We start from the raw sequence: 72,089 nt of genomic DNA on the forward strand, positions 1-72,089 counted from the left end.
TGGGTCCTTAATGAGCAATTAAAGCAAGAATTAAAAGGCAATTTGTCCATGATTGAAATTATGCTAGTGGATTATCTCAATTCTAGCCATTAAGTCTCATTAACTTTAGCATTATAAAATCATGATTGTTAAAGTATAACTTAAATACCATTGTTGAATATTGAGAAATTAGATATAAAAACTTGATTGTGAATATTAGGGTGCTTGGAGGTGGACTTATGGTTTTCATAAGCTTGAATGATACTGGATAATTGTAATATCTTATAGCCGACATGATTGTTAGATCTGAGTTATAATATGTCAAATTTATTGTCGAATAACTACTGTAACACCCTCATACCCGACCCAATTGTTGGGTTAAGGTACCGATATGTCACAATCATTACTGAAGCAACTATAGAAATTCTAGATCGATTTATCATATATTATTTTATTATTGAATACCATTTTACTTGTTTTAGTAATAGTTGAATTTATGATAGAACTATTTATGAGTTAAAGGAGCTCACTAAAACATGATATCCAATCAAAGATAACAAAGTCTATAAAATTAACACAATTATTAAAGTTTTATAAAAAAGTCCATTAGAGGACTTGCACTTTCTAAAGTAGTTTACCCACTTTATGTATATTTCAGATTTAGTTCTAAGCTGTGCCAATTAATTTAATTCTTCAGAAACTTTTAGCCAAGATTCCAAAACAAATCAATTAACTATTATTCACTTATTATTTTATTAATTCATTTAAACATTTTAATGTGTATTAATCATTCCATCACTTAAAACCATTTCGTAACATTTCAAATTCATCTACTATTTTTTTCCTCCTCCTCTCCATCCTACATCCTTTATGTATATATATTAGAATATTTAGCTTTTATATGACATGCTTATATGTAACATTGATCTGCCACAATTCGTTGTGGCAATTTAGTGTCTTTTCGGCACTTAATGAGCTTGTTTTCTAGATGTTTTATATTATTTTGTTACGTTTCCCATTTTTACTAGCTTATGTTTAATTTTATTAAAAATTAAGCATTTTTCTGCAAATTTTAGCTATATAATAACCTAACGGGCCAATATGAGCCTAGGGAAGAACTAACAAGCCAACTGAGTGTGTAGGACACTATATTTGGGCTGAGAGTGCAAAGGACGACGGCAACATTGCAACATGTGGTGTCGCAATATCGTACTTCAAAGCCAAGGAGTCACCCCCAAAATGCAGTGTCGCGACACCAATCTTGTGGTGTCGCGACACTAGAGCGATGGAATAAAATTTTAAGTGAAGGGTTTTTTCGTCTGCACAATGCATACTATTCAATTTTAGGATTGCTAATATATTAGCTATAAATATGAATGTTTAGCCTCAGTTTAAGAGGCTTGCCCGAGTGGGTCGTTTAGACTATTTTTTAGGATTTTATTTTCAGTTTTAAATTTCATTTAGTTTAGTCCTTTATTTAGAGAACAAAAAATTTCATTTGTTCTAACTTGGATTCTATTTGGAACCAAGCTTTCATTTATTTAGTTTTTATAAATTTATTTTTGGTTCTCAAGTTGTCTTTGCAACTGTCAAAGGAATTTTGGCTTTTACACACAAAACAATATTATTTTTTAAAAAAATTATTTATATTTTAAAAATATTCACATCAGCGTGATGTACATATGGTTGCCACGTGTTGTTTTCGATTCATCTATCAGCCACATCAACGAAACTTAACAGTCAAACCTGGTCAATGTTAATTGAAGAGCTTAACTGATTAATTTTTCATCCTTTAAAGGCTCAATTGGGCGCTAAATTTTATTGAGGGCTTAATTTATCACTGGGTGCTTTTTTTTTAGTAAGCCTAAATTTTATTTCGCTCTTATTTACTCATCAAAATTGGTTTCTCCCCTTTCCAAACATGAAAATATAATACCAATATATAAAAGGCATAATGACTTTTTTAACCCTACAATTTAAAAAAAAATCATTTTAGTCATCAATTTAATTTTTCACCTCTTTTAGCCATTGAATTTACATTTCTTGTCAAATCATCCCAAAATAGATGAAAAAAGTTAACGTTTGTTAACTTTGTTGATGTGGCATACACGTGGATTGTCACATGAATGACATGTTAGCATTTAATTAATTTTTTAAAATTTTAAAAATATTAAAAAATATTTTTAAAACTTTAATGATTTTTTATTTTTAAAATAGTTTTTTATAATTTTTTTGAATTTTTAAAATTTTTAAAATTTAATTAAATATTATTGTGTCATACATGTGACAATTCATGTGTATGCCAAATCAATAAAATGAAAAAATACTAATTTTTCCATTTTTTGGGGTGATTTGACAATAACTGCAAGTTTAAGGGCTAACAAAGGTAAAATATTAAACAAAAGGCTAAAATGATTTTTTTTAATAAAATTAGAGAGCCAAATAAGTAATTATGCCTAAAAAATTACCTTAATCTTATATTTCATTATTCCATGTGTAACACCCCTAATCCGTATTCGTCGTCGGAATAGGGTCCTGAGGTATTACTGAACAAAAGCACGACTCTGAACATTCACACAAGTCATATTCATATATGTAAACAAATGTCTAATTAATTCTTAATCATGAAATTATCGATACATATATAAAAAAATTACAAATCATATAATGAACATGTTAATGATATTCGAATATCTAATAAACATCGATCATTTTTATGTCATATTTCCATACATGTATAAATTTAAATCAAATAAAATCTAACACAAGGCATACTAGAAATTAACTTATACAGCATTAATAATCCATAAATGATCAAATAAATTTCAATGAATAAATAAACTTATACACATTTTAATCATAATGAAATGGAACTATTGCCGAACATCAATAATTATGCTAATCAAGCTTAGTTCACATACTAAAAGTATACTTAATCAATTATTTATAGTTAAACATTTTATAACACAGTAGCAACTTAAATTGCACCCATTTTACATTCCAAAATGTATATACATCACTAGTCTTTTTACCACCAATTCAGACATTTAAACATTACATAAAACGCATATACTCTTGAATATCACTTGTCTAATACATGTTATACCTTAGTTAACAAAATAACCATTATTTACCTTGTGGCCGACGCATATAAACCAAACTCTTTAACATTACATAAATGGAGCATACCTTCTATATAAATCCAAACCAAGGTTAATTGTATACATAACCATGAGCATTATAATTAATCATATTTATTGTCTCATTTTAACAAAGCATATTAACCAACTTCACACATATTTATATATAAATACCATAGCCGAATCAACCAATATACTTACGAACAGGTATATATTTGTACCATGGCAGGTGCATCAAATACTTAGATACATAAATGCAAAAACCGAATCATTGTAACTAAGAGTGACACATCAACATGATTCATACTATAAGTATATCATGTCCGACTCTTTCAAACCACATCCAAATCATCAAGCACTTCAATCACATATCGCATATAGTTCTATCCATGAATAACCTTAGCCGAACCATTCACATGCATATCCTAAGTCGTCAACCATTTCTAAAGCTTGTAGTACCTAACACAAATATTATACATTCATAGCACATAACCTTATGGCTAAAATGAATTTAAACAATACTTAACATAACTGAATTCAAAAATAAAAGGGTTAGCCATTTTTGCATGGCTTAGATTATACAAAACCAAAATCCAACATTTCAAATTACAATCTAGCCTATACATGCCATAGGTTCAAAAACTCAGGTTATAAAATACCGAAGACAGTCGATAGTGTGATAAGCTTCTCTGACGATTCCCGAGCTCGAAACTTGAATCTAAAATCTATAAAATAGAGGCAAACATGAACAAACACAGAGTAAGCTTTTATAGCTTAGTAAGTCATAAGCAAATAAACAACATAATTACATAATCAAATAATTTAAACTAAACCAAATTATACTATCATAGTTACTTTAAATCTTAAGCTTACAAATTCATGTATTTTATATGTACTTCCACATGTATATTATTCATGGCCGAATGAACATATATATATATTTCATCAAACTATCATTCAATTTCCAAACCAAAATATCTTTATCATAACTAGTACATATACTCTTATATGCATAAATTCATAGGTCAAGGATAATAATCACATACATATTTATATTATATGGCCGAATACACATGCATATTTATAAGCAAAATATCTTCAATTTTAAAAATTCATGCATGGGTTTTGTAGTACTCGAAGCAACGATCTCAAAAACGTAAAAATTATCAAAAACCGAGTAAAAACGAACCTTGAATCAACTTGGAAGACGTCCGAACCCTTGAAAACTTATTATTTTCTTTATGTTTTTCATATTCGGTCATGAGAATAAAATAAAACTTTGGCTTTTTAATTATATGTTTATATTATATACTTATTATTACCTATTTTACTATTATAACCTTAGTAATAAAATTATAAAATCATATATAACATAACCATTACAGTCCATTCTTTCCTCAATTGGGCTAATTGTAACCTAAACACTTCCATTTAGAAAGCCACTAACAATTCAGCCGTTATGCTTTTAACCATCAATTTTTTAATTTACGCGATTAAGTCCTTTTATTTAATTGGATACCTAAACGACAAAATTAAATCACGAAAATTTCACAAATATAAATTCACACAAAATAAACATAGAAAATAATTTTTAAATATTTTCTGACTCAGATTCGAGGTTCCAAAACCACCATTCCTATTAGGGTCTAAATCGGGCTGTTACACCATGAATCAAAATGCATCCAAATAAGATTGGTTCACAATCATGCGATATTTTTGTTATGTAATTACCTGTTATATGGCTAATTTATATATATGATAAAAAAAACTAAATTTAGAAACTATGTTTAAATTTTTGAAATTTACCGATCTACGTTGTTTTAGTAGAGAGAAAGGAAAACATGTTCTACAAGGCGCATTTTCACTATTGTGTCAGTGAAAGTGCATCCTATAGTGCGTGTTTGTACTCTCGTGTCAGTGAAAATGCGTTCTACAGAGCACACTTTCAACCGCGTCAACTGAAGACGCATATTTTAGGATGTGATTTCACTGAAAATTAATATCTTAGCTCTGTTGGTAAGATGGTTAAATGTTAGTGGTTTTGTCCTTCAGTCCCAAGTTTGATTCCTCTCCTATTCACATTTGTATTTCTTTTTATTTCATGTTGTTTTAAGTTTTTATGTTTTTAGTTAATATTTTTGGCATATTAATTCTTTTGGTTAGATGGTTAGATAATTATGATTTCTTTATTGAGTCCAAAGTTTGATTCCTCTTATAAGCATTTTTGTAACACCCAGTTTTGCCGAGTCCTATATATAGGTGAGTAGAATGAGAGAAATTTGTGAGACGTAGTCCTATCCACCCAATTAATAATTTCGGTGCATAGGTCGGGCACAAAGTTGACGTTAAAGTATAAAGTAAGGATTGTGTAACACCCCTAACCCGTATCCGTTACCGGAATAAGGTTACGGAGCATTATCGAGATTTATAAATCAAACAGACAAAAATTTCAAACATTTCATATCATATCAATAAACATATTGAAACCAAGTTAAAACATACATATTGTCCCTTATACGAGCCCTCTAGGCCCTAAATAAATGTTAGAAACAAGTCAGGACTAAACCGGAAGCTTAGAGAATTTTTCAGAAAATAATGAAAATTTTCAACACTGCAGGGGTCACATTGCCGTGTGGCTAGACCGTGTGAGCATTCGAAATAAGGTCACATGGTCGTGTCCCATCCCGTGCTAGTGCCCGTGCCCATGTAACTTATTAACTTCGGTCATACGACCAAGCTATACGCCCGTATGCCAGGCCGTGTATCCTTTGAAATAACTTTACACGCCCGTGTGTAACACCCCTAACCCATACCCGTCGTCGAAATAGGGTTTCGGAGCATTACCTGAACATTCAAAATATTTTTCCATGAATCTACATAAATTACTATTCATTTTCTGAGATCATCCATAACGTCCCTTGATCAGGCCCTCGAGGCCCAATACGAGCATTGGGATCAAATCAGAACTTAATTGGGACCTCTAAGAATTTTTTGCGAAATTACAAAATTTTTCCAAGATGTAGGGGTCACACCCCTGTGTGACCCTAGGACACACCCATGTTGGAGGTCGTGTTTGACCCCGTGTAACTCTCTGACTTGAACACACGGCCACTTCACACGCTCGTGTGCTAGGCCGTGTGGTTAATTAATTCAATTTGAAAATAAGTGCAGGTTTCACACGGTCAAGACACACGCCCGTGTTCTAGGCCATGTAGCAATCACGGTTAAGACACACGCCCGTGTCTCTACCCGTGTGCCCAATTCTGAGCATTCTGTTTCTCAAAATTTAGGTACAGAGGACACACGACCTAACCACATGCCCATGTTACCAGGCCGTATGTCACACATGGTCTAGACATACGCCCGTGTGTCTGCCCGTGTAGACAAAATGAAGCCATTCCTAGCTTCATTTCTTACCCAAAAATTCACCCTAGACCTGCACATGAAACACACATCCAATACCAACCAATCCAAGCATTCAATATGGACAATTCTATCATTCATCATAGCATACCATTACATGCATATGTGTTTATAAACTTACCTTGGATTAACTTAGGCAATAGTAACCTTTGATAACATTTTCTTAACATAACACATGTGTATATGTATATCATAATAATCTACTTAGTAATACCAAAATGAACCATTACTAGCCATTCCAATGGCTAGATTACAAAATAACATTTCAAGCCACTATTGGTCAAGTTATCTTATACATGCTATTATTCCCAAAATGATATCACTAAATATACCCAAAATGCTAGTTGATAGTGTGATGATGCTCCAACGATCTCTAACCTTCACGAGCTTTCGAGCACTATAAAACAAGGGAAAATAAAACGGAGTAAGCATTACATGCTTAGTAAGTTCGTATAACGGAAACTAAACTTACCAATCTTGCTTATTAAATCTAGGCATACAATGTCATGTTTCCATCCATTTCGCTAAATTGCTTAATAACATTCATTCAATCAAACATGTTAGTCACCAAAATCTTCATATCAATCAAGTAACATAGATGACCTCATCAAGCAATATTTTTTCAAGTCATTATCATATCATATCAAGATTTTCATGCCATGTCAAGAGTATTTTATGTCCGTTGAATCGTTGAAATTTCTATGGATGCTCAAGTAGTACACTCGAGATGTACGATTCAATAATCTGTCAATTTCTTTTTCGATGGTACCCATTAGGGTACTTAATCAAGGAACACTCTCTCGAGCCACATGTCATATAATAGGATTACCAGTCCAGGCTAAATCCTTTATATAGCGTATGCTCAGAAGAGCTCGATTAGGATTACCAGTCCAGACTAAATACTAATCATAACGTATGTTTGAGAAGTATCTAAACAAGGTCATTGGGATACTCGTCCGAGCTAAATCACGTCCACAACAAATGCAGGACCTTATTAGTTTCGGGAAAGCACGTATGATCATCAGAATTCAACATTCAATCGGGACTCACCCCTTTTTCACCATTTTCAAGCATGTATCAAATTTCTCATGATAACATTCAAGTAATGTACATCAATATAAATCAAATTCCACACAACACAACATTCAATTAAACATATTTACATGCCGGTTTAAGTTACACGAACTTACCTTGACACTTGTTCGCGTTAGAAATCTACTAATCCAAAACCTTTTCTTTTCCTTGATCTAACCTAGAATTAGTATTGTCTGGATCTATATAAATGAATTTAACCATCAATTTCACACATTTCATATTTAAATGGACTCAATTTACATCTTAGGAAAAATTACCATTTTGCCCTTAACTTTTCCATAAATTTTGATTTTGTCCCTAGGCCCGAAAAAGGAAACTTATGCAAATACTCCGTATTCCAAGCCTAACCAAAGCCCCATTACAAATTTTCCAGCACATGTATTCATAAAATTTTAGAATTTTTCATCAAAATTTACAACTTTTCATTTTAGTCCCTAAATCATGTTTTCATCAAAAATCACATTGTAAAGGTTGTTTATCTATCAATAATATTTCATTTTCTACCTTAAATTTCTAATTTCCAGTATATACATCCATGACCCATTTTTTTATACCTTGATAACTTTTCAAATTAATCCCTCAAATAGAGAGATTATGCTATCCCGGTTTCAAAAATACCAAAATTACTAAAAATCAGACAAGTGAATTTACCCAATTAGGCTTTGAAAGTTTCTTTTCTCTCTCCTAGGGTTTCCATGTGTTTTAGGTTAAAGATGACCTAAAATAAGATGATATATTTTATCATCTTTTTAATTAATTAAGTATTTTGTTATTTCTAATTTAGTCCTTACCATTTTTTTTATAATTCCATGGATGAGTCACCAAGAAAAATCTACATACTTTTCTTAATGGTCTAATTACCATATAAGGACCTCTAGTTTTGATTCTCATAGCTATTTGATCCTTATAGCTACTAGAATTTAACTTTCACATTTTATGCGATTTAGTCCTTCTTGTAATCAAGCACTAAATCAATAAAATTTTCATATCAAAATTTTCACACGACATATCTACCATATTACAGACCATATAATAAAATAAAAATAATTTATATTTTTGGGTTGGATTTGTGATCCCAAAACCATTATTCTGATTTCACTGAAAAAGGGGCTATTACACTCTGTGCCAAGCCGTGCTCTAGGCCATGTAACAGCCTGACTTGCAACTCCTTGAAAGCTATAGGGGACATATGGTTGTGTCACCTGGCCATGTGTCACACATGGCTGAGACACACACCCGTGTCTCTACCCGTGTGGGCAAAAATAGGTCATTTTACAAGTCATTTTTCACCCAATTTGTCATGTACCTACACTCAACATTGCACATACTTACAAGCCATAACAAGGCATCCAAATCAAGCATAAACAAGTCATATACACATGGTACAACATCATACAAGAAATATGCCCTTAGACACATCAAATGACAACATTAAAATATATATAAGCATGTACTCTATTTGGCCAAATAATTAATTAACTACTAAACATATTTGCATCAATTCATGCCATTCAGTTTACATATCAAACTTCTTAAAACTTCTTAACTGGTGCCAAATGTGCCATTCTAAACTAGCACCAAGTCACCATAAATTCATCATATCACAAAACAAGCCATACATCAACCATGTCAATAATACTCATATACATACCAAAATATGCCAAACACAAGCCAAATCAAATGGGCATATATATAACAAAACATATAGGCCAATATTAACCAAAATACCTATACATGTCATTATAAGTGAAATTAAACAACAGACTCTACCAAAAGAGCCGAGGGATGGTGTGATATAGCTCCACAAGCTTCCAACCCGAACAAGCTTTCGATTCACTATAAAACACAAAAAATAGCATAAAGTAAGCATTTATGCTTGTAAGTTCGTATAACATAGAATTGAATTTACCATTAGTCATATAATAGGTAAGTAAACAAGCATATCACAATAGAATTTGGCAAAATGCCTAAGCACATATACACCAACCATGTTAGCCATGTAATTACATATATAAGCCAATAAATATAGATGAACATAACCATTGATCAAGTTCCATATACATGTATCATCCATTTCACTTTTCAATATATCATATAACCATATTTTTCATGTAAAATCATATGTGATCTTATGATAGCCCGTATCGAACTCTTACCATATCTTATCAGAATATTGTCCGCTGAACCGTTTAGAATACTGTTGGATACTCGGGATAGCTCACACATAGTGTGCTAGCTCATATAACAATAATCTGTCAACTCATGCACATGTATGCTGAAACGAGATATGAATCGGTATTCACTCGAGCTGTAGATCGATATGCTCTTACGAGCTATAAATCGATATACTCACACGAGCTGTGGGTCGAAACGTAGCTACACGATGCTATTCACATGAGCTGCAAAGTATCTGCAACACATGCAAGACCTCAGCCACCGGTAGGGCATTCAGGACCAGTACGCAAATCATGTAAATCCTAATGACATGTCATTTGTATCCTATAGATTCTTAAGGTTCAAACAGGACTCGGTATTTGTCGAAATTTGTTGGATATGCAACCATGTATATTTAAAAAAATCCACAATTCATGAATAATTCAATATAAAACATATAAACACAATTTAATCACACGAACTTTCCTTGACGAGTATACGTAGATACGGAGGTGATTAATCCGAGACTTTCTCTTTACCCCGATCTAAAGTTATACAAGGTTTGTCTTGATCTATATGGATAAATTTAACTTAACTTAATATATAATCCATTTAATTTAGCACAAAAACATATTTTGGAAAAATTACCATTTTGCTCTTTTACTTTTAATTTCTTTGAAATTTAGTCCCTAGCTCATGAAAATGGAAATTAATGAAATGCCACCACAACCCACTATGTACAAATTTCAATTAGGTCCCTAGCATGCCTATATTTCATTTATTTCACAATTTCACCATGTAATATTTTTTATTTTTTCAATTTAGACCCTATTTGACAATTTTACCAAAAATCCGTTTACAAAAGTTGTTTATCTAAAAATAACCATCCATTTTCTAACATCAAACTTCAAAAATCATGTACATACACCAATGAAAAACCCTAATAGTTTAATAGTTTCACAAATTAGTCCCTGGGCTAGCTAGATTAAGCTATAATGAACCTGAAAACATAGAAATCAATAAAAACGAGACAAAAATGCATACCTAATAAGCAAGAATGAGATTTCCAAAATTTCAAGCTCAACAATGGCTTTCTAAAGCCCTAATTTTGGTTGAAGAAAGCTTAAAGATTATAACTTGGCTTTTATTTTAATTAATTTTGTCTTCATTAACCAAATTACATAATTAACATTTAAAAACATTAAAAATTACACAAAATGTCAAGCCATCATAGTCCACCATCTTATTTATGGTATAATTACAATATAAGGACTTCCATTTTAAAGTTCTATAGCTATTTTATACTTTTAGCTACTAGAACTCAACTATTACACTTTACGTGATTTAGTCTTTTTTTTTATCAAATTGAGCATGTAAACAGTAAAATTTCTTAACGAAATTTTTATGCAGTACTACTATCATGCTGTAGGTAATAAAATAGTAATAAAATAAATTTTCAAACTTCGGATTTGTGGTCCTAAAACCACTGTTTCAATTTCACTGAAAATGGGTTGTTACAACTCTCCCCCTAAAGGAATTTTCGTCCCTGAAAATCTTACCAGAAAAGAGGCTCGAATATTTCTCTCTCATAACTTCCTCAGGTTCCTAGATGGCTTCTTCTATATCATGTCATTGCCAGAGAACATTTACTAAAGCTATGTTCTTGTTTCTTAATTCTTTCACTTCTCATGCCAAAATTCTGATCGTTTCTTCACTGTATGGCATATCAGGATGAATCTCGACATCCGTCGAAGAGACAACATGTGAAGGGTCAGACCGGTATCATAGCAAAATAGACTCGTGAAAGACATTATGAATCTTTTGTAGTTCTGACGATAAAGCTAATCGATACACAACAGGTCTAATTCTTTTTGTAATCTCATACGGCTCGATAAATCATGAACTTAGCTTTCCTTTGCGATCAAATCAAAGAACTTTCTTTCAGGGCGATACTTTCAAGAATACTCTGTCCCCAACTTGGAATTCTATGTCTTTTCGTTTAAGATCTACATATGATTTCTAATGGTCTAAAGTTGCTTTCAAATCATCTCGGATCATTTTTACTTTTTCTTCAGTCTCACGAATCAAATTAACCCCGTATATCTTTTTCTCACTGAGCTCGGTCCAGTATAACAGAGTTTGGCATTTACAACCATACAAAGCCTCATGCGGTGTCATATTTATACTCAATTGAAAACTGATGCTATACGCAAATTCAACCAACTATAAATATTTCTTCCAGTTACCTTCAAAACTCTAATACACAACAATAAAACATATCCTCGAGAATCTAAATTACTCGCTTGGACTGACCATCTGTTTGAGGATGAAATGCAGTGCTAAAATGCAACCTTTTACCTAGAGCTTCCTGTAACTTTCTCCAAGATCATGATGTAAACCGCAGATCTCTATCTGAGATAATGGAAACTCGTACCCCATGTAATCTGACAATCTGAGAAACATATAATTCAGCTAATCTGTCAAGGGAGAAATCTGTACATACTAGAATAAAATGTGCAGACTTCATCAAATGTTTAATGATAACCCAAATTACATCTTTCTTTCTCAAAGACAGGGGTAAACCCAATACAAAATCCTAGTAACTCGATCCTATTTCCACTCCGGTATCATCATTGACTGTAATAATCCAGAAGGTACCTGATGTTCAGCTTTAACTTGCTAACATACTAAGCATTTCGATACAAAGTAAAAAATCTCGCGTTTCATTCTCAGCCACCAGTACATCTGTTTCAAATCACTGTACATTTTATTACTTCCCGGATGAACAAACAAGTTACCACTTTGAGCTTCGTACAGGATTCTCTGAATGAGTTCTGAACTCTTCAGTACACAAATTCTACCTTTGATCAATAAGCAACCATCAGATTCTATCTAAAATTATGAATCAGAAGTCGACTCACATTGTGCCCGTTTAGCTAACAACTCATCATCACATTTTTTAGCTTTGCAGATCTACTGGAAAAACATCGTTCTAGCTTTCAACTCAACTAAGATCGAACCATCATCAGATAAGGTTAGTCGTGTATTCATCACTCGTAGAGCAAATAAAGACTTTCTAATTAGAGCATCAGCAACTACATTTTTTTCCCGGATGATAATCAATGATCAACTCATAATCTTTTAACAGTTTGAGCCATCTATGCTGTCTTACATACAAATCTTTCTGCGATAATAGATACTTCAAACTTTTATGACTGGTAAATATATGGCATTTTTCACTGAACAAATGGTGTTGCCAAATTTTTAACGCAAACACAATAGCTGCCAACTCTAGGTCATCTGTCAGATAATTCTTTTTATGCAGCTTTAACTTTCTGGAAGCATAAGCTATTACTTTTCCTTCCTACATCAAAACACACCCTAAACCATGCATAATGAGAATCACAAATTCTTTACTCGATTCAGACTAAACTAGAACTGGTGCCTCGGTCAACAGTGCTTTCAACTGATTGAAACTTTGCTGACATTTCTCTGACCATTCAAATTTCACATATTTTTTTAAAAGTCGCATCATCGATGTAGTTATCATTGAGAACCTTTTTACGAATCTTTTGTAATAACCAACTAGACATAGAAAACTTTGAACTTTAGACACATTTCTCGGTTGTTTCCAATCAACAACTATAGAGATTTTACTCGAGTCAACTCTAATGCCTTCAGTCGATACTATACGTCCCAGAAAATCGACTTCTCGGACCCAAAACTCACATTTGCTAAATTTAGCAAACAATTGTTTATCTAGCAAAGTTTGAAACACAATCCTTAAATGTTCAACATGCTCGAGCTTATCTCGTGAATATATCAGAGTGTTTTCAATAAATACCATAACAAATTTTTCTAAATACGGTCTGAAGATTCTATTCATCAAATCCATAAATACTGTAGGTGTATTAGTTAAACCAAATGGTATCACAAGAAATTCATAGTGTCCGTACCTAGTTCTGATTGTAGTTTTTGAAACATCTGAATCCTTCACTCGTAGTTGATAATAGCCGGAACGAAGATCAATCTTTGAGAATACTATGACATCTTTCAACTGATCGAACAAATCATCAATTCGAGGCAGTAGATATTTATTCTTGATTGTAACCTTGTTGAGTTGACGGTTGTCTATGCACAATCTCATCGATCTGTCATTTTTCTTAACTAACAGAACCGGTGCACACCAAGGTAAAAAATTGGGTCGAACAAAACCCTTATCTTTCAATTCTTGTAGTTGTGCTTTCAACTCTTTTAATTCAGTAGGAGCCATTTTGTAAGGTGTTATCGATATCGGTGATGTCCTCGGTACTAATTCAATAGTAAACTCAACCTCTCTAATCTGCAGTAATCCAAGTAACTCCTCTGGAAACACATCAGGATACTTACAAACCACTGGCAGTGTTTCAAGCTTCGATTCAGACACTTTAGAATCCAATACATAAGCAAGGTAAGCATTTCAACCTTTTTTCACATATTTCTGCACTGACATAGTTGATATAAAAACAGGCAACCCACTCGGACTATTTGATTCAATACGAAGCGTCTCCCCGCTCTGATATTTCAATACAATAATCTTTCGTCTATAATTTACAACTATGTCATGTAGAGTTAACCAATCCATGCCCAAAATCACATCAAATTCATCAAACGGTAATAACATCAAATTAACTAAAAAACTATAACCCCAAGTCATTAAAGAATAGTTCTTGCAAAATTTATCTACTAGCAAATACTGACCTAGGGGGTTTGATACTTTAACCACGAATTCAATGGACTCACAGGTAAATTCTTACTAGATACTAAGCTCGTGCATATATAAGAATGAGTTGATCCCAGATCAATCAAAGCAATAACATCAGTATCAAAAATAGAGAAAGTATTAGTAATAACATCTGGTGCAGAAGCATCATCTTGTGTGTGTATAGTATAAGCCCTAGCTAGTGCTCGTGCCTCAGATCTCACAGCAGAGTCTTTCGTTACACCACGGCTACCACTTACATTCTTGAAATTTCGAGGTGGTCTACCTCTCACAACTGTGTTGCTCGACCTTGTAGTCTGACCTTTCTCTTTCTCAAATTTCTCTAGGCAATCTCTAAGATAGTGGTCTAAGGAACCACATCTGAAACACACTCTGTTCTTTAATCGACACTCACCATAATGTGGTATTTTCCAATGCTTGCACCCGGGCCAAACATCTCTGACACTACCCACACTTGCTACAGATATAGCCTAAGGTTTTGGATTGGAGCCTCGGGTACCTCTGTCTCTACTAGAATATCCTACAGAAGCTGTAGAATGGTTGTGATGTTCTTTTGATCTCTTTGATGCTAATTAATATGACTTCCCAGTCGATCTCTTTCTCGAGTCTCTAGCTTCAAAACCAATATGTCTTTTCTCCTTACTTAGCTTCTCGGCTTTATGTGCTCGGTCAACCAATACAACAAATTCTTTCAGCTCAAGAATTCCAACTAGAAGCTTTATGTCTTCGTTCAACCCTTCTTCAACCTCTTACACATAGCAGTCTTGGTCAGAATACATTTTTGGGCATATTTGCTCAGTCTAACAAATTCCTTCTCGTACTCTAATACAGACATACGGCCTTATTTGAGCTCAAGAAATTCTTTACATTTCTGATCCAGAAACCTCTAACTAATATGTTTCTTTCGAAACTTAGTTTGGAAAAATTCCCAAGTGATCCACTCTTTTAGCACAACAGAAATCAATGTGTTCCACCACTGGTAAGCCGAATCTTTTAATAATGATACCGTGCACTTAACACACTCGGTCGGTGGAAAAGATAACTCATCAAAAACCTTGATTGTATTCTCTAACCATAATTCAGCTCTCTCGGGATCATCTTCAGTAGTAGTTCAAAATTCTTCAGCCTTGTACTTATATCTTATCTACAGGCGGCTTACTAACTTGGATTGGTTATATACCTTGAGGAATAATGGGAACCGGTTAGGGAGCAGGAGGGGGTGGAGGTTGTTGAGCAGTCAGGTTTGTCCGTACGAACTCGATAAACCATTAATTCATCATCTGGAAGAAGGGTTCCTTAGCCTCTCCTCCCCACCCTCAAATATGGGCCTTGCACAGCTCGATGCTACTCCGTGAACAAAAGCTTGAACTTTGCTTTCTACTTCATCGGAGTCAGCTTAGTTGGATGTCATTACTATATGAAATCATGTTTTAAAACGGCCAGGAGATATTACACTGTCACAGGTTATATAATGGCATGTATAGCTAAACTCGTACATGCTACGTTCAGTCTGATAATTGACTAAATCATAGCTTTGATACCAATAAATGTAACATCTCTAACCCTAGTGCTGAAATAGGGTTATGGAGCATTACCAGGGTTTACAAATCAAACGGACGGAAATTTCAAACATTTCATATCATATCAATAAACATATTGAAACTAGCTTAAAACATACATATTGTTCCTTATATGAGCCCTTGAGGCCCTAGATAAATGTCAGAAATAAGTTAGGACTAAATCGGAAACTCAGAGAATTTTTTAGAAAATAATGAAAATTTTCAACACTGTAGAGGTCACACGACCGTATGGCCAGTCTGTGTGACTCACACGGTCAAGAGACACTGTGACAGCCCTAAAGTGACCCTAGTAGGAAAACGATTTCGGGACCGCTAAACCGAGTCACCAAATTGTTTGAATATGATATTTATTGTCTAAAATAAATGTGTGAAAATTTTAAGCTTCTATTTAGTAAGTTGCATGTGAATTTAGTCAATAGGACTTATGTGTGACATTTTTGAAATGTGATAGATCAAAACATAAGGACCTATTAGTGAATGTTGAAAAAGGGGGGACTTGCATGTCAATTTTCCCCCCATCTAGTAGTGGCCGGCCATGACATTAGGATGGACAAAGGGTGATGGGCAAAACATGTCATAGACATGTTGTGTTGGTGCATCATGGGAGGAAAAAATAAAATAATGAGCATGGTAATTAAATAATGAAAGGGAGGAGTGATGAAAAAAAAATGGTCTCATCCATGCCCCCTCCTTTGCCGTGAATGGAAGAAAGAAAACAAAGAAAAAAAATGTGTGTTCATCCTTGAACATCCTTGACCGAAATTCAAAAGGAAAGAAAGGAGGAAATGTTGAAGAGGTTCGGCCATGCATGTAACTATGCTAAGGTATGTTTGAGGTTGCTCCATGAGATTCATGTATATTTTAGTAGTTAGCTTGAGTTCTAACTAGCCCATGGTTCAAATCTTTACTATGTCATGGAGACGATATTCGGCTAAGGTGGATTTGTGTTGATATCATTTGCATGCTAAAAGTGAAGCTTTGTAATGGTGCATGTGATGGTGGATTGATGATTCTTGAATCTTCTTTTTAGCATTTTTGAGTGAGACATTAAGTTCTTTGTTTAACCATGACCAAAAATTGAAATGGTATGGTGTTGTGATGCATTCGGCCATGGTAGGAAGTAGAAGGGAAAAATATGGTTGTTGTTAGATGAAGTAAAGTCTAACGAATGAGCACATATGTGCATTAGTTGCTAGATGGAGAAGAATCGGCTAGCAAGTTGTGTGCTAAGGCCGAATATAATTTTTGTATATTAATGAGTAATGCATGTGTTAAATTGATGGAAAGGGAGAGGATGCTTTACTAGTGTATATATGTGTGTATTAGCCAAGTTTTGAACTTGAAACAAAATGGTGTTTAGTCAATACAAGTGACCATACTTGTAGAATGTATTAAGTGTTGCAATCGGCCCCAACATAGACATGTATGTTCAGCCACATGAATAAGTACATAAGTTATGTGTATGTTCGGCCATAGGTAGCCTATTGATGGCTTTAGCTTGACTTAGAAAATTCGGCTAAGGGGAAATATTAGCTAGTATGTTGAATTCGATTCGTGATTTCGTACATATGTGACTCTAATGTCTAATGTATATATGGGCTAAGTACCTTGAGCTTCTCTTTTGATGTTCGAATGAATTGTATTAAATTGCTTGATGTGATTAAAAATGCATATGACCATTGTGTATTTGAGCTAAAAGGTGGCCATATGACCTATCAAACTCCTTGTCATATTCGGCCATAAGCTAGCAAAATGAGACTTTAATGAGTTAAATTTGTTTGAATTAGCTCAAGAGCTTAGAGGACCACAGTTGGATAAGGGAAAGGAAAAAGTGATCGAATAGCTATCGAAATCGCTCGACCACATCCGAGGTAAGTTCTTGAGTAATAGAGCTTAAATTATGATTTGATTAGATCATGTTTTAAGCAAATCAAAATCATGCTCTTTGTGTGTGGCTATTGAGCCGAAATTGCAAGAGTGATAAGTGTCTTGTGTTTGAGTTTTGCTAATGAAAATGAAATACGAATGTGTCATGATTTATTGTTAAATGTGCATGGTTATTCGAATGATGTCCGGGCTAAGTCCCGAAGGCTTTGTGCTAAGTGACCATATCCGGACTAAGATCCGAAGGCATTTGTGCGAGTTACTAATTCCGGGCTAAGCCCGAAGGCATTGGTGCGAGTTACTAAATTCGGGTTAAGTCCCGAAGGCATTTGTGCGAGTTACTATAACCGGGCTATGTCCCGAAGGCATTTGAACGAGTAGCTATATCCGGTTAAATTCCGAAGGTACGTGATTCGGGAATGAACGATCTTGCTGTAAAATTTTCAGTTAATACGCTTGTAACATCCCAGCATTGAGGTATGTTTCGTATGTGCTTTGAATTAGTTGAGCCCTTACAAATAAGTATTCGCTCAGTTGATAAATGAGCTACCGGCCTTTGGCTAAGTTGATCTTTGTGTATGAACATAAGGGTTGGTAATGTGAAGTAAGTATGATATTGAAAATTTGTGCATATGAAATTATCCGTTTAGCTACATGAATGCTATACTTTGGTTGTGTCTAAACTCTTTGCTCAAAAATTACTAAGCATTTAATGCTTACTCCGTTTCTTTGATTCTCTGTTTTATAGATTTTGGTTCTTCAGCTATCGGACTCGGGATTTTGAAGTCGAAGTCGCCCACACTATCAAAGCCCTTTTGGTACACTTTTGGTTGAACTCTGAAAATGGCATGTATAGGACTACCCTTTTGTTGTTGGTCATGTACCCTTCGGTTTTGTGTAAATTTGGATAGCCATGCGAAAATGGCTTAAATATACTTTGATCATAGCATTATAATCGTTTTGTATGTTGTCCGTCGAGAGGTATGGAAATGTTGGTAACGGTTAGCCATGGGAAGGGTTATTCTTGATCACTTTTGGAATATGTATGACAAACTCTAGTTGATCCATGGAGGATAATGAAATAGGTAAAGTTTACCTTAAAAAAAACAGATGCTGGCAGCAGCAGTGATGTGGATGTAAAAAATCACTAAAAATATTAGGAATGGAATTAAATAGTGAATAAATTATGTAAACGAACCTTGAGGAATCTATTTTCATAGGAACGTAACAAAACGATCATATGGACAGTATGTTAAGAGATATTTGGGTTCTCGTGAGACAGGACCAGAACGGTTTCTGGATTCCCTGTTCCAATTTTGGAAATTCATTATAAATTAACCAGAGATAATTAGGGGTCATGCCATATATTTATAGATTCCTCCTTGAGTCTAGTTTCTATAGAAACAAACGGTATCAGCATTGAAGCCCTGTACAGGGAGATATCCAAGTCGTTATGCGCGAAGGTCAGTGTAGTCGATCCCTGTAACATGGGAGACTTTAACTAATAAACTGTACTAATTGGCCAGACCAAAAATTCTAGAAAAAAATTTGTAGATGCATATATGAGTCTAGTTTTAGGGAAAAATCGCGAAACTGATTTTGGAGTTGTGAAACTCAAGATATGATTTTTGAGGTGACAGTGATGCAGTTAGTCAGCTTGCCTGGAAAATTTAAAATAGATTGTGCAAAGAAGTGATTTAAGTCTGCAAACCCCTCGTGTCCGACTCCGGCGATGGACTCGGGTGCGGGGTGTTACAATTTTATTGGTATCAGAGCTACGGTTTAGTCGATTCTAGGACTACCGTAATGCGTTGGGTCTAGCTATACATGCCATTTTATGTGATTATTTGATAGTGTGGTGATTTCTGACATTTGCAAATGTGTTTATTTATAGTAATGGATCCCGATCCCGACCGAGCGGTGGCTGATGATCTTGAGAGTGTAGCGCCTGCTCCCGCACAAGGGATAGCGCCGGCGGACTCTCAACCTAATGCTAGTAATCCGAATGATGAAGCTAGACAAGCTTTCTATAGCGTGATGAATGATTGGTTCAACCAATACATTCGAACTAATACGGCTGTTCCACAACCTCCATTCCCGACTAATACAACCCCTGCACCTACAATACCTCCGAAAACTGACCAAATAAGGTCAAATAAGCCCCCAATTAACAGAATCCGAAAACATGGGGCTACTGAATTTAAAGCTACGGACAGCGATGATGCCGAGCAAGCTGAATTTTGGTTGGACAACACTATCTGGGTACTCGACGAGCTATCTTGCACACCCGATGAGTGCCTAAAGTGTACTATCTCCTTGCTACGTGATTCTGCCTACTATTGGTGGAGTACTCTGACTTCTGTTGTGCCCCGAGAGCAAGTAACTTGGGAGTTTTTCCAAACTGAGTTTCGGAAAAAGTATATCAGTCAGAGATTTGTTGATCAAAAACGGAAGGAATTTCTTGAGCTTAAGCAAGGTTCTATGTCAGTTACTGATTACGAGCGAAAATTTGTTAGACTTAGTAGATACGCTCAGGAATGTGTTTCGTCCGAGGCTATCATGTGTAAACGCTTCGAGGATGGGCTGAATGAAGATATAAAAATGTTCGTTGGCATTCTTGAAATACAAGAGTTCGTAGTACTTGTCGAGCGAGCTTGTAAAGCCGAAGAGCTTAGAAAAGAAAAACAAAAAGTTGATGTGGGAACTGGAGAGTTTCGTAAAAGATCCTCGGGAAAGTCTCTTCAACAGGCATCGAAAAAATTTCGAGATGATGTGGGCCGGTCTAGAGGCACTTCGGGCCTTTTTAGACGAGATCGTGATCAACCCCCTGTGGGTACACGAGGCACTTCAGTCGCCAGTGTTGGGAATGAACGTCGAGACAGAACGGAATGTCGATATTGTGGTAAATGGCATTCGGGGAGTTGTAGATTCCATGACCGCTCCTGTTACAAGTGCGGATCAGTTGACCACTTCATTAAAGATTGCCCGAGGTTGTCTGAACAGAATGTAAATCAGAGTAGGAAACCGGGTGCCACCACTGCTCGAGGTAGACCATCTAGAAATACGGGCAATGCTAGTGGTGGTAAGAGAGGATCTAGAGATGCTACGACCAGATCCGAGGCTCGTGCGCCTGCTAGAGCTTATGCTATACGTGCCCGCGAGGATGCTTCTTCGCCTGATGTTATTACTGGTACTTTTACTCTCTTTGATACTAATGTAATTGCTTTGATTGACCCCGGTTCTACTCATTCTTACATATGTGAAACCTTAGCATCCAGTAAGACTTTACCTATTGAGTCTACTGAGTTCGTAATTCGGGTGTCAAATCCCTTGGGTCGTTACGTGCTTGTCGACAAAGTGTGTAAGAAATGTCCCCTAGTAATTCGAGGTTCCTGTTTTCCGGCGGACTTGATGCTTTTGCCGTTTGATGAATTTGATGTTATTCTCGGGTTGGATTGGTTGACCGTGCATGATGCGGTTGTGAATTGCAAAAGCAAGACTATTGATTCGAGGTGCGCAAATAACGAAGTAATCCGAGTTGAGTCTACGGACTTGGATGGGTTGCCAGCTGTAATATCCTCAATGTTGGCCCAGAAATATGTAAGAAAAGGGTGCGAAGCATACCTTGCATATGTACTTGATGACAAAGAATTAGAAAAGAAACCCGAATCTGTGCCGGTGGTTTGTGAATACCCGGATGTTTTTCCTGAAGAATTACCGGGTTTACCACCTATTCGGGAGATAGAGTTTGGTATTGAGCTTGTACCTGGGACTACGCCGATTTCGATAGCTCCGTATCGTATGGCACCAACCGAGTTAAAAGAGTTGAAAGCTTAGTTGCAAGAATTGATGGATAGAGGTTTCGCTCGACCAAGTTTCTCACCTTGGGGTGCACCAGTATTGTTCGTGAAAAAGAAGGACGGAACCATGAGGTTGTGCATTGACTATCGTCAGCTGAATAAAGTGACAATAAAGAACAAATATCCGTTACCGCGTATCGATGATTTGTTCGACCAACTGAAGGGAGCCTCAGTGTTCTCAAAATAGATTTGAGATCGGGCTATTATCAGTTGCGAATTTGAGATTCGGACATACCCAAAACTGCCTTCAGAACGAGATATGGTCACTACGAGTTCTTAGTGATGCCGTTTGGGCTCACTAATGCCCCTGCGGTATTTATGGATTTGATGAATCGGATCTTCAGACCATATTTGGATCGGTTCATAGTTGTGTTCATTGATGACATCTTGGTCTATTCAAGAGATGAGACCGAACATGCTGAGCACCTGAGACTAGTGTTGCAAATTTTGCGGGATAAGCAGTTATATGCTAAGTTCAGTAAGTGTGAGTTCTGGTTAAGAGAGGTTAGCTTCTTGGGTCATGTGGTATCCGCATCGGGTATTTGAGTTGATCCGAGCAAAATTTCAGCCATACTTAACTGGAAGCCTCCAAGAAATATTACCGAAGTTCAGAGCTTCCTGGGGCTCGCCGGTTATTACCGACGATTTGTCAAAGGTTTCTCGATGATAGCCACACCAATGACGAAGCTACTTCAAAAGGATGTTAAGTTCGAATGGACGGAGAAATGTCAGAAAAGTTTCGATCAACTGAAAACTTATTTGACTGAAGCTCCAATTTTAGTGCAACCCGAATCAGGCAAAGAGTTTGTCATTTATAGTGACGCATCCCTACTTGGGTTGGGTTACGTATTGATGCAAGAAGGTCGAGTGGTGGCCTATGCGTCGAGACAATTAAAGCCATATGTGAAAAATTATCCGACCCATGATCTCGAACTAGCTGCCATCGTATTCGCTTTAAAAATATGGCGACATTACTTATTTGGTGAAAAGTGCCATGTATTTTCGGATCACAAAAGTCTCAAATATTTGATTACTCAAAGAGACTTAAATCTGCGACAAAGACGTTGGCTCGAGTTGTTAAAGGATTATGAGCTTGTCATTGACTATAACCCGGGAAAGGCTAATGTGGTTGCAGACGCCTTAAGCCGGAAATCACTGTTTGCTTTACGAGCGATGAATGTACTCTTGTCTGTTCTACCCGACAATGTGTTAGTAGCTGAATTAAAAACCAAACCATTATTGATTCATCAAATTCGTGAAGCTCAGAAAGTCGATGATGAATTGGTTGCAAAACGGGCTGAGTGTGTTCCGAACAAGGAATCGGAGTTTCAAATTGATGATGATGATTGTTTGAGGTTCAGAAGTCGTTTGTGTGTTCCAAGGAATTCGGAACTCATTTCGATGATTCTGAACGAAGCCCATTGTAGCCGAATGTCAATTCACCCGGGGAGTACGAAAATGTACAACGATTTGAAACGTCGGTTTTGGTGGCATGGTATGAAACGAGACATCTCCGACTTTGTTTCGAGATGTTTAATATGTCAACAAGTGAAAGCAGAACATCAAGTGCCTTCAGGATTACTTCAGCCGATCATGATACCCGAGTGGAAATGGGATCGAGTCACAATGGACTTTGTGTCCGGACTGCCATTGTCAGCAAGTAAGAAGGATGCGATTTGGGTTGTTGTTGATAGACTGACTAAGTCGGCTCACTTTATCCCCGTGCATACGGATTTTTCATTGGATAAACTAGCTGAATTGTACGTTTCTCAGATTGTGAGATTACACGGGGTACCTATTTCTATCGTGTCGGATAGAGATCCGAGATTCACCTCACGATTTTGGAAGAAATTGCAAGAAGCTTTGGGTACCAAGCTGCATTTTAGCACTGCTTTTCACCCCCAAACCGATGGTCAATCCGAGCGGATAATTCAGATACTTGAGGATATGTTGAGATGTTGCATCCTCGAGTTCAGTAGTTCATGGGAACGGTATTTACCTTTGATTGAATTCGCTTACAACAATAGTTTTCAATCAAGTATTAAGATGGCACCTTACGAGGCTTTTTACGGTCGTAAATGCCGTACACCATTGTTTTGGACCGAGCTCGGTGAAAGTAAAATTTTCGGAGTTGATTTGATTAAAGATGCCGAACAGAAAGTAAAGGTAATCCGTGAAAGTCTGAAGGCAGCCACAGATCGTCAGAAATCGTATGCGGATTTGAAACGAAAAGACATTGAATATCAGGTGGGAGATAAAGTGTTTCTTAAAGTTTCGCCTTGGAAAAAGGTACTCAGATTTGGCCGTAAGGGCAAGTTGAGTCCGAGATTCATTGGGCCGTACGAAATCTCCGAACGAGTTGGTCCAGTTGCGTATCGATTGATTTTGCCCCCTGAACTTGAAAAGATTCACGGCGTCTTTCATGTTTCGATGCTTCGACGCTATAGATCTGATCCATCGCACATAATTAGCCCATCAGAGGTTGAAATTCAAGCCGATATGAGTTATGAAGAAGAACCGATGCGTATCCTAGCTCGAGAAGTGAAGGAGTTGCGAAACAAAAGGGTTCCGTTAGTAAAGGTGTTATGGCTCAAACACGGGATCGAGGAAGCTACTTGGGAAACCGAGAGCTCGATGAAAGAACGATACCCAAACCTATTTACCGGTAAGATTTTCGGGGACGAAAATTTCTTAAGTGGGGGAGAGTTGTGACAGCCCTAAAGTGACCCTAGTAAGAAAGCGGTTTCGGGACCGCTAAACCGAGTCACCAAATTGTTTGAATATGATATTTATTGTCTAAAATAAATGTGTGAAAATTTTAAGCTTCTATTTAGTAAGTTGCATGTGAATTTAGTCAATAGGACTTATGTGTGACATTTTTGAAATGTGATAGATCAAAACATAAGGACCTATTAGTGCATGTTGAAAAAGGGGGGACTTGCATGTCAATTTTCCCCCCATCTAGTAATGGCCGGCCATGACATTAGGATGGACAAAGGGTGATGGGCAAAACATGTCATAGACATGTTGTGTTGGTGCATCATGGGAGGAAACAATAAAATAATGAGCATGGTAATTAAATAATGAAAGGGAGGAGTGATGAAAAAAAAATGGTCTCATCCATGCCCCCCCTTTGCCGTGAATGGAAGAAAGAAAACAAAGAAAAAAAATGTGTGTTCATCCTTGAACATCCTTGACCGAAATTCAAAAGGAAAGAAAGGAGGAAATGTTGAAGAGGTTCGGCCATGCATGTAACTATGCTAAGGTATGTTTGAGGTTGCTCCATGAGATTCATGTATATTTTAGTAGTTAGCTTGAGTTCTAACTAGCCCATGGTTCAAATCTTTACTATGTCATGGAGATGATATTCGGCTAAGGTGGATTTGTGTTGATATCATTTGCATGCTAAAAGTGAAGCTTTGTAATGGTGCATGTGATGGTGGATTGATGATTCTTGAATCTTCTTTTTAGCATTTTTGAGTGAGACATTAAGTTCTTTGTTTAACCATGACCAAAAATTGAAATGGTATGGTGTTGTGATGTATTCGGCCATGGTAGGAAGTAGAAGGGAAAAATATGGTTGTTGTTAGATGAAGTAGAGTCTAACGAATGAGCACATATGTGCATTAGTTGCTAGATGGAGAAGAATCGGCTAGCAAGTTGTGTGCTAAGGCCGAATATAATTTTTGTATATTAATGAGTAATGCATGTGTTAAATTGATGGAAAGGGAGAGGATGCTTTACTAGTGTATATATGTGTGTATTAGCCAAGTTTTGAACTTGAAACAAAATGGTGTTTAGTCAATACAAGTGACCATACTTGTAGAATGTATTAAGTGTTGCAATCGGCCCCAACATAGACATGTATGTTCGGCCACATGAATAAGTACATAAGTTATGTGTATGTTCGGCCATAGGTAGCCTATTGATGGCTTTAGCTTGACTTAGAAAATTCGGCTAAGGGGAAATATTAGCTAGTATGTTGAATTCGATTCTTGATTTCGTACATATGTGACTCTAATGTCTAATGTATATATGGGCTAAGTACCTTGAGCTTCTCTTTTGATGTTCGAATGAATTGTATTAAATTGCTTGATGTGATTAAAAATGCGTATGACCATTGTGTATTTGAGCTAAAAGGTGGCCATATGACCTATCAAACTCCTTGTCATATTCGGCCATAAGCTAGCAAAATGAGACTTTAATGAGTTAAATTTGTTTGAATTAGCTCAAGAGCTTAGAGGACCACAGTTGGATAAGGGAAAGGAAAAAGTGATCGAATAGCTGTCGAAATCGCTCGACCACATCCGAGGTAAGTTCTTGAGTAATAGAGCTTAAATTATGATTTGATTAGATCATGTTTTAAGAAAATCAAAATCATGCTCTTTGTGTGTGGCTATTGAGCCGAAATTGCAAGAGTGATAAGTGTCTTGTGTTTGAGTTTTGCTAATGAAAATGAAATACGAATGTGTCATGATTTATTGTTAAATGTGCATGGTTATTCGAATGATGTCCGGGCTAAGTCCCGAAGGCTTTGTGCTAAGTGACCATATCCGGACTAAGATCCGAAGGCATTTGTGCGAGTTACTAATTCCGGGCTAAGCCCGAAGGCATTGGTGCGTGTTACTAAATTCGGGTTAAGTCCCGAAGGCATTTGTGCGAGTTACTATAACCGGGCTATGTCCCGAAGGCATTTGAACGAGTAACTATATCCGGTTAAATTCCGAAGGTACGTGATTCGGGAATGAACGATCTTGCTGTAAAATTTTCAGTTAATACGCTTGTAACATCCCAGCATTGAGGTATGTTTCGTATGTGCTTTGAATTAGTTGAGCCCTTACAAATAAGTATTCGCTCAGTTGATAAATGAGCTACCGGCCTTTGGCTAAGTTGATCTTTTGTGTATGAACATAAGGGTTGGTAATGTGAAGTAAGTATGATATTGAAAATTTGTGCATATGAAATTATCCGTTTAGCTACATGAATGCTATACTTTGGTTGTGTCTAAACTCTTTGCTCAAAACTTACTAAGCATTTAATGCTTACTCCGTTTCTTTGATTCTCTGTTTTATAGATTTTGGTTCTTCAGCTATCGGACTCAGGATTTTGAAGTCGAAGTCGCCCACACTATCAAAGCCCTTTTGGTACACTTTTGGTTGAACTCTGAAAATGGCATGTATAGGACTACCCTTTTGTTGTTGGTCATGTACCCTTCGGTTTTGTGTAAATTTGGATAGCCATGCGAAAATGGCTTAAATATACTTTGATCATAGCATTATAATCATTTTGTATGTTGTCCGTCGAGAGGTATGGAAATGTTGGTAACGGTTAGCCATGGGAAGGGTTATTCTTGATCACTTTTGGAATATGTATGACAAACTCTAGTTGATCCATGGAGGATAATGAAATAGGTAAAGTTTACCTTAAAAAAAACAGATGCTGGCAGCAGCAGTGATGTGGATGTAAAAAATCACTAAAAATAGTAGGAATGGAATTAAATAGTGAATAAATTATGTAAACGAACCTTGAGGAATCTATTTTCAGAGGAAAGTAACAAAACGATCATATGGACAGTATGTTAAGAGATATTTGGGTTCTCGTGAGACAGGACCAGAACGGTTTCTGGATTCCCTGTTCCAATTTTGGAAATTCATTATAAATTAACCAGAGATAATTAGGGGTCATGCCATATATGTATAGATTCCTCTTTGAGTCTAGTTTCTATAGAAACAAACGGTATCAGCATTGAAGCCCTGTACAGGGAGATATCCAAGTCGTTATGCGCGAAGGTCAGTGTAGTCGATCCCTGTAACATGGGAGACTTTAACTAATAAACTGTACTAATTGGCCAGACCAAAAATTCTAGAAAAAAATTGTAGATGCATATATGAGTCTAGTTTCAGAGAAAAATCACGAAACTGATTTTCGAGTTGTGAAACTCAAGATATGATTTTTAAGGTGACAGTGATGCAGTTAGCCAGCCTTCCTGGAAAATTTAAAATGGATTGTGCAAAGAAGTGATTTAAGTCTGCAAACCCCTCGTGTCCGACTCCGGCGACGGACTCGGGTACGGGGTGTTACAGACACACCCGTGTCTCAGGCCATGAGGGCATCCGAAATAGGCACATCCGACCGTGTCCCAGCCCGTGCATGTGCCCATGTAATTCACTGACTTAGGTCACACGGCCAAACCACACGCCTATATGTTAGGTCGTGTACCGTTCGAAATAACTTTACACGCCCGTGTGCCAAGCCATGTGCTAGGCCGTGTAATAGCCTAACTTACAACTCTTTAAAAGCTACAGGGGACACATGGTCGTGTCACCTAGCCGTGTATCACACATGGCTGAGACACATACCCGTATCTCTACCTGTGTGGGCAAAAATAGGCCATTCTACAAGTCATTTTTCTCACCCAATTTGGAATATACCTATACTTAACATTGCACATACTTATAAGCTATAACAAGGCATCCAAATCAAGCATAAACAAGTCATATACACATGGTACAATATCATGCAACCAATATTCCCTTAGGAACCTCCAATGACAACATTAAAACATATACAAACATGTACTCTATTTGGCCAAACATTCAACTCACTGCTAAGCATATTTGCATCAATTCATGCATTTAGTTTACATACCAAACTTCTTAATTGGTACCAAATATGCCATTCCAAACTAGCACCAAGTCACCATAAATTCATCATATCACATTACAAGCCACACATCAACCATGTCAATGCTAATCATATAAATACCAAAATATGCCAAACACAAGCCAAATCAATTGGCCATATATTGAACAAAACATATAGGCCAATATTAACCAAAATACCTATACATGTTATTATAACGAAATTAAACAACAGAATGTACCAAAAGAGCCGATGGATAGTGTGATATAGCTCTGACAAGTTTCCAACCCGAACAAGCTTTTGATTCACTATAAAACACATAAAATAGCACAGAGTAAGCATTTAAGCTTAGTAAGTTCATATAAAATATAATTTAACTTTCCATGAGTCATATAATAGGTAAGTAAACAAGCATATCTCAATACAAGTTGGCTAAATGCCTAAGCACATATACACCAACCATGTTAGCCATGTAATTACATATATAAGCCAATAAACATAGATGAACATAACCATTGATCAAGTTCCATATACATGTATCATCCATTTCATTTTTCCATATATCATATAACCATATTTTTCATGTAAAATCATATGTGATCTTATAATAGTCGTATCGAACTCTAACCATATCGTATCAGAATACTGCCCACTGAACTGTTTAGAATGTCGTTGGATTCCCAGGATAGCTCACACATAGCATGCTAGCTCAATAACTGTAATTTGTCAATTCATGTACATGTATGCTCATATGAGTTGTGAATCATTATGCTCACTTAAGCTGTAAATTAGTATACTCTTACGAGTTATAAATCGGTATGCCCACATGACCTATGGTTTGAAATATAACTAGATGATGTTGCTCACACGAGCTGTGGAGTATTCGCAACACATGAAGGACCTTAGCCATCGGTAGGACGTTTAGGACCAATACTCAAACCATGTAAACCCTAATGACATGCCATTTGTATCCTACAGATTCCTAAGGTTCAAACGGGACTCGGTATTTGTCGAACATCATTGAATATGCAACCATTTATATTTATAACAATTCATAATTCATAAATAATTTAATATAAAATATATAAACACAATTTAATCACACGAACTTACCTCGACGAGTATACGTAGATATAGAGACGATTAATCCGAGACTCTCTTCTTGCCCTGATCTAAAATCATACGAGGTTTGTCTTCAACTATACAGATAAGTTTAATTCAATTTAATATATAATCCATTCAATTTAGCACAAAATCATATTTTGGAAAAATTACCATTTTACCTCTATACTTTTAATTTCTTTGAAATTTAATCCCTAGCTCATAAAAATGGAAATTTATGAAACTCCACCATAACCCACTATGTCTAAATTTTAATTAGGTCCCAAGCATATTTCATTTATTTCACAATTTCACCATGTAATATTTTCTATTTTTCAATTTAGTCCCTATTTGACAATTTTACCAAAAAATCCCTTTACAAAAGTTGTTTATCTAACAATAACCATCCATTTTCTAACATCAAACTTCAAGAATCATGTACATACATCAATGGAAAAACCCTAATAGTTTAACAGTCTCATAAATTAATCCCCGAGCTAGCTAGATTAAGTTATAACGAACTGAAAACATAGAAATCAATAAAAACAGGGCAAAAATGCATACCTAATAGGCTAGAATGAGATTGTCGAAACTTCAAGCTCAACAATGGCTTTCTAAAGCCCTAATTTTGGTTGAAAAAAGCTTAAAGATGATAACTTGGCTTTTATTTTAATTAATTTTGTCTTTATTTACCAAATTACATAATTAACCTTTAAAAACATTAAAAATTACACAAAATGCCAAGCCATCATAATCCACTATCTTATGGTCTAATTACCATATAAGGACTTCTATTTTAAAGTTTTATAGCTACCTAATACTTTTAGCTACTACAACTCAACTTTTACACTTTACACGATTTAGTTCTTTTTATCAAATTAAGCACGTAAACGGTAAAATTTCTTAACGAATTTTTTATGCGGTACTAATATGATGCTCTATGGAATAAAATAATAATAAAATAAATTTTGAATTTGAATTTGTGGTCCTAAAACTACTATTTCAACTTCATTGAAAACGAGCTGTTACAGATTGTTTTCTGAATCTGTTGAGGTGTAAAGAAGAAGGGATTGATAATATTATGAAGGGTGAATTAGGTTATTGAAAAAGGTATTGTATGCCCAGTTTATTGAGTTATTATGTTAGTTACATTTTAATGAGGTAGTTCGGAAGGGATGGACCAAAACTTTTAAAAAATATTGGATTTCCAATTATAGCTGTAAACCATTTATAAAGGAAATCTTGAAAGTTTGAAGCACGTGTCAGGTTCTGATAAGGGCTTAGGCTATTTATATAGATATTCAAGTTAGAAAATGGAGAGTTTTTCTTTTTCCTTCCTCAAGAAATATTGTTACCTAAATATTAAAGAACTTACAATTGGAGTTGTAGATTTTGATCTTCACCAGTGATTACTCTATGTCAAGGTAATATTTAGGACTCTACCTGTTATATTGCGAAAGAGTAAGTTTGTTAGATCTGGTAAATCAGTAAGAAGAAAATATAAGGCCTTGATTGGGATTTTTAATGTTAGAAATGATGAGAAAAGGGGTAGATGAATAGATCTTGATGGGTTCCATGTTTTGTAGCAGTAGTTGTTGTTGATTTACACAATGGAAGTCTGGATCTAGTGTTTTGGACTATAGTAGGTGAGAATCAAGTGAGTCTCTATAGTGACTCTTGCATGTATACTATTTATATGATATATTTTTGTGGTAATTGATTGACCTATGAAATAGAAACCTGAAATGTACGGGCTAATTCTTTGTTAGGGTTTGCATGTATAGTTTGTATGAATCTGACAAATTAAGTATGTAAAGTTTTATTATGGTTGTATGGCACATCTGAAATGCATGCAATGAAGTGTATGATTAGTGACTTAAAGTGTTGAGTCTTAAGCGATGTTAATGCATGAAGAGTCTGTCAACTAAGTTTATGTTTGATTGTCACAGTGGAGTTTAAAGGAGTCCATCGATACTAAAAACACGATCTCTAATATGAATTTTGAAGGAAAAGTCCATGGCCATGGCACCTTTCAAAAGGAACTAAAGGACAGTGATTACCAATGGGGTTCTCTACGTGCCCCAGGACAATGATGGGCAAACCTCACATAATTTAAGTTTAGGCAAATCCTTATTGTAAACATGTTAGGAAATGAAGCCTTTGTGGCAAATCATGAAATGAAAGCCTCTGTGGTGAAGTATGAAAATAATAACCTTTGTGGCAAAGTAAGAAAAGAAAAGCCTTTGTGGCAAAGTATGAAAAGATCAGCCTCTATGGCGATATTTGAAAGGGATGCCCTTGTGGCTCACACTAATAGAACTATTTCATGGAGAACTTTGGAGGGAAACGCTCTCGGCATGTAACGATAAGACTCTCAATGGCGTACTGTAAAAAATTTCCTTTGTGGCAGATTTTGTATTAATTTGTTTTAGCACATTCAGTATGGTTCATAAGTTGTGATCAGTAAGATCATTAAGGCACAATGTCTCTATAGACTACATTAAGGTATTATACAAGACTATAAGTCGATTGTGAATAATGAAAAATTGAAGAAATTTAGAAAACTGTATTCTGAACAAGGAATTCAAAATTTATATTCGAATGGGGGGTAACTGCTATCTGGGTACATGATGATTCAAAATTTGTGATGAAATGATGGTTGGGAGTTATGTGTGCAAGAGTAATGGTGTTTGAATGGTATGAACCTCAGGTAAGGAAATGAGTAAAGATTAATGAAAGTTCATATTAAAGAGTGTAACTAGTGTATCAAAGGTATTGAGGGGGAGAAATGAGTTCTGAGCGAGGTATGGTATCTGACGTGTAAGCGAGAATAGAAATTGAGGGAATATTCTTCAGTGATTAAGTTGAAGGTTCAGAACAATGAGATCATCTAAATAAATTATACGTTGAATTATGCAAAAATGTCACAGGTAATGATGTTTTTTTCACCAAGTTCTTATGAACTTGCCTGGGTGTGTATTTTGTTACAGGTGAGTTCATATGAGTCTGCGCTAGAAGGGACGATGCTAGGACTAAGTCCGTGTTTGTATTCATATAAGTAGACAAAGTTTGTATCTGTATTTGTTTGTAATGTCCAAGATCTAGATCTGACAAATCAGATTGGGTTTAGGGTGTTACAATTTTAATATTTATTTTTTATTTCATGTTGTTTCAAGTTGTTTTTAATGTTTATAATTAATAAATATATTGTTTTCAAGTTTCTTATTTTTAATTCATCTTTTTAATTAATAACTCTTTATTTATAAAATTAAATTATTATTGCAAATATCATTATTATTAGTAAATATAGTTTTTATATATGTAATATTTATTTTTCAATTCATATCATGAGTGTAGTAAATTTACATATTATATATTTTTGTATGTGTATTTGAAATATTTCACATAAAAAATATTTGAAATATCATACCCACTATATAGATGAAAAACAATGATATTTGAAATATTTTAGATATTTGAAAAAATAATGATATTTTAAATAATTATTTGATTATATAATATTAGAAATAACCATACCCCACAATATAGGTTAAGAAAATAAATATTTGACACATAAATATTATATTTAAAGAAAAATATATTTAAAAAATTAGTTGATGGTTTTAAAAATAATTACATATTTATTATTTGATTTTATAAATAAAAGAGTTATTAATTAAAAATAAAAACTTGAAAACAATATATTTATTAATTATAAAAATTAATTAAAAAAGTTTGAAACAACATGAAATAAAAAAGTACAGATTAAAATCTTTATAAGAGGAATCAAACTTAAGACGTAAAGATGAAATTACAATTATTTAACCATCAAACTAAAAGAATTAATATATCAAAAATATTAATTAAAAAACACAAAAAGCTTAGAACAACATGAAATAAAAAATATAAATTTGAGTAGGAGAGGAATTGAACCCGAGACTCAAGTACAAAATCATTAACATTTGATCATCTAACCAACAAACCTAATTATTAATTTTAATAAAAATGCATCTTGTTGGACAAATTTTCAACTGACATGGTTGAAAGCATGCTCTATAAGACGCGTTTTCTTTTCTTCCTCCAAAAATAATATATTGATAAATTTCAAATATTTTAGCATACTTCCTCAAATTAGGTTTTTTTGGGCATATACATATAAATTAACCACTGTTATATCTGTCTCAATTTGTTTTTGAACGAATATATATCTAAATTGTTCTCTTTGAGAATGAGGATGAAAAAAAAATCTTAACGATGCTCTTCTTTACCTTCTTAAGATAAATAATTTTTTAAAAAAAAGTCACCTCTGCTTAAATATAAATTCTTCAACAGTTAATTTTAATGTTTTTAAAAGAATCAAATGGCATATGAACAGTAAATTATAATAAGTGGCAGTAAATAAATGAAAATATTAACAAAACTGAAATATAAAGTTATTAGTGTTACTGTATTCAATGTACAACATTAAATTATAGATGGTAATAAATGAGTTGAACTGAAGCCACAATAAATATTAAAGCTGATATAATAAATTTATTAGTCAAAGGAAAAAGAGTAATACCCCACCAATCTCCCCAAACCCCCCCCCCTCTTCTGCAACTCAATTTGATTTAAATCAACTCCTATTTACTCCTTCAATTAAAATCTGAGTCGGATTCACCGATTAATTCCCACACATTTCAATTCACATCATATTTTCTACTCTACACTTGCAACACACACTGCATCTTCATCAACAAAAGTAAGCTCATGGGGAAGAAGATGAAGCTTCCTTTTCTCTCCAACAACAACAGCGTACAAGCAGCGTCCTCATGGTCATGGCCTTCCTGTCAGCAGCAGCCCAGAACCCTCTCTTTCAGAGCAGATGTAAGTGCAACAACACCCCAATCTGGGTTCTCCACCTCTTCTGAATCCCCATCCTGTGGCTGTGGATATGAATATGGAGGTGATCCTGTTGAGACTGTCGTTAAAGGTTTAAGGTCTGACAGACTGTTTTTCGAGCCTGGAGAGAGTAGTTCGATCCTTGAAGTAACAAAGCCCACGAGTGATGATGATGATGATGATGGGTTACCTTTTAAAGGGAGCGAAGTGTTGTCCATGGAGTCTCGAGATCCGTTTGTTGATTTCAGCAAGTGTATGGAAGAAATGGTGGAAGATCAGGGTTTGAAAGATTGGGAAGGTCTTGAAAAGCTTCTGTGTTGGTATTTGAAAGCCAATGGCAAAGGCAACCATGGGTACATCGTCGCTGCCTTCGTTGACTTGCTTGTAAAACTTGCCATTTCTTCTACTGATAATTGTATTCCTTCTTGTTCTAATCGCTCTCATTCTCCTTCTTCCCCTTTATCTTTCTACACTTCTTCTTCGTCATCTTCTTCGTGTTCAAACTCTGATGATAATTCTTCAACGACGACCCCTTGTGTGTCTTCCTTATCAGATCTGAAGGAGATCATTGAGGAGGCTAATAAAAAAGATGTTTCTTCATCTTCATCACTTGATGTTTGATTCAATATTGAAATATTGGTGTATGTATAAATCACTAATTTTCCGAAATAATAGTGAACTTTTTCCCTTTTTTCCCCCCTTACTTTCTGGGTTGCCAAACACGTCCAGTGTTTAGACATTTGCACATGTCAACATGTTGCACTGTCTTCTGCAATTAATGAAAGATAGAAGCCTTCTTCTCAAAAGAAAGAAACAAAGAAGGATAGAAGCTTGAGAGTACTGGGATATTTCCATGCAGTTTCACTCCAAAGCTTGCTGTTTCCAATTTGAAGAAAAAAAAAACTTTAGTTTAATGAAAATAAAATAGTAATTATTTTATTTCACATCAGGCAAATTTTAAATTAGCGTAAATCTGATTTTTTTTTTACTATTTATTATTATCTTAGGTAAAAGACACTCAACTATTCAGACTTAGGGCAAAATATACTAGAATATTATGAGAAAATATTTGATAGTTTAGGGTCCGCATTCAGTTGATTGGGATTTTTTTATTTTAAAAATTAAATAAATTGAATTAATTATTTAAATTGAATTAATTTAGGAACAAAGTCAAATAAATTAAATTGAAAACTTTTGATTTTTTTAATTAGAAAAAAATCTAATTGAGGTAGTTATAATTTTATTTTTTTTAATTTTTCATATAATTGTTTTCTTATTCAATTTGCTATATCGTATCACTTTAAATTTTAATTTTATTTCAAATTCATTAGAAAATTATTAAAAGTTAAATCAAACAATATTTAATGAACTCAAAAAATATTATTTTCTTACATGGCCGACATGTCATTTCTTTGATATATACTATTGCTACCTATATAAATATTAAAAGATAAAAGTTAAAATGAACATCATAAAAAATTAAATTATCAAATTGGATTTTAAATATTAATAGACATTTGGCTTAATGGGTTTGGGTTTTAAGAGTAATAAATTTTGTTGAGTATTTGAGTTTAAGGTTTAAAATTGAGCATGTTATATAAATAGGTTATGGCCTTAAGAGGTTTATTCAATTTAAAATATCAAAATTGAAAATTGATCGAATAAATTAATTAAAACAAACATGAAAAATGATTAATCGAAAACGGAATAAGTTGAAAAGATTCAGTTTTTCGATTCGGTTTACTTCTTTTTTTACATACCTCTATTTAATACACTATCAATGGAGTTTTTAAATTCTACAAGTATAATTAGAGGATTAACAAGTTTCGTATAAGGTATAATAAATATTAAAAAATAAGAGATACATAATATTTTTTAAGGATGTGAAATAATAATAAAAACTATAGTGCCAATAAATCAAATACTAACCCAAATATCATTTATTTATCTCTAGCATTGAAAAAAATCTTAAACTCAATCTATATTTATATATCAAACAAATTTTAAATTAAAATACAATTATACTTCTATCATTTTTTATTTATGTATTTTTTATATTTTTCTATTTTTAATTAAATAATAAAAAATTAATTACATATTAAAGTAATATAAATAAAAAATATTATGCTTATCTAAAAAATTATATTTAACTCTGTTGAACAAATTTTATCTCGTATCCCATTAAAGGGAACATTCAAATATTTATACATATCATCACTGTTCATGATTTAACTCCACTATTCATGAACTCGACACCACTATTCATAAGACTGACACTCTAACTGTACTTCGGGCATGCCGGACACGTGTATCGTTCTGGGTTGCCTGCCAAACTTCATGGTCCCCTACACCTGAGCTCCTTAGGTATGGCGAACTGAGTCCGCGAACTCTCCTTGGCTCGCGTGAGCTGATAGGATGAGCTTCCCCTGTTGTCCTTTCATTGTTCGCCTTGCGCATGTCCACCTGGTGGGGCCTATTGAGGTTGCGAGTAGGCGACCCAAATCTCATCTTGGTAATTTCCATCCAAATTTAAAACTTTTCACATACATTTCTATTGTCCCTAAAACGAGGCTACAAGGCCCAAATCATGCATTGGAGGTGGTTCAGGACTAAACCGAGAACTTTAGAAAATTCTACAACACTTAAAATTTTTTTCATCAAAATAGGGTCACACGCTTGTGTGGCTTTGGAACACACCCGTGTGGGTAGGCCATGTGGTCATACACACCCGTGTCCCTAACCCGTGTAACTCACTGTTTTTGACGTCATGCACCAAAGAAAGTCACACGGCCAAGTCACACGCCTGTATTCTAGGCCATGTGGCGAATTTAATTTTCGAAATTTTTATAAAATAGGTGCAGACTTTACATGCCCTGGACATACACTCATGTCCCTAGGCCGTGTCCTTCACACGACTGAGAAACATGGCCGTGTCTTTGCCTGTATGGACAAAAATATGGCTATTTACCAAGCCATTTTACCACCCTTACTTGCACCAACTTACATAACAACAAGCAACACCAATCCAAGCATATACATACAACCAAATCAGCCACAAACAAGATAATTTGCACGTGCTAACATCTATCATACATGAACATCACATACTTTCTTCTTCCATTTATGCCAATTTCATCTTCATGATAAGCATTGTTACATAAACATACCACTGACCAATAAGAATAATATTAGCCAACTTCCAATGGCCATAGACAAAATGAATCATTAACTATTACAATGCCGACGCATTTGACTAACCAATATGACATGTAACAAAATGACCAAATCCCTATACATGACATACTCAAAATATTGAAACCAAGTATACCCAAAAAAATTGTTTGATAGTGTGAATCGAGCTCCGACGTTCCTTGATCCCCGAGCTAGCTTAGCGACACTATAAGGAATGGAAAGAAAAGGGGAGTAAGCTTTAAAGCTTAGTAAGTTAGCATGCAAATAATAAGCAACATAAATCATACATTAATCATATAACTACTCAACATAAGTTAACATAATTATCATCATGTATCTTAGGCTTAACTTACCCATTATCATTCTTACCAAGAGTTCATCTCATACTAAAGTCCATACTCATGAGTTTTACATACATACCTGTACCAACTCATAACATAGTTGCATACTTTGTCATCTTTGACATACTGTAACACCCTTTACTCGTGTCTGATGCCGGAACAGGGTATGAGGCATTACTAGACTTAATAGTTGACAACATGAAAAAACCAGGCTAAAAAATTTCTTTTAATTCAAAAATTTTCATAGACATGCATAATGTCCCACATACAGGCCTACGAAGCCCTAAACCTACATTGAAGGTAGTTAGGGACTGAATTAAGAACCTTAGAAAGTTTTGGGAAAACTCAAAAAAATTATTTCCATGAAACAGGGTCACACGCCTGTGTAGACATAGGGACACGCCGGTGTCCTCAGGCCGTGTAACTCTCTATTTATGGTGTCAGCATGCAAATCGTACCACACGGCCAGGCCACAAGCTAGTGTCTCCAGGCTGTGTCCCCCACATGGTTGAGACACACGACCGTGTCTTAGCTTGTGTAGTCAACACTTAAGCTATTTCCCAAGCCTTCATGTTACCCATAAATCCTTACAACCTTATACATATTAAAACCACAATTCATGGCATCATTTTAGTGATTAAACACTCTTTATTAAGACATATTCATAACATTAACATGTCCACTTACAAGCAATGCATCTACTCATGCAATACCAAGTCTAGATTCCTTAATTCACATTAATAAGACTTGTCATTTTAATGATCACTTTTACCATTATACTATATTTACCAACTTATCCATCAAGCACTCATGTCCAACCATTATGACGTTGCTTTTATAGCATGCAATTACTACATGGCTATGACCACCTCAATTAGTCATAGAGCATATATCCAACACACATGTCATATTACCAACCATGCATGGCAAACATACATAATCACATCATAAACATTAGACATGACATGAATAGTTAGGTTTACAAGCCATAATCAATATGAGTCACATCTCATGGCCATATACGTATAATCAATATAAGCCAATATATTTGGCCAAAGCATAATAATACATGTCAATAAACTAGATCCCTATACATGCCACTCACTTGAAATTTCTAATATATGCTTCATTATTCCAATGGTAGTGACTTGATAGTGTAACGCTGCCTCCGTCGATCTCCAACCCCGAGCTAACCTTACAAAGCTAAAAGAAATGGAAAGAATGGAGTAAGATTCATGCTTAGTAAGTCCATATGAAAATAATAAGCAACTATCAACATGCTTCCACCAATTCTTGCAACATGCTCTCAACGTAATACTATCATAATTGCCTTTTTACCTATATTCAAGTTAAGCTATTTTCTCGAGTCATGGTCACTAAATTATTTATATCGGGAGTTATGAAACTCCAAATTAAGATCCATTAATTTTTTTAGAAACTAGACTCACATAAATTCTTACCATAAAATTTTCAGAATTTTTGATTTAGCCAATTAGTAGAGTTTATTCCTTAAAGCTACCCCTTTTTTTGCTGTATAATAGTTCCAACCCCTCTTCACTAAAAATTAATTATCTCATAATACGGGACTCAGATGATGTTCCTGTCTATTTATATTAAAAATAAACTCATTCATAATTCTATGAATATAAATTATAACCCATAAATATTTTTGTACAATTTTCAATAATTTTATCAAATCAAAACAAGAGATTTCAAAATCATTCTAACAATGTCTCACAATAATTTAAATATTTCATAATATGAAACTCTTTTGCTTACACTATTTATTATATGTGAAATTAGACTCATTAAGATTTAATTTCATATTTTGTTCAGTCTCTAACTCAATTTCCACAACTTTTTGTGAATTTTTAAACTCACACAACTGCTGCTGTCCAACACTATTTTAATGCAATATAATGATAACTATCTTAAGTTCACTTTCAACTAATCATGAACTCACCATTTCATGAATTCTATATTCAAATGCACAATATAATTTAACATGATATTGCAACAAAATTCATAATCATAATTCAAACATCTTAGCTCATCGATGTCTCAACATTTCAAAGTCTCAATAATCATAAGCTTAGTGTACATACCTGTACCACTCGTAGTATGGTATACCACTATACCTTTCATAACATGTCCTCTTCAAGACTTTCCTTACATCATACATTGTATTACCCATTGAACACTCGTAATACTATTGGATACGCGAAACACTTGCACATAAGTGCCACATACACATACGTAGCCCAAACTACCTCATATCATGTAACACTCGCAATGGAGCTACTCACGGGCTTGCTCATAAAAGCTATCGGTCAAGGTGTAACTACATGGGTTGCTCACACAAGCTGTCAGGTATCCGACCAACTCAAGGATTACCTAGCCATCGGTAAGACACACAAGACCATTTCCCAGAACCCAATTATATGTATCGCATCCATAATGAACTCGAACCAATTCAACGAGTTCAAATGCCTCATATATATCACGAACTTGGACTAATTCAACAAGTTTAGATTTCTTAATTCCTAATGACATGTCACTTGTACCCTAGACTATTCCTAAGGTTCAGACGAGATTTTTCGATACTCTATCTCTGTCGAACTTACTTGAAGTGTCGATCTCACTATCCATTGTATCAATTTCTCTTTCATAGCATAATAAGGCATAACTCAAATAGTAAATAAGCTTTTAAGAATTTACATAACATATATTGTAACAGCCCGATTTTGGGCCTAGTCAGAACAGTGGTTTTGAGACCACTAATCTAAGGTTAGAGAAAGTATTTTATTATTATTTTAGGGTTATAACATGTTTATATTATTTCATGAAAAATTTGGTGGAGTAATTTTAGCATTTGTGAGCTTAATTGCGAAAAAGGACTAAATCGCATAAAGTGAAAAAGTTCTATTTTGATAGCTAAAGGTGTCAAATAGCTAGAGAACCTAAATTTGGGATCTTTAAAAGGCAATTAGGTCCTTTAGAATAGCATGGCCAGCTATAGGAGACAAAGGTGGTCAAAAGTAAAAAATTTTGTGAAATTAGGTGTTGAAATTGAATAAAATAAAACAAATAGTAAAAGTTGTCATTTTTTTTCATCTCTCTCTTTATTCTCCACCAATTTTTCCTCCAAGAAAATGGAAATGGAAGCTTGAAAAATTTCAGCAACTTAAAGCCTTTGCAAGTAAGTGATTTTGGGAGCTTTTCTTGAATATTTTTGTACTTTTAGAACCCTTGTAGATGAGCTTTCTAATAAGGGGACTATTTTGTAAAATGGTTGAAAGTCTAGGGTTATACCATGAGAGAGTTCATAGTTTTTTCTAAAATTTTATGGAAGAATATGAGTTATGGGTGTGAAATAAACAACTTTTGTGAAGTAATTTTCATGGAAATCCTAACTAAGGACCATTTTGCATAAGTTGTAAAATAGATGATAAATGTGTGAAATAATGAGAATTGTGGGCTGATTCTAGTATAAAAATTAATCGGCTAGGCTTAAGATATGAAGAAATGCGATAAAAATCAATTTTCGAACATAGGGGTAAAATGGTCATTTTGCAAAAGTCTAGGGGCAAAATGGTCATTTTGCCCAATTTTTAAATTGTTGAGTACCTAGATTAATAAAATGATTAAATTTTTGAATTTTTATCATTATAGATTAAGAATTACAAAATTTGGGCCTAGACCGGGGAAAAGCAAAGCTAGTGGACTAAGCCGAGATAGCCACCATATTTTGAATACCGACGTAAGTTGTATGTAAATAATACAACTACATTATCAATATCTGTGTTTGAATTGATATAACATAAATTGCTTGTTTGTGGAAATAATTAGGTATGATGAAATTTTGAGATAGTAGAACTCCCGTTTGAACCTTAGGAAATAAATCGGATATTCATGCCGTGACATTCGGGTCATTTGTGTGCTACTGTAAGACATGTCTGGGACATGCATCAGCCACATTATGAGAGCCAGTGTAAGACCATGTCTGGGACATGGCATCGGCATTGAGACGAGAGCTAGTGTAAGACATGTTTGGGACATGCATCGGCCTCGAGATGTAAGCCAGTGTAAGACATGTCTGGGACATGCATCGGCTACATGATGTGTCAGTAGAAGACCATGTCTGGGACATGGCATCGTCATGGATACATGAGAGTCAGTGTAAGACCATGTCTGGGAAATTGCATCGACTTAACGTTAGAGTCAGTGTAAGACCATGTCTGGGACATGGCATCGACTTAGCATGAGAGCCGGTGTAAGACCAGGTCTGGGACATGGCATTGGCATTATACCCTATGTCTGAGGCTTAATGACTATCCGATAGTATTTCAAATGATTCAACGGTGAGGGTTATAGTTTAAGTAAAATGAGAAAAGTATAATCATGTTATGAGTGATATAGGTACCTAAATAAAATGCATAGATGTGAGCTTAGTATATGCTATGTGAATTGGGTTGGATAGTGACAAGTAAGTTGTGCTTATGCCTATTTTAGTGTTATGAGCATGATGATGAATGGTAAAGTTGTCATTATATTTATTTTCATACAACTTACTAACCTTTAAGCTTCCCCTATTTCCTTTCCATTTTCTTATAGTGCCACCAGATTAGCTTGAGGATCATTACCCACGTCAGAGAAGCCAGTCACACTATCATCCGAAACACTTGGTATAGTTAGATCTTTTATTTTGATTATGGCCTGTATAGGACCCTAAATTTTGAGTTTTGTGTCATTGTTAATTGGCCAAATGTGTTGCCTTACTCCAGAATTTGCTTTATTTTGTGTAAGGCCACGGAAATTGGCAAATGTTGAAAGTTGTTTTATGAATACAAGAAGTTCTTTCACGAATGAGTAATTTATTGGTTACTTAAGTATAAATGAAAGGTGTGAAAGCCCTAGCTAGGGTTGTTTGGTTGAGAAATCATATTAAGTTAGATTTTAATATGATGGTTGTCATTAAATCATGTTTTAGGGTGGCAAAAGGCTTGGTAGATAGCCTTATATTATCCACACGGGTAGACACACGGCTAGCCCCATGGGCGTGTTGTCCGGCCGTGTATCCCCTGTACATAAGAAATTCAAGTCAATATGCATGGTAGTAAACACACGGGTAGAGACACGACCGTGTGTCTTAGCCGTGTGAAGGGTACGGCCTAGCATGTAACAGCCCTAACCCGTAACCGACATCGGATTAGGGTTACGAGGCATTACCAGACAGACAAAACATTTTAGACCAATTCAGAATTACAAATATTATTTAACATCATTTCATAAGCAATCATCTCTAACTATGGTCTACGAGACATAAAACATGCGTTTAAGAACGGTTAGAGCTAAACCGAACACATTCATAAAATTCAGAACATAGAAAATTTTTCCAATTCTGTTGAGGTCACACGCTCGTGCATCCAGGCCGTGTGCCTCATTCGGGCATTAGACACATCCAAGTAAACCAGCCGTGCCAAAAATAGGTCCTATACTGACTTTTTCACACGGCCAATAGGCACGCCCATGTACTATGGCGTGTGATACTTCGCTAGCTACTGACTTTAGCCCATGGCTATATGACACGCTTGTGTGTCAAGACCGTGTGATTCTTAGGAGAATACTGCTTTTCTTACACGGCCACAAGGCACACCCGTGTCCCCTGACCATGTGGCACAAAGCAAGCTTGGTTTAAGCCAACTTACCACCCTTATATAGGTCTTTCCTACTAGCAATATTAAACAACATTCATACCACAATTATCAACCAATTACATGCTCAAAACATGCTTCATTACAACTAAAGCATCATCAATCAATAACCATGTCAAAACTTAACACAATCATACCATTTGCTAGCCAACTTTTATGGCATAACATATATATATACAAACCAAAACTTAATACATAAACCTTCTAGCCTATACATTCCTTACTTAAAAATATTTACACTTTCAAAAGTACCAAAATGAGATCGATAGTGTGGTGACGATCCTCGACTATCCCCGAGCCTTCAGTAGCTATGATAACTGTAAAATAGACAGTAAACACACAAAGTAAGCTACAAAGAGCGTAGTAAGCCAAATACAATTGGTCTAACTACTAAAGCATATAAGTACCATTCAACCATATAAATTCATAATCATTTTGTAAAATAATTCATAACTTAACCATGCTCCTTTGTTTGCATATATGCCATGCTTTATTTCTATACATATTTCACAGAGACAGAGTTTTTCATATTCAGAAATTTAGTATGATACAATATACCTGCATAAATTATACATTTCATATGCTCAATCTCAAATTTCATACGCCATCATCAGACGAGTCAGAAACGATTACAAATGCTCATAAACAAGTACAATGCCGATGTCTCGAACGTGGTCTTACATGTAATCAAATATCAATGCCTCTGTCCTAGACAAGGTATTACACAAAATCAGATACGATGCCGATGTCTCAAACATAGTCTTATACGTAAATCTCAATTGAGGCCTGTGTCCCAGACACGGTCTTACACGATGTCTCAGACAAATGTCAACTTTGCTTAAGAACATACAGAGTTTTTCAGATATTAACATATTATCATACTTTACTCCAAAGATATACATCAGGCACTCAAGGCCATCCAATACAGATTACAGTTTATATGTGCAGAATTTATTTCAATTAACACATAATTGTAATTTGACTTACCTCGGACGGATTTTGGATAAAAACGAGTCGTCTATTCAACTATTTTGGACTTCCCCCGATCTAAGTCTGATTTTCTTTATTCTTGATCTATTCACTCATGCAATGGCCGAATACTTTGAAGCTTCAATGACTTCTTCTTTCTCTTAATTTTCGGTTGAACAAGGTGATAATATGGCCACTTTCATGTTTTCATTTTATTATTATAACTTTAATAATCATTTTTCCCATTTTTCCCTTTGTTAAAAAATTATCCATTCACCTAACACATGTCCAACATTGTCCACTTACTATATCAATGGTATATTTGACATGCAAGGACCCTTATTTTAAAGGCCAAGCCAAATAGGTGCTTTAGCATCTAGCACTCAACTATTACACTTTATGCGATTTAATCCTTTTTGATAATTAAGCACAGAAACAGAAAAATTAAATTACAGAAATTTCACAGATGTAAATTCACATATCACAGACACAAAAAATAATATTAAATTTTTTTTCGGACTCGGATTTGTGGTCCCGAAACCACTATTCTGACTAGGGTCAAAACTGAACTGATACATAGCACACGACCGTGTGCCTTGGCTGTGTGACCCTTAAGGATTGCTGACGTCAAAAATAGAATGTCAAGATTTTTAGACACGGGCTAGGACATAGGTGTGTCATGGCCGTGTGAGGGACACAGGCCATAGACATGGGCGTGTTGCCCATCCACACGGGCATGTGTCCTGTTTTAAAGGTCATTTTCCTAGTGTTGGTTAAAGGATCCGAATTGGTCCCGAGTCGTTTCCAAGAGGTGTTTTGGACTTTATAGGCCCTTAATAAGAAGTTTTAGACAAAGTTTGGAAAAAGTTTTTAAATTGACCGAGTTATAATGAAATCCAAACATGGAATGCATGTGTTTGAGTTTAGTAACACCTCGTATTCTGTCTCGGTGTAGGGCACGAGTATGGGGTGTTACATATATCACCTATCATATATTATCATTTCCTTACATTTCATGTAATATTCTTACATGTCATATTTCCACATCATGTACACCATTCCATCAACTTTTCCAATGTATTCAATCATACAATTTATGCAATAATAGTAAAGAATTATAATTCAAGCATAACATTGCATTATTACTATCATACGAACTTACCTCGAATGCAATTTCGTCTAATTATTCTATTTTTGTCCTTAACCACATACTTTCTCGATTTAAGCCTGAATCTCGATTTTCTTGATCTAACATGATGAAATTCACTCATTTAATCATTACATTAATTAAAACATCCTATAATTCACAATTTGGCAAAATGACCCTTTTGCCCTTATACTTTACAAAAATTACAATTTTGCCCTGAGGCTTGCAAATTGATTTTTATCGAATTTCCTCCTTTACCAAGCCTAGTCGAATTCTTTTTATAACTATAACAACTCAAAATTTCAATTATTTCACACATTTACAACTTATTTTACAACTTTACAAAATAGGCCCTTTTTAGGTGTTTTCATGCAAACTTCTTTCACAAAAGTTGTTTATTACACAACCAAGACTCATTCTCTTCCATAAAAATTCAGAAAAAAACACAAATTCTCTCATGACAGAAACCTAGACTTTCAACCATTTTGTAAAATAGTCCCTCCATTAGCTAGTTTATGCTAGAAGGGTCTTAAAAGTGTAAAAATCATCAAGAAAACTAACTTGCAAGAGAACTAAGTTGCTGAAAGCTTAAGCTCTTAAAACCCCCTTATTTGATGCCATTTTCAGTGGGGAAGAAGAAAGGGAAAAAGATGATATCTTTTCTCTTTATTTTGTTTTTATTTTAGTCAATCTAGTCACCAAACCCACCAAATTTTGACTTTTTGACCATCTTTATCTCTTATGGCCGGCCATGCTTCTTTAAAGAGTCTAATTGCCTTTAAAGACTCCTAAATTAGGTTCTCTAGCTATTTGACACCCTTAGGTACCAAAATAGGACTTTTACACTTTATGCGATTTAGTCCTTTTTTTTTGCAATTTAAGCTCACAAACGCTAAAATTAAATCACCAAAATTTTCATGCACCTTTATAAACATGCCATCACACATAAAATAATATTAAAAATAATTTCTCTGACCTTGGGTTAGTGTTTCCAAAACCACCATTCCGTCTAGGCCCAAAATTGGGCTATTACACATACTCTTCGGATTACCCGTTGAACACTTGGAATATTATCAGATACACGGAAAGTCTTGCACATACATGCCACATATGTAGCCAATGGTACCTCATATCTCATAACACATAGGGCTCACATACGAGCTAATCATGAGCCTGCTCACACAAGCTGTCAGTCAAGACGTAGCTACACGGGCTGCTTATACAAGCTGTCAGGTATCCGCAACACATGCCGGACTACACAGCCACTAGTAGGACATACATGACTAGCACCTGGATTCACATTAATCACATAACTCATGCTTTCCTATTGACATGTCACTTGTATCCTAAACTATTCCTAAGGTTCAACCGGGATTTTTCGTTGAATATTTTCATAGAAACAATCATACAATTTATGTGATATTAAACATTAAATACATAATATAACATTGTGTTATTTACACACAAGCTTACCTCAGTACAAAATAGTAGGAAATGGACTTAATCTTCAAGAACCTTGTTCTTCCCTCGATCAAGGTCCGAACTTCGTTTTTCTTGATCTATAATAGCAAATTTAACTTATTTAATTATCACATTACTCAATGCTGTACAAAAAATCACCTTATAGAAAAATTACAGTTGTAATAGCCCGATTTAGGGCCAAAACAGAATAGTGGTTTCGAAACCACGAATTCGAGGTTGAAAATTTTATGGCTGGGTGTTTAATTTGATGTTTAGGACTAAATTGAAATAGATGAAAAATGTGTGTTCTAGTTCATAAAGTACTTGATTGAAATGGGGGTTTTAAGTAGAGGTCCTTAAATAGTAATTAGACCATTATACTAGTTTGGACAAAAATACCTAAAGGAAGATAAAACACCGTAGTTTTTAATGAAGGGCAATTTAGTCATTTGGAAAACAAAATAATAAAATGGGAAAACAAATCCAAAATTGGTATCAGCTTCACCAAGCTTGTCCGAAACTCTCATAAACACCATAGGTAGGGTTTTTCCCAAGCTTTCAAGCTCTATAATCAAGAAAGGCGTGGAATCGACCTCGAACGGGGGAAGGAAAAGATTTTGGACTAAATTGCAAAATTTTCATATTTTGCACTGAGATAAGTTTGTATGTAAATAATACATTATTTTTATTTACGTTTTTATATTTCAGCATATTTTATATATTGTAGCTGATTTTGAATCATAATCAACTATTGGAAGAATGGAAATAAGTATTAGAAAGTGAAATACTTCCTGGTTGAACCTTCGAAATCGAAAGATATAGATGGTATGTAGCTAGGTCACATGTATGGTGCCAAGTGCACATCATGTGTACAAGAGAGCTACGAGATACTATATGGTAGCTAGGTCACATGTGTGATACGGGATGTATACCATGTAGATAAGAGAGCTACGGATAAATGTAGCTAGGTCGCATATGTGGTTCCAGGTGAAGGACACCATGTAGACAAGAGAGCTACGAGATAAAATGGCAAGGTCACATGGTGGTACTAAGTGTTCATGTTCACCATGTGTACAAGAGAGCTAAACTATGTGATGGGTGGAACTACGCGCTGAAACCACCAAGTATCGGAGACTCGATTCGAAGTGTTCAACGGGAAAATCGACTAAATGAAATTATGTATGACCTTGTAATGATAAGTGTAAGAATCCACATGTGTAACGTATGAGTAATAAGCTCGATATGTGACTGGAAGTTGGAAAATTTGTTAAGGATAAGCAAAGAATGCAACCAAAGTGTGAAAGATCAAAATTGATAATAAAACTGTTTGGACAGTTGCAGAGACGTGAATTTGAAAAATCACCAAAAATAGTAGGAATTTAATTAAAGACAGAATAAGATATGAAATTAAATATTAATGAGTCTATTTTCATTTAAAAGAAACAGATCAAGTAAAGGAATCCTATATTTTGAGATATTTATATTTTTGTGAGACTTGCTCAGAATGACTACATGGTCCCCTGTTCTAACTTTGAAAAATCATTAAAAATTTTACAAAAGTAATTAAGAAATATAGTTTATATTCATAGATTCATTATTGAGTCTAGTTTTAAATGAAATAAATTTCATGGCTATTTGACTTTTTTATAGGGAGAATATTAATTCGTAGTGAACAGAGGTCAGATCAGTCAAGCTGTATAACAGGGGAAACTTTAACTAATAAACTGTACTAATTGGATGGACCAAAAATTCTAGAAAACTTTTAGTAAGAAGTAATATGAGTCTAGTTTCAGGAAAATTTTACGGATTTGAATTTCTAGGTTTTTAACTCGAGTTATAATTTATTCAGTGAACATGATGTAGGAGGGATAGTTTGATCAAATTGGAGTAAATAGTGAAATTAAAAATAGATAAAATTGAGTTATTTTGTAAACATATTAGATTCCTTATTTATTATTTATATACTTACTTAGTAAGCTATAAGCTTACTTTATTTTCTCTCTTTTGTCTTATAGTGTCATCCAGCTAGCACAGGAGTTAGAGATCGTTGAAGATCTGCCCGCACTATCAATACTTTTGGTATTTGAACTAAACATTTTGAATTATGGCATGTATAGTAGGCTTAGTTATTTTGTTACGTGTCATAATTGCCTAGGTTTAAAATATTGGTTATAGTATTTGACCGATTATTTTGTACAAAGCCATTGAAGTTGGCTAATATTGTTAAAGGCATATGTTATAACGATTCATGATCTAATGGGATGCTATATTTTTTTCTCGGTTTTATTTAATGGTATGTGTTATGTTCTGGTAATACCTCATACCCAGTTTCGGTGTTGAATGCGGGTAAAGGGCGTTACAATAGTTTTTCCCCTAACTTTTCATATTTTTACAAATTAGTCCTTAGGCTCGTAAAATGAAATGTATCCATTTTCTTTGTTACCCAAGCCTAACTGAACCTAAATCATGCTCATAACAGCCCAAATTTTTCATCAAATCACATTTCTACTACCCATTTTTTCAACTTTTATACATAAGTCATTTTTATGCATTTTGACTAAAAACCACTTAGTAAAAGTTGTTTATATCACCTTAAACATACCATATATTCCATCAAACATCAAAATACATGCATTTCAAACATGGGTAAATTTTTAAAATAATGGTAGAAATAGGTAAATCGGGTTACGAGGACTTTAAAAATGTAATGAGCTTTAAAAACTAGGCTAGGATATACTTATAATCAAGCTTGAAAGTTGAAGAAACCCTAGATATGGTATCCTTGTAAAATTTTTCCAAGGTGAAGAAGATGGACACCAATTTTAACTTTATTTTCCCTTTTTATTCTTTTCTTTACCAAATAACCAAAATGCCCTTAATGCATAACTTTGAAATTTTACCTATTCAAGTCCATTTTTCTCAACTAACTTATCCAATGGTCAAATTACCAACTAAAGACCTCAAATTTAAAATCTCATAGCAATTTGACACCTCTAGCATATACTACTCAAGTTTTGCACTTTTTACAATTTAGTCCTCTTGACTAAATTGAGTGCCCAAACGTCAAAATTTTTAAACGATATTTTCACAGAATAGTTTGATAAAATTATAGACCATAAAAATATAATAAAAATGAATTTTTATACGTCAAATTTGTGGTCCCGAAACCATTGTTTCGACTAGTCCCAAAATCAGGCTATTACATCTCATACTTGTGTTGTCCATAGTTCTGCCAAATCTCCCATTCAATTTTGATTTCAAAATCCTAATTCCTTTCAATTTCTATTATCTTTTAAGCCATAAACCTCAATTAAATACCAAGAAAAACACCCAAAACCACCATTGATTTCTCTATTGTCAAGCTTGTGAGTTTTTTGGGTTTCCGATCAAACGCTCTATTTTTCATTGTCTAAGGTAACTATTTAACTCCTATATAGTTTTAAATGTTATTTAGTCTTTAAAACTAACTTTTTAGCCATTAAATTGCATGTTTTAAATAAAAGCCGAAAATTGGGTCGTTAATGGTGGATTTTGGGATTTATTGTAAAAACATGATTTCAAAGTTTTTTCAATTAGTTTTGAAATAATTAAGAGGTTTCTAAACTTGATTTGAATTTTTGTTAAATATTTCTTGATTTTTTAATGAATTTTCAGAAAATAGCCATAAAACATGTCGAAAAAGTCGATACTATGAATTAAGTATTTTATTGTAGTTTAAAGGTTGAGAATTAGTCGTAAGTGAATTATAAGCTGAACGGAATTGGTTTTAGGTGAAAAGATTAAGTATATACTAAGTATTTGATTTTTAATTTGGCTATGTTAAATGTTTCAGTTACATGAGAATATAACTTAGGCTTATGTTTTTGATTGCTTGTGGTGAGTCCTTAGTGGATTTTTGAATGTATTTTTGTGCGAATCATTATGTTGAAGCTTCAAATTTGTTAGAAACTTCCTACAAAGGATCGGACTAATGACGTATACAATACTTGAATTCTCGATGTAGATGGAAATGGTAAGATCTTTGGCGCAAGAAGAAGGGGCTAATCCATATCATCTTGACTTGGTTCTGATTTCTCTATTTTTTTAAGAATACCGCTTCTCCTACTCGTATCGAATAGAACATGCTGAGGCAAACCTTCTTCATGTAAAACCTGCTTGATTTAGATCGAGAGAATCGTACGGTTTTATGAAACCCTGTGTATATGGCTCGAATTCGTAGTCAATCCTATTTTTGATAGGAGTAGTTAACAATTGAATCCATCTTTTTCCATTATTTTCGTATCTGTAATAGTGCGAAAGGAAAGCCTGGCTCCAAGTTGTTCAAGAATAGAAATTAAGGAGCGTTGAGAACAAAGAAATGGAGATAAAGGCAAGGAAAAGCTAGTTTGAGATTTTAGCTTTTCGACGAAAGCATAATTGATGAGTGTTTGGAATAATTTCTTGTGGATATAAATCAATGCATTATTTGGGAATTTAGTAGTAGCCTAAACCCCTACTTTAAATTTTGAGTGTAAGCTTTCTATACCTATGTTATCTTGTGAACTATATGAATATATGAATTGAAATGAGATGCTATAACATGTGACATGTGGTTATGATAATCATTGTGAAAGTGCAAATGTTTAGATGTTATGTATATGTTAAATGTTAGTGACAATGTTTTGCTAAAGATACAAATATGCAATGATAGTGCTGGATAATCAGTAAGTGATATGTGTTCAATTTTAGATATTTTAGCCTTGTGATCTTGAAACTGTTGGATATAGTTGACATGTCATACAATTGTGAGTACCGACCTATATGTACAATGATTTTGAGGGTTGAGGCCTCGGGACATGTTTGAGGGAGAAGGGAATGTGAGCGAATCTACATTCAATGGGACATGTGAGGAGAAATAAGGAGAGTGTTAGCTTTACGCTTCACTTTTGAGACATGTTTGGTGCTATGAGTCTATGTGGTGATTTGGAGATCTGTGTTTCCGCTGAGTGATGATAGAGCTTACTTTTATGTATATATTATGATATGTGTTTATATTACATGTGACCATTATGCAATTTATCTATAAATATGTCTTTGAGTATTGTGATATATGCTTTAATGTTATGTGATTATATGAGTATTGTGATATAAGCTTAAACATTTTGTTATTATATGAGTATTGTGATATATGCTTAAATGTTATGTGATTATATGAGTTTTGTGATATATTCTTAAACATTATGTGACTATATGAGTATTGTGACATATGCTTAAACATTATGTGATTATATGAGTATTATAGTATATGATTAAATGTTATATGATTATATGAGCACTATGATATATGCTTAAATGTTATGTGATTATATGAGGACTGTAAATTATGCTTAAACGTTATGTGATTATATGAGTATTGTGACATTGTTTAAATGTTATGTGATTACATGTGTAATGTGATATATGCTTAAAAGTGAATATGATTACCATGTAAATGAACTAGTAAATAATGCACGAGTAAGAATAATATGACACTAAAGTTGGAACTGTTAAGGTTGTGCTATATGGTTGTTTCGTTAATGCTTGATGAATTGTTTGCATGGTAGTTGTTCTAGGCATTCACTGAGCTTGTTAATTTCACCCACTTCCTTCTTAAACCATTGTAGATTAGCAGTGTGCCGGTGTGAGCGGTGTGAATCCAATGAGTGATCAAAGCAAGTCAATTCTCATTATTTCGTTGGTGTTATTATTTTTTTCTTTTAATGTTTTTGGAATAAGGAAATGTGGTACACTTTTTGCTGGTGTTTGCCATGATATTTTGGATGTTTCCATGGCTTATTGGTTCTTAGGATTTAAAGATTTGTATCGTGATTGGTTGATTGTACTCAGACTTATTCTGTTTGTTTGAAACTATTATTATAGTCGTTTTAATGCTTATTTGATGATGATATGATAGCATGATGTACTGGTACAAGTAGTAATGACTTATATGTCTAAAATTACGGTATTTTTATGGCTTAACGTAGAGGTATCGATAATCGGGTTTTAAAAATTATACTTCTATGTTTTGAGACGTGCAAGGAAGTCAGTATAAAGATTTGGTATCGATACCTTTGCTCGAGTACCGATACTCGGGGTAAATATATCGATACTTTATGCCAAGTATCGATAATTTTCGACATAATAATTTTTTTGCGAAAAGCAAAATGCAAGTTTGGTATCGATTTTTAGGGTGGTATTCATACCACTTAAAGAAATTATTGATACGCTAGGGTCAGTATTGATACCTATATGATTGTCTTGGAAATTTAGCTAAGTAATCCTATTTCATGTTCAAATATCATTATAAGTTTATTTAAAGTATGTTTGGCATTTTCTAATGATGATTAATAAATGTTTGACTAAAAAATTATGAGATCACTGATAAAGAGGATGATTTCTTAATAATGTGACAATTTACTATAAGTATAACATGAGACGGTTGTATGGCCTATTTATATTCGGGCTTGGCAATCAAGTCGATTATAGGGTGTTTCACTATTTTGGATGATTTCTTAATAATCCGAGGCTTGCGTGCATGGGGAATTCAAGTCCCTAGTTTTTCCTACGAGTTCTTTATTCTTAAAGGACCGCAGAGGCTTAGCGATACCAGCAACAATGGTTTTTTGCTCCTATTCCATGCTTTGGAAGTTGTGTTTCACCTACCCCTGCACTGTTCTTTTGCAATCTCCTCCAAGAGTACCAGATTGCCTCTGGTCAACTTTGTGGATTCTTCTGGTGGATTGTGGTAGTTTATTTCATCTATTGCTGTTACCGTGACAAAGCACCAGAGCTCGTACTTTTCTAGAATTTTTACTTGTTGAAGGCTCAGGATTGAGGAAATTCACCGAGTTTCTATTACTTTTCTCCACAGGGCAGAAATGAACCAAAAATTATGAACTGATGCGCTAACCTTCGGTTAAAGTAGAGGAAGTATATCAAAGTGTGGTACAAACTTGCAGATGTGTTCAGCTTTAATTCAGAGTGGTCTGCACCAAGCAAGGATATGTGTTCATTTATGCAGACTATGATAATAGACATTGGGAAAGCCTAATTGAAAAGGCTCTGCATTAGCAATCCCTTGATTTTCGAGTATCTCATAACCGCAAGGAATGTATTCTTGTACTTCTTGGAGGAACAAAGCCCCAATGGATACAAGTGGGCTAATAGTAGAAAAGTTGTTAAATCACTAGGTGCAATCTCTAAGAGACATTATGGCCCACATGCTCTATGATTAATCTTAACGGGATCTAAGGAGGAGCCTGTGAACTTCTTTTATAGTTATTGTAGGATAAGGACTCGTCCTTAGATGCTAGTGGCCTCATCGTGAGCAGAAAGTGTTGCCCTACTAATTTGATAAATGTTCCTATTTATACTAGGGTTGTTGGTAATGTAGGCACAACTTGCACTTCAGGAAGTGACTCTAAGGAAACAACTAACACTTCTCAAGGGGTGGAGAATGTTTTGAATTTATGAGCTTCTTTAAGGAAAATGCACAAGAAGCGCAGAACTGAAGTGGGGCAGCTAATTTAGTTATCAGCAGTGAGGAAGATGCGGATAGTGGGAGGCTAAAAATTCATCAAAATAGGATACAAGATTTTGCCGGGCCTTTTGCTGTGGTGGTTGCTACCACGACCACTCCAGCGAGCTCAGCTGACAAGGTGAGTTTCCCCATTATTATCCCTGATAACCCTCATCTTCCTACTTCCCCTTGTGCTCCCACTCCTTCACCTCCCACCGAGGGATTGCCTATTGAGGAACACAACGAGTTGCTCTCAGGTTGTAAAAACCTAAATACGAGGGAGCTATATGGATTGATCGAATGCTGCAAAGTTTTCATGCCTGAGACTGCTAAAAATTAGATACGTGGTAGTTGATCATCAAGTGGCCTGGAAATGCCTCCCTTTGTGGAGCTTACCTCTATTTTGGAAAACCTCTTGGTTGAGGCTACCATGATCAATCTAGGTCTTAATGAAAATACCGATGGGGTTGAGGCCTGTCATAAGGAGCTTGTAGTATTATGGGAGAGAGATCGCAAGCTGTAGTTGGAGATGATGAGAGAAAATAAGGTGGTCTCCAATCAGGACCAAGAGCTTGTTGGGAACCTGGGAGTATCTTAAGTAAAAATCAATAAGCTATCTGTCAAGCTCGCAATTGAAAGGGAGAGGAATAGGGCCTTAGAGGCTGAGATGAGGAGGGTTGTCTAGGAATATAGGGTATCCATGGATTGTATCATTACTGAACACATGGCCTCGATAGTGAGCTCTGAGTAGAAGCATGCTAAAGCCTTATAGCAACTTAAGAAGAGCTCCATGGAAACTCTAAGAAACTTTTTTGCTAAGATTTAATCCAACATTCTCTTGCATACTCAGGTCGAGGTTGGGCTTTTCGATGCCCGCCAAATTGACTTTGATGCTCTCTACGAGGTGGATGTGGATGACCTGGGTTTTCTCGTTCGTTTCCCCTCAGAAGCTACTTGAGAAAATTTTGTCACAAAATGGAAGGGCTCAAAATTTTTTTACCTTGGTAAAATCCCTGGTGAAACGAGTACTGTACCTACTGGTAACAACGGTGACATTATTGCTGAACTTGCTGTTGAAAACACTGGAGTTATTGAGGGAGAATAGATGGAGAACGAGGCTTATAGTGATCTTGATGCAAAGAATGAAGATTAATTACCTACAATTTTGTAGCCTTGTACTTCCTTTCTTTATGAATGAAAGAACCAAAGTTTGAAAATTTTTTGAGTCTAATTTTTAATGTCATAATGTTCTATCACTTTGAGAACTTGATCCAATTTTTCACTTAAGCGAATTCTCAAACTTAAGTAAACTTTCACACTTAAGAAAAATTTTAAACTTAAGCACAATTTTTATTTAAACAGGTTTCAGAGACTTAGATTGTTTTTTAGTCAATTTTAAACTTAAAATGTAAGCTTTAACTATTTTAGAATGTGGAGTTTTTGAGCTTGTGAGCCTTAAGATCACAGTTGGGAGTTTGAGCTCTAGCTAACTATTTAGGAGGCTATGGTGTTGAACTTGCGAGCCTTAAGATCACAGCTGGGAGTTTGACCTCGCGTTAACTATTTTGGAGGCTGCAGTGTTGAACTTGTAAGCCTTAAGATCACAACTGGGAGCTTGAGCTTACACTAACTGTTTAGAAGGCTGTGCTGTTAAACCTGCAAGCCTTAAGATCACAGTTGGGAGTTTGAACTCATGCTAACTATTTTGTTAGCTGCAAAGTTGAACATACGAGCCTTAAGATCACAGTTGGGAGCTTGAGCTCATGCTAACTATTTGAGAGGCTACAATGTTGAACCTATGAGCCTTAAGATCACATCTGGGTGCTTGAGCTCGCGCTAACTATTTTGGAGGCTACGATGTTGAACCTGTGCGCCATAAAATCACAACTAGGAGCTTGAGCTAACACTAACTATTTTGGAGGTTGTGGTGTTCAACCTGCGAGCCTTAAGATCACAGTTGGAAGCTTGAGCTCATGCTAACTATTTTGGAGGCTGCATGTTGAACCTATGAACCTTAAAATCAAAGCTAGGAGCTTGAGTTCGTGCTAACTGCTTTGGAGGATCATATAAAATAAATACATGAATGAAAGAACATATTTCAATTAAAGTGTTATAGTTTATCCATAATACTTTTTTAGATGACGTGTCTTCTATCTGCATGGTAGAATTAAACCTTCTAGCCTTGCCAATTTATATGCTCCGTAGCCTCTTTTTTTTTTCCAACCTTGTGTGGTCCTTCCTAACTTAGGGCTATTTTTATTTTTCGTGAAGCTGAAAAGCCTCACTCAGTGCTTTTGTATATGAAGTAATCCACTTGTAATTGTTTATTCCTAACCTTGGATTTGTAGTAACAAGCTACTTGTTGAACGCATACTCTGATTTTTATTTTTACTACTTCTCGAACCTCATCAACAAGATCAAGGTTGAGTTTCATAGCTTCCTAGTTAGCATTTTCACCGAAATGTGTTGTTTTATATGATCTCATGCCAATCTCCGCAGGAATTATTGCCTCTGCAGCCTAAACTATCGAAAATGTTGTCTCTCCTATTGCAGTGTGAGGCGATCTTTGTAGGGCCCCACAAAACATCAGGCACTTCCTCTAGCCAAGCATCCTTAGCCTCTCCCACTTTCTTATTCAAAGCTGTTAAAATATTTTTATTCATAGCCTCTACTTGCCCATTTGTTTATGGTGTTTTAATAGAGCTTTGAGCTAGAGTGATATGTAGGTTAGTACAAAAGGTCTTGAACTTTCCTTGCAACTACGTGCCACTATCTGTAATAATAAAATGCAGTACATCGAACCTACATACGATGGACCTCTAAAGAAAAGATTTCATCTATCTCTCAGTAATAGTTGCCAAAGCCTCAATTTCAATCCATTTAGTAAAGTAGTCCACTAATTTTTCTGTGTTGTGGCTATTGGGAATGGGCCTAGGATGTCGACTCCCCAAGTTGCAAATGATTAAGGGCTTGACATGATTTGTGGTTGTCGCTGTACATGGGCATATCTTTGGCAGGAATCGCATGTGCTAACTAGCACACGTGCTTCTTTCTAAATTGTGAGCGAGTAACATCCCTGCTTAAATACCTTTTTGGCGAGCAATGTTCCACCCAGTAATCACTACAGATGCCTTCATGAATATCTCACATCACATGTTTAGCCTCTGATGGCATCAAACATCGTAGTAGTGGCTGTAAGAATCTATTTCTATACAGTACAACCTCTAAAAAGGTATAACTAGCAATTGTAGAACAAAATGAATCGCTTTAAGTTGTTATGCAACCAAATAGTTTATGTAACAGCCCGTTTTTATTCAAACTAGAATAGCGGTTTTGAAACCACAAATCAGAAGTCAGAATAATTATTTCGTTATTATTTCAATGTCTACAGTGTGATAGTATAATTGTGTGAAATTTTCATTAAGAAATTTTATCATTTAAATGCTTAATTTGATAAAAAGGACTAAATTGCGTAAAGTGAAAGCTTTAATTCTATTAGCTAAAGGTATCTAATAGCTATGGTTTATTAAAGTGGAGGTCCTTATGTTGTAATTAGCCCATTGTTAATATAAGTGGACATTTTTGGACATCTTTTAAGTGTTTTTAATGGTTTATTAACAAGGTTAATAAAGTAATTTAATAAATTAAATAAGTAAAATAACAAAACAACAACAGCCATCAACTTTTAATATATCATCTTCCACTAAAATTGAAGAAGAAAAACAAGATATTACGTTTCTTCATTCGACCATTTTAAATCCCTGCAATTAGGTATGATTTTTGTCTCGTTTTTAATAATTTATGTGTTTTTGAGATCATTGCAACTAGGTCTAGCTAGCCCAGGGACTTTTTTGCAAAACGGTTAAAGATTTAGGATGTTTCTATTGATGAATAAGCATGTATTTTAATGATTGATGATAGTTATACAAGTTCTGTTAAGTGATTTTATTGAAAATGCAAATTAGGGATTAAATTGTGAAATGTGAAAACTGTGGTTAAAATGTAAAACAAATGAGAAATATGGGTTGTTAGGGACCTAATTGAAATTCTGCTAGCATGAGGTTTGGGTGGAATTGCATGAATTTGTGATTTTATGAAATAAGAACTAAATTGTAAAAGTTGTGAAATACTTGGGGCAAAAGTGTAAATGTGCTTTAATGAGTGTTTTGGATTAAATTGAATTGAAAGATTATTAAATAAGCTAAATTTGATTACATATAGATCAAGAAAAGCAAAATTTGGATCTAGATCGGGGGAAAAACAAAATGCTCGACTAATCGACCTATTTCATCGTTTTTGTGAACCGAGGTAAGTTTGTATGATTAATAAGCTTAATGTTTTATGTGTTTATATGCTTAAACATTATAATTGTGATATTACGACACTGCGGAATCTATCGACAAAGTATTAACACAGTGAGAATCTCAGTTGAACCTTAGGAATAGATAAGATACTAGTGACATGTCATTAGTGGTTATTATGATTATGTGATCCGGGTGCTGATCCTATACGTCCTACGGGTGGTTGAGTATACCGACATGTGTTACAGTTACTTGACAGCTTGTGTGAGCAGCACTGTGTAGTTACATCTTGACTGACAACTTGTGTGAGCAGGCCTGTTGATAGCTCAAGAGTGAGCATATATGTGATATGAGATTGAGATAGCATTGGCTATGTATGTAGCACTTTTGTGCAAGACTCTTGAGTATCCACTATTATTCTGAATGGTTTAACAGGAAAAGATGATGGTACGAGAATGTAAGCAATGATATGGAAGAGTTCATGTACTCGTGATAAGTTTAACAAGTAAGTGAAAATTGATAAGTTCATATGAAAAGTAAGTGAAAGTTGATGAATTTATATTTGATACATAGAACGATGGCAATGTGCAAATTGTTGATTTGAATGAAATAATTGTATTTACTTATGTTCTGTAAATGATGAATGAATTGGCAAATTATACTTATTAATCATATGAACTTACTAAGCTATAACGCTTACTCTGTTTATTTTACTATGTTTTATAGTGATTTCAAAACGAGCTCGGATTTGGGGATTGTCGAAGACTTCATCACACTATCAATTTATCATTTTGGTACTTTTGAATCTATGTTTTTGGAATATATGGCATGTATAGGAACTTTGGTCATTTTGGTATATAAATTGATGATGAATTTAGCCTTTTGAATTGGCTTGTAAATGTCTATGGTTTGGTTGTATATATAGCCATGAGAGTTGGCCTAATTTGGTTGGATTTGTTATGCTTATTGATGGTAGGTTTTGTGGTTGTCAGATGGTTGATATTAGAGAAGATATATTCTTGTGAATTTAGGCATAATGAGGCATTTTTGGAAATGCTTACTTAGTTGAATTGCATATGTGAATTTGGTATAATGGAATAACCTATTTTTTGACTTAGTGTATATTGTGGATAATGGAATTGAGTTGGCATGTTTTAGGCTTGATTTAGTTGGTTTGTATGTCTAATTATGCTATGAATTGTGCAATTTGGTTTGGTATAGGTTTGTGTAAGTTTGGATGGTAAAATGGCTTGGTATATAGCCTATTTTTGTCTACACGGGTAGAGACACGGGCATGTGTCTCAGCCGCGTGTGACACATGGTCAGGTTGCACGGCCGTGTGTCCCCTGGTGTTGAAATTGAATTCAAGTTAGTATACTCCACACGGCCTCACACACGGACATGTGACTTGGCCGTGTGGCATAAGTCAGTATACCCTACAAGTTTGGCACGGCCTAGCACACGACCTGGTACACAGGTGTATGTGGCCAATTTTTAGGGCACACGAGCTAGCCACATGGGCATGTGTGTTGGTTGTCTAACCCAAGTCAAAGAGTTACACGATGTCATACATGGGCTGGGGCATGGCCATGTGATCCCATTTCGAATGTCCAAATGACCTGTGATAGGGGCGTGTCTTTGGCCATGTGAGATACATTGCCGAACCACACAGGCATGTGTCCCCTATATTTTGCAAAAATTTTCTAAATGTGTGAACAGTTTCTAAAGTTATCAGTTTAGTCCTGAACCACCCCAAATGCATGTTTTGGGCTTCGTAGGCTCGTATTAGGGATGATATGAATGATTTTGATTGATGATTAATTGAATTTGAAAAATGTATGTGAAATGTATGATTATTGTGTTGTAAGTTCGATAATATTATTGTGTTGTAAGTCCAATAATTCTCCGTAACCTTATTCCGGTGTTGAATATGGGTGAGGGGTATTATAGTTTAATAACTAATCATTTATTATCCAGTTATCTAGTTCATTTACTTAAAACATTCAAATATGTCTAACACATAACGTAAATATACATACCTCACAACTTTGCGTTGTACCTTTGCGAGTTCTTTTTTGTCTGAGTGGTCATTTATTCCTTGTAATATGTGAACTATTAGAGTTATCCATGTGTCTTCTTGATCTATACTGTACACTTGGAGTGTGATGTAACTTGGGGCTTCTCTGTGCTCCAACCAAATCTTCCCCTCTACTCGATGACAATGGAATATTCTAGCTTAGATAGAGCGTCTGCACGCGTGTTATCTTTTCTCAGAACTTTCCTTATTTGTACTTTATAAAACCCTGTTAGCAACTGAGTGGCAATTATGTGGTATCTTTTCAATCTTGACTCCTTAAACTCAGACTCACTATTAAACTTCTTGGCAACCAACTAGGAATTTATGTGAACAACAAGCTCTCTTACCTCAAGCTAGCAAGCCAGTTGTAATCCTGATACCAATGCCTCGTACTCTATAGCATTATTAGATGCTTGGAACCCAAAGAAGAGTCCATACCGCCACTCATTTCCTTCGGGGTCCATTAAGAGTTACCCTGCTCCTGATCCAGTTCTTACTGTAGACCCATCAACATAAACCAACCACTTTTTTGATTTGTCAGTGGTTACAGTCTCTTCCTGTGGCGGACTAACTCCTAATGAGTTGGTAGGTGTCTCAAACGAACATTTGACCATGAAGTTAGCTAAAGCTTGCCCCTTTATAGTAGTTCGTAGGGCAAACTTTATACCAAATTCGGCGAGCTCTATACTCCATTTGGTCACTCTTCCAAAGGTGTCGAGCTTAGATAAAATTTTTTTGATGGGTTGATTCATCATGACTACCACGGGATAGGGTTGGAAGTATGGTCGCAACTTGTGAGCTACATTGCTCAAAGTGAAGATGATTTTTTTTTCAAATTTCGCATACCTAAGCTCACCATTTTGTAGCACCTTGATAATGTAGTATATTGGGAATTTCTAAACACCCTCTGCCCTAAATAAGACCACTACCACAGTTCTTTAGACGCAGCTAGGTACAAGTAAAGTGTTTCTTCTTTGTGAGGTGACATTAGCAATGGTAGGGATGTAAGATACTCTTTGAGCTTCACAAAAGCTACTTGACACTCTTCTATCCAACAAAAAAAGGTGAGCAGGGCTTTGAAAAAAGGCAAACACTTGCCGGTCATCTGCAACACAAATTTATTAAGCGCAACCACCCTTCCAATTAGACGTTGGATATCCTTTATGGTTTTTGGAGGGGCCATCTTTAGCATGGCCTAAATTTTCTTAAGGCTCGCTTTGATTCCTCTATCTGAGACCACAAAGTCCAAAAACTTGTCACCCTTAACCCAAAAGTTCACTTATCCAGGTTTAACCTCATCCAGTGAACTCCCAATATCGCAAATGTTTCTGACAAGATCATAATATGCTCGGCGAGAGTGGAGCCCTTCATTAACATATCATTGAAATAAACCTCAACACCTCGCCTAATCTATTATCTGAAGATTTTGTTCACCAGCCTCTGGTAATCCGCACCTGTATTTTTTAAACTAAAAGGCATTACACGGTTGCAAAATAAATTTTCTTTTGTAACAAAAGCCATTTTTTCCTGATCTTTAGGAGCTATGGAGATTTGATTATATCCAGAGAAAGCATCCATAAAGCTCATGAGTTTGTTGCCAAAAGACATGTCTATAAGTCTATCAATCGAAGAAAGAGGGGAGTTATCCTTTGGACAAGCTTTCTTGAGACTGGTGAAGTCTGTATACATTCCCCTCGCTTTTTCACCATCACTACATTCGAGAGCCATTCTAGATATTCAACTTCCCTGATAAACCCTGTGGCCAACAAATTTGCGACCACATGCCTTATAGCTTTCACAACCTGCGGTGCAAACTTTTCCCTCTTTTGCTTCACGGGTCTGACTCTAGACAAAACATTCAACCTATGCACAATTACTTGAGGGTACACACCTAGCATATCTATAGCAAACCAAGTAAAAATGTTAGCATTCATTCTCAAACAATGAATCAAACTTTGCTTTTCCTCACTTATCAACGCAGATGAAATTCTAACCACCTTGTCTGTACTACCACTCCAAATTTGCAAAGTTTCTATAGCTTTAGCTCCTTCTAGTTTCTTTGCTCGCTCCTCGCATTTGATATCCAGGCTTTCAAAATCTAGCAACTACCTCTAGTTTCGCCTACTGTGAACTTTAACCTCGATGTTCCTGCCTGTGAGCCTGATGTACTGACATGTAGGGGTGATAAATCAGTTAACTAACTCGAACTATCAATAACCGAATTAACTGACCCTTTTAAACCCTTGACCGTTAACCGAATCAAAATTTTTTCAAAAAAATTTCATCGAACCAAACTTTTTCAGTTAATCTGGTCGATTAACAGAATTAAATGAAATTTATATATTTTTATTTTTGGTTAAAACAAGTATAAAACATATAAAAAATTAACCAACTTAACTGAGCGATTAATTTATATTTCTAAAAAATTAACCAAACCGACCAAATACTTATATATTATAATATTATTTATTAAATTTGATTAATTCGGTTAACTGATTGATTTCAAACTGAATTAACCGTTAATCGAACTTCCAAAAAATTATCAATCGACCCTCGACCAAATTAATTTGATTAACCGAATTCAGTCGGTTAAACGAATTAATTGGGTTTTACCCAAAATTTGTACACCCCTGCTGACATGTGACATTGCTTTGCTACTCTTTGATTCGATTGCATGTACCCAACCCAAGTTTTTGTGGGAAACTTTATCTTCATGTAGAAAATAGCCACCATCATCCTTGCCATCCTCATGATGGGAAGCCCAAAAATGGCATTATAAGTCATATGATGATTTACAACAACAAAGTGAACATACTTTATGGTAGTGTGTTCGATATCCCCCAAAGTTACCAGTAAGATAATAGAGCCGTTTACCTCGACGGGATGGTTTTCGAACTTGTACAGCAGGCTAACCTTCTTCAACGCATTCTCCTTCAACCCCATTTTCTAAAAAGCTTCCCAGGTTAGTACCTCCATCGCGATCCTCTTTACTTCAAAATCAACAATTGTTGTAGTCACCACCATAGGATTATTGCCATCCTCATCGCATACCAACTCCTCATCTTCGTCAATGAAGTTCACTTTCCATCTTTCCTACTAGCGAGGCTTCTTAGGTGAACCGATAAACATAACTCCTCGGAGGTGAACCTTCCTCTTAGTGCTAGAGGTCGCATTCTTCATTTGTTCCCACTATCACATGGATGGGACCCTTAACCTTCTATTTACCTTTAGGATCACTGCGTGAACTCTGATCTTGTTGGGAAATCCCCTACCGTCCGATCCACAAACTCACCTAGTTCATCGTTTCGCATTTCTTCCTCTATGGTGTCCTTTAGAGTGAAACAATCTTCGATTTTGTGCCCAATGTCATTGTGGAAGGCACATCTATCTCTTGAGCAAAATCTTCTCGCGGTGTGCCTTATTGGGGAAGGCTTGGGTAGAATGCTGAGACATTTGACCTGGTTTAGAATGTAGGTGTTGGTAACATTTAAATGAGTGTATACTTCGATCATGCCTTAGGGAACATACCTCCTGGTATTCTTTGGCTGGGATCTCTCATATGCTTGTAACATGGTTTGTGCAAGTGTACACAATCGTTCATGTAATAAGTAAGTAAAATGAGTTATCGTCTCCACATGGACTATGTATGTTAATAGATTATTTGTGAAATTATAATTAACAATTTGGTATAAAAAACACAATAATTTTGAATGATGATGTTTAGACTAAGTGAAATAAACTAGATGCAAAGAGTGATCCCTAATGCTATTTTAATTTAGATGCAATCTACGTAAATGTATGAATGAATGGCTTTAGCAACAACAAAAAATCAACATTAGATGGGCTAGGATAATTATATTAATGAATTTAATTTACTTTATCATGCTTAACAATGTTTGAAAATACTTCTATGGCAACTTGATCTTTCATGAGTTTGGAAACAAAATTAAGTCCTCTCAGATCTTTTACTTAGTGAAATATGCATTTTACTGATCATATTAGACTAATGGTTTCTTAACATTTATGCGAGGTCAAAGGGACATTTACGTTTGCAACAGTTTAATCACATAAACCTAAAAACTATTAAAGATAATAGAGCTAACTCAAGATATTCTAAACATCAGGTTAGTCTGGTTTAATGATCTAAATTTGAGTATTGCACTTCTTAATTATATGTCTACTAGCCGTTGTTTGGTTAGGATCGCCCAGCTAATCTAAATGCACCCAATCACGTATGAATGAAATGCATCATGATATTAATTGAAAACATGATCAACTAATGCCCAAACATATTACACATGAATAAAGTAAATCTTAATGAATTAACATAATCATCTTAGCAAATAGGATTTAAAATACCATAGTTGATGTCAAAAACAATAAACTCAAAGAAAACATAATTAAAATAAATAATAAGAGGAAATAGTAAACTCTATTTAGTTCATTAGCCTTTCAGATCTATTCTGACTTATGAGCTCCTCTGTTCTTATCGATGCTTCTTTAATAAGGGTTCCAAGGTCGCCAGTCAAGAAATGCTTTTCACAAATATTTTGTGGCTAAAAGATGGAAGAGAGATGGTGGCTATGCAAGGGAAAGGAAAAGGAGAATAAAAAAGGGAATGATAAATGAGACAATGAATGAGAAATGAATGATGAGGGATGAAGGATCATTTGAGAAGTGAGAGGTGCATGATATTTATAGGTGAAGGTAAGGGGTAGAGTTTGCTAAAAATAGAATTTAAATTCCTTCTTTTTCTCTCATACATCACTGGCCACAAATTTTGGAAAAAGGGATGACTTAGTCTCCTCATTTTGAATTCAAACCAAGGCTATTAATAGCCAGAGGGTGGATGGTTTCAACAGCAAAATTGTTGGGCTGATTTCTTATTATTTTCCAACTATAAGGACCTTTAATTAAATAACATAAAGCTTTTGGGTACCCATCTACTTGTGCCAAAACTGGCCTTTAATTCCCTACTGTTGGATGGTTTCTTAGTCCAATAATTTAGTAGACATGTCCATCTTTTAGCACATTTTTTACTAGGTCAAATCATCAATCTCATGACCCAGTTTGATGGTCTTGATGTCCACATGAATTGATTTGTACATGTCCATGTTTCACTCATATTAATCACTTCTTCAATGGTCCTCTACATACTGAAAAATCACATATTAATAAATTAACATGAAATAATATAAAATATGTACAAAAATCATGTGATTAAGCACAATTTCACATACTTTATGAATTCATGCCCAATATTACTAATTAAGTAAAATTCACTTATTTTAATCACAATTACTCAATATGAACATATTTATTAAGTAAAAAGGTGGTAAAAATATATAGAAAAACCCTATATAATTTCGAGTTTACAATGCCTTGGGAGAATCACCTTGCGCCTAATTCATCCACAGTTTATCACCTCTTACTCGTAACAATTGACTGGAAAGGCCTTGCCTGTTGTGAGGTCCTTCTTGATTCCTAAATTACCTTTTCTCCTTCTAAGAAGTACCACGCGACGTCCTTTTAAACTCCTTCTCCTCTGCGAACTTATGAGCTCGCTCGTACAAATCAGCCAAACTTTGAGGCCTGTTATCAGTAAAAGACTATTGTATGTGATTATTTTATACCCCCATTATGAAAGCATCTATAGCCCACTGATCCTCCAAATTCTTCGTATTTAGAGTTGCTACATGAAACCACTTCACATAATCCTGGAGGGACTCACCCTCCCTCTACTTCACCAACATCAAACCCATGGGCATGCTCGTGATTGTCTTGTGGGCCCCTAAACCTTCCTAAAAGCATCTAGCCTAACTAAGAGAAACCCCGAACTGAACCCTGAGGAAGGGATAAGTATAAGTCTTTAGCACTTCCCTTAAGTGTCGTGGAAAAAGCCTTGCATTTTGCTGCATCTAGTGCTCCTAGTACATTCATGTAAACATTGTACTGCATTAAGTGGGCTAGCAGGTCTCTTCTCCCCTCAAACATGTCTTTTGCGACTTTGAAATCATGCGACAATTTCATCGCTACTATCTCAGGGACCGATGGATTGCTAGAAAAAAATAGCCAATCCATGTCTTGAGACTCAGGGTGTAATTGGAAACACAAAAATATATAAACATTTTCAATACCTTTTGAGCTCTAATTCGTGCAGTTTCGTAGTAATTTTTGTTGAAATTCATACTTTAATTATAAAATAATTAAAATTGAACTTAAATTATTAACGTATTTAATTTTAATTATTTTTATAATAAATTGTCACAAATTTGGTTTATTTTCAATAATTTTGCACAAAAGGTGAAAATTAACTCTGCAGTCATCTCTAAAGGCTTAAACTGTTGGGGCAATTTTCTAAATCAAGTGAATCAAGAGTGAGGATAATTATTTTTTTCAGCCAAGTATGGTCCAATAATGATTATTATACATATTTTATAATTAATTTTCATCCAAAATTAATTGGGCTAAAAATTAATTATAAGGTTGAAGAAGAAAGTGGCCCAATTGTGCCAACTAAAAGAGGATTGATCGAACAAGAAGAGGGAAGCCCAACCGTCCATATAGTTGACCTGATGAATTGATTGTGAATGAGAAAAATATTATATTTAATATGAATGAGAAAGATACGTATAATGGTTCTTATATTGAGATTGTGAATGAGAAAAATATTATATTTAATATGAATCACTATTGCTATAAATATCTATTTTGAAATGATGAAAAAGAGATGATTGGGTTATTAATTTATATTTGTTTTATAATCTTTGTGATCTTCTTTTGTCATCATCCCCGTTAAGGGGTTGGAAGCAAAAAAAATCACTGTGAAAGATCTATTTATGAGTAATAAAATATGATAATTCTATCTAAAGCTCGTTATGGTTGGATGCACTGAAGTTGCAAATATTTTTTTAGATATTTGAAGATTCTGACATATTCCTTGAAATGAATATTGCATATAATTGTTTGGAAATTATATTTATTTTGTTAAACTTAGTGACATTATAATATTCACATTGATTTAGACATTTCCAGTAGTAAATGTCACAATAGCACTTATATATGGATACAAAGTAAAAGGAATGATAGTAAAATTATCAATTTGTTACAATTTATTACAATTGAAACTCATGTTAAAGTAAACCAGAAGTTTAATTATACAAATGCATTTACTACTTGGTGTGACTAGTTAGACCATCATGGATCATATATAATGCAAAAATTAATTGAGAATTCATATGGTCATTCATTAAAAAAACTAGAATATTCTTTAATTTAAAGAATTCTCATTTGTTGCTTGTTCTCAATGAAAATTGATTGTTAGAAACTCACAAGCTAAAATTGAGATTTAATGTCACTACAGCAGAACAGATTTTTTGTGGTGTTTTTAGTGGCGTTTAGACCAAAAATGCCGCAAAAGGTATACATTAGTGGTGCTAAACAGAAAACGCCGCAAAAGGTTAGAGCTATAGTGGCGTTTATGATAAAAACACCGCAAAAGGTCAATCATTAGTGGCATTTATTAAAAAATGCCGTAAAAGGTCAAGCAGTTGCGACGTTTATTAAAATAGTTTTAGTGGCGCTTATAGGCCCAAAAAAACGATGCTAAAAACCTGTTTTGTTATAGTGTGTCTTGCATTTCTGAAATGAATATAGGCCCATTCATCTACCATGTGGATGGTTTTGATATTATATTATTTTGGTAAATGTATGTACAAAATAATCACGAATGTGTTATCAACTTGCAACTATCATTTGCAAAATTACTTATTTCAAAATTAATTTTAGATTTGGCAATTAAGATAATTCATGTTACTAATACTAACGAGTTTATATCTCAGTCTTTTATTGATTGAATTTGAAAAAAAATAGTAAAAGTTTTTTATTTATGCGTATAATGGTTTACAGAAATTATTTATTGAATGCTTCTGATTAATATCTAAACCATTACTTATGAGAACTAAACTTCCTATTTCAACATGAGATTATGTTGATTTACATGTTGTACGCATCAAGCCAATAAGTTATAAATACTCCCCATTACAATTGGTTTTTGATCAAGAGCTAAATATTTCTCATCTTTGAATTTTTGTATATGCTTATATATTTCAGTTGCTCCACCACAACGCACAAAGATGAGTGAATCCTCAAATAAATTTGGGAATATATATTAATTACAAGTTTCTTTGTATTATTAGATGTTTTGAATGTATTGGAGATTCAATTATGACATGATTTTTTATTACAATTTTGATTCTATTGTTTTCCCGACATTAGAGGGAGAGAAATAGTAACTTGTAATGAGTTAGGGGGAAAGTAATTTGAACCAGAAGTTCAACAAGGATAACTTATTACAAGTTAACTGTTAGATGTATTTACAAAATTAATCAAAATAATCAATTATTATATATCATCTGATATTTTAATTTGAATCAAAGTCTTAGTAGGACAACCAATTAGAATAAATAATTGATTGATCGGTCCTAAAGATGAAAATTCTTCTAGATGGTCATATGTGGAGGTGGGTGCTCTAGAAGAGACCCAAGACATAACTAATAAGTAAGAAATTAGAAGAGATTCAGGTACCTAAAACTGAATATTAAAATAATGAAAATAAGTGATCTTGATAAGCTATGTCAATTTGAGAAAATATGGAACCGAATAATAAAGTGGTCAATAATGATTTTGCATGCAATATTATGATTGAAATAATGAAATAAAATAAGGATCTTGAATAAATCTATTAAGAAATATAGATATGGAATAAATTGATCAAACTAGAAAGACGAAACTCAAGTACAATTAATTTGTGGAGTTTTTGGACCAGTAGTCCAAATATCTACAGGTATAAAGCTAGTGATGGTACAGATGAAGTAGTTTTGCAAAAGCAGAATAAAAATATGAAGTCTTTCACTAAGTCCTAGCATTGATTATAAAAAGATATAATATTCTTTTTTTAGTGGATACAATAACCTTTAGATATATTATTTTGGAAATTCATAAAAGATTTAACTTGCGTCTAATGATTGTTGTTACAACCTTTTATGAACCACTATATAATAAAGTTTATATTAAAATCCTTGAAGGATTTAGGATGCTAGAAACATATTGAAATTCTCGGGAAATTGTTCATTTATATGAATTAAAATAATTTGAATATATGTAGTAAATAGTAGTTGGAGGATTATAAATGTAACAACCCGTTTTTAGTCAAATCGGAACAGTGGTTTCGAGACCACAAATCCGAGTCTGTAAGAAAAATTATTCTAATATTATTGCATGGTCTGCATTATGATAGGAATGTTGTATAAAAATTTAGTTAAGAAAATTTTACTGATTACATGTCTAGTTTGATAAAGGACCAAATTGCATAAAATGCAAAAGTTGAATTCTAGTAGCTATAGGTATCAAATAGCAATGCAATTCAAAATTAGAGGTCCTTATATGGCAAATAGACCATTAAGAGCAGTTAGTAGATAAGTATGATGATTCATCCATGAAAAATTAAATAAAGAAAATGACAAAATTGAAAAGATGATAAATAAAGATGATAAATAATAAAATAAAAGAAAATATCATCATATTATCATCTTTCCCAAATGAAAATTCATGGAAACCCTAGCTATGGGTATTGAATTATAGCAAGCTTATTTTACTCAATTAGGTATGCTTTCTTGTCCCGTTTTTAGTAATTTTTATATTTTCGAGATCATAATAGTTTAATTTAGCTATCTCGGGGATTAATTTGCAAAGTTATCAAAGTACTAAGGATTTTTCATGGATGAGCATGTATGAATTATGAAATTTATGGTAGAAAATGAAAGGTTGTTGATAGATAAACAACTTTTGTAAAGTAAATTTTGATGAAATTATGGTTTAGGGACTAAATTGGAAAGATGTAAAATTTATGGAAAATTTCTAAATTTTATGAAATACATAGGCTGTTAATGTTACATGTAACAATCGATTAGGCTTGGAATAAGGGTTAGAATGCATGAATTTCATTTTCGAGCTTAGGGACGAAATAATAATTAAATAAAAGTGTAGGGGAAAATAGTAATTTTGCCTAAGATGTGAATTGGATTGAATTGAATATGAATTGTATTAAATTCAATTAAATTTACTCGTATAGATCTGGATAGACAAAATACGAAATTAGATCGAGGAAAAGAGAAAGTGTTAGACTAGTAGACAACAAATCAATGAACACTTGTCAAGGTAAATTCGTGTAATTAAATTGTGTACATTTATATGTTTGAATTGAATGTTGTAAATATATGAATTGTGTAATTTCTATGTAGATGAAATTGATTAAAAATCTGACAAAGTCTGATAAATGTTAAGTCTCGTTTGAATAAATGAAATTCGATAGATGCAAGATTCTTGAATTGTTTGTGGTCCTGAATATGTTGCGGACACACCACAGCACGAAAGAACGTCCCGTTATAAGCTCTCATGAGCATCCCGATATCCCTCTCAAGCTTCCCGTTATAAGGTTCTGGCTAGCTTCCCGTTAATAGCTCTTCGCAGCATCCCAATCGATTGTGTCATGTATGTGTTGTGGACACAACACAGCTCTTATGAGTGTCTCGATATATGGCTCTTCGTAAGCTTCCCGATTAAAGGCTCTTTGTGAGCTTCTTGATTAATGGCTCTCAGGCGCTTTTCGATATGGCTTGCATGAACTTCCTAATACATGGCTATCTGGAGCTTCATGTTTAATGGCTCTTCGTAGCTACCCATTATTAGCTCGCACAAGCTTCTCGATTATGACTCTTATGACCTTCCCGTTATACAGATCACATGAGCTTCTTGTTATATGGCTTGAGAGAGGGCTTCCCTGTAACAT

The 72,089-nt window shown here is 34.6% G+C and overlaps 1 protein-coding gene across 1 annotated transcript; it reads left to right on the forward strand.

Moving 5' to 3' along the window:
* Positions 1-34,207: 34,207 nt before the first annotated feature.
* Positions 34,208-35,192, forward strand: LOC107951118 (transcription repressor OFP15). The gene has a single exon (XM_016886050.2). It carries the CDS (start codon positions 34,370-34,372, stop codon positions 35,120-35,122), a length of 753 nt encoding a protein of 250 aa, XP_016741539.1. The 5' UTR covers positions 34,208-34,369; the 3' UTR covers positions 35,123-35,192.
* Positions 35,193-72,089: the final 36,897 nt, after the last annotated feature.

This window comes from Gossypium hirsutum, chromosome A04, assembly GCF_007990345.1.
Source record: "Gossypium hirsutum isolate 1008001.06 chromosome A04, Gossypium_hirsutum_v2.1, whole genome shotgun sequence".
Lineage (NCBI taxonomy): Eukaryota > Viridiplantae > Streptophyta > Magnoliopsida > Malvales > Malvaceae > Gossypium > Gossypium hirsutum.

What these genes read in the sequence shown, in the direction of transcription:
- LOC107951118 (XM_016886050.2), top strand. Translation starts at nt 34,370, where the DNA reads ATGGGGAAGAAGATGAAGCTTCCTTTTCTCTCCAACAACAACAGCGTA.